The sequence below is a fragment of the Eleutherodactylus coqui genome, chromosome 9 (assembly GCF_035609145.1).
Source record: "Eleutherodactylus coqui strain aEleCoq1 chromosome 9, aEleCoq1.hap1, whole genome shotgun sequence".
NCBI lineage: Eukaryota > Metazoa > Chordata > Amphibia > Anura > Eleutherodactylidae > Eleutherodactylus > Eleutherodactylus coqui.
In genome coordinates this window covers 156,062,937-156,135,025 of record NC_089845.1, presented here as the reverse complement: position 1 = coordinate 156,135,025, position 72,089 = coordinate 156,062,937, and the positions used below count along the sequence as shown (strand labels likewise).

Sequence of the window (72,089 nt, the reverse complement as noted above, 5' to 3'; positions counted from 1 at the left end):
CTTTTAGAGACCGAGTGCCGAAACTGCAACCCAAAACCCACTTATTTATTGCAAAGTGCCAACACGTCAGGGGGCGGGGCTTATCACGACGTATGATTTTTACCTCCGTCGTTATAAAAAGGACAGGGCCGCTTCAAAATAGACGGTGCAGATTTTGACTGCTTTTTGGATGCAGAAATGCTGCAGAATCTGTCACGGTAATTTTGACCCCACGGCGGCCCCAGCAGTAATAGTGATACCCCACAGCGGCCCCAGCGGTAACAGTAACACACCACAGTGGCCCCAGCAGTAACAGTGACACCCCACAGCAGCCCCAGCAGTAACAGTGACACCCCACAGCGGCCCCAGTGGTAATAGTTAAGTAGCCTAGATGACGTAGGACTAAACACATGACCGCCTTTAGCAGTCATGTGATTGTATAATACTAATGCATGCTCACAGCATCTTGATGATGTATGGTTAAACACATGACCGCTATAGCGATCATTTGACTGTGTGATGCCAACGCATGTGTGATTGAGTGACATCTATATGGCGGATATGACGCATGGGTGATGTAACATCACGTGATTGTATACGATTCCGCTCATGCACATTAGGTTTTACCGGCTCCTTGAATGATTATTTTTAACCCCATCCAGGTGACCAGCTGAGACGGCTCTCTGCTATACCTTGGTATGTTTTACCACCTGCATTAGTGATGTGGTTACTAATAATTAAGGGTTAACAATTTGCCTGGACGCAGCTGTAATTCATTTCTGTGATTTTAAAGTTTGTATATATATGTGCCATTTTGTCTGTGTTAATTATGCTTGATAAAGACCCATGAGACGGGTCGAAACGTCGCTGGTTATCATTTTTATGGAGGAATAAAGATTCAATTTTTTTTATTCATCTAATGCTGCCTAGGCCACACATTCCAGCGGTAATAGTGACACCCCAAAGCAGCCACAGCGGTAATAGTGACCTCCCCACAGAGTGTCCCCAGCAGTAACAGCGACACCCCACAGAGGCCCCAGCGGTAACAGTGACACCCCCCCCCCCCCCCCCACAGCGGCCGAAGTGGTAATAGTGACACCGCACAGAGTGGCCCCAGCGGTAGGAGCGACACCCCACAGAGGCCCCAGCGGTAATAGTGACCCCCCCACAGTGGCCCCAGCGGTAATAGTAACACCCCACGGCAGCCATAGCTGAAACAGTGACACCCCGCGGCGGTCCCAGCAGTTATAGTGACACCCCACAGCGGTCCAAGCGATAATAGTGACACTCCATGGCGGCCCCAGCAGTAATAGTGACACCGCACGGTGGCCCCAGTGGTAATAGTGACATCCCACAATATCCACAGTAATAATAGTCACACCCCACAGTGGCCCCCTAGTAGTATGGTGACATCCCGCAGCGGCCCCCAGTAGTAATAGTGACACCCCACGGTGGCCCCATTGGTAATAGTGAGATCCCACAGCGGCCCCAGTGGTAATAGTGACACCCCATGGTGGCTCCATTGGTAATAGTGACACCCCACAGCAGCCCCCAGTAGTAATAGTGACATACGATAGTGGCCCCAGTAGTAAAACTGTCCCTCCCCTGCGCTTATGACACTGCGCTCTGGGCCACCCCTGATACTGAGACTGCGCTCTCAGCCACCCCCGCTGCAGACAGTGTGTGCTAACAGCCCGGCCCCCCCTTACCCCTGCAGTCACTGTCACTGAGCTCCCCACTGTCCCACTCAATGCCGACTGTGTCTGGCCATGTGCCCCCACCTCCACTGTCCTCCCCACTGTTAGACTGCATGCTGCCTCTGTACATGTTTCCTCCGCATGCTGGCCCAGCGGGGACACTGACAGCGGGGGAACAGTCCTGCCGGCGGACACTAACAGCAGCGCAGCAGGCATAGAATATGCCAGTCTGCTGCTGCAGTGAAGTAGGGAGTGCGCCGGGCCTCCGTAGCTGACAGCGGGGGACCAGTCCCAGCCACGGATCAGGCAGGGAAGATGCCGGGCTGCTGCTGCAGTGAGGAAGGGAGTGCGCCGGGGACACTAACAAAGCAAAGAGGGAAGACCGGCAGGGAAAGGCGAGGGAGTACGCCGGGCACATATCTCACCTGCCAGGGCCATTGTTCCTTCCTGCTGTATCTTGTCTCCCAATCCAAAGCTAGAGGCGTGACGGGGCATTCACTGCTGGTGACAGCTGTCACACCTCCAGCTTCCGGTGGCATCAAGATAAAATAATACTGACGCCTCCTCCCCTGCTCTCGCGGAACCATGGAGGAGACGTCAGGGGAGGAGTATCCAAGCTGCACACTGACATCACAGTGCGCGCGGGGATCAGCGCACTTAGCAGCGCCGCTGAGTGAATACCAGCAGGGGAGCCATGGCCCCTGCCGGTATTCACTAATGTGGTGAGCGGTTGATGACGGCGCGTGCCAGCAGGGAGGGCTCTGCGTGCTGCCTCTGACACGTGTGCCACTACTGGCCTAGGAGGACATGCCATAAACGGAGGGCCTGAAACAGTACCCTTTGGTCATGCTCTTTTACCCTTCCATGCAAACTTTTATAAAGGGCATCGATGGTGTCCCAGTGTCTGAACGTCCTCTCCTCTTGACTCCATGCAGCCAATCAGAATTAAAACAATGTACTGGCATACTAAATGAAAGAATGCAGTGATATTGCTTGACCACAAGAGGTGAAACACAGATTAAACAAAACTACAAATAACAGTTATAACACCCTGTTTATTAAATACAAAGTAATGTGAGTCTACAGGGTTTCACCTCTCCAGAATGATATTCCTGCAAGGGAATGGATCAACTGAATTGTGGGGTACAGGGCTGTATTTGTCACTGGGTACTGGAGGTCCAGTACCTACGGTATTTTGTTATGGGGAGGAAGAGTAGGAACCCCAGGAGCAGCCAGAGAATTAAAAAAAAAGTTTTCCCTACACCCTGGAAGGCCGGACTTGGACCCCTGCTTGTCACCATACCAAGGAGGGGTCTGAACTTCAATCCAACCCCACTGCTGCAGATGCCACTTTCAGAGAGAGGGAGACAGCTTTTGCTTCCATGCTTCCACCCTTTGGCAAGATTACTTGGAGAACTAGTGTTTTCCTTAGTTTTTTTTCCTTTGTAATACACCCAATGCAATACCTGCTTAGGTTGAATACACTGCAAGCCAGGGGGGCAATCCACTGATGATATGTATTGTCATGGTAATTGCCCATTGTGTAATCCATATCAGACACAACTCTGATAAATGACCACAAAAAGCTATAAGGTCCATGCTGAGTGCAACATCTAGGTCCATCCATGCAATGGCCAATTACCATGACAACACATATGATCAGTGGATAATATTTAATAAAAACACTAAACTTTAATTTGACATGTTTCTAAAAAAATATTAAGGTCGTCTAGACCAAAAATGACCGTAACATATGAAAAAGTGCTCCAAACCCATGAGCGCCATCCAGCGCTCTTAGTTATTGTTTACTATGACTAAGGCCGGTCTCACATGAGCTGATTTGAACTGCAGATTATGCAATTGCCATCTGTGCATATGATACGTGGTAATATGCGGGCATGCTCTATTTTACCACTGATTCTGCGTGTATGAGCCCCATTGAGCTCTATGGACGCATTCAATCCGCAGTGCATATGCAATTAGGATTGTGTATGGACACGGACTTATACACATGCTGCTAGAAGACCAGATACAAATTAGATAAAGAAGGCAGGAATTTGTGGGCAGACAATGCAGGACGGCGACTGGGGAGCAACACCCCTCCAGACTGTCTGCGGCCTCCGCTTGTTCTTCTGGGCTCTTCCTCAACAAGAAGAAGTGGTTTGTTTTTTAAATGGTTTATACTACTTCCAAAAAAGTAGTATATAACAAGCTAAGCCTAGAGAGCAGTATTCCATTCTGAAGACTCTCAGAACATCTCTCACCACAAGGGCTCCCACACACTTGCATTTTTAACGTGAATGTCAATAGGACTTTCTAATGTTAAAAACGCGTCACAAAAAAAAAAACGCATCGCACAAAAATCGTAAAGCACAAACTTGCAATGCGTTTTTAACATTAGAAAGTCCCATTGACACTCGCGACTGCAGCTAATGGACGCTTCGTTAGAGGTGACCCAAGGGGACTGCAGGAGCCAGGAGAAGATTGGTGGGGAGAAGATGCGGTGAGTAGGCTGCCTGGGGAGGAATAGGTAAGTATTGATTTTTTTTTCTAGTGACAAATCCCTTTTAAAGGGGTTGTCCCGCGCCGAAACGGGTTTTTTTTTTTTCAACACCCCCCCCCCCCCCCCCCCCGTTCGGCGCGAGATAACCCCGATGCAGGGACTGAAAAAAAGAACAGCACAGCGCTTACCTGAATCCCGGCGCTCCGGTGACTTCTATACTTACCGGTGAAGATGGCCGCCGGGATCCTCTACCTATGTGGACCGCAGCTCTTCTGTGCGGTCCATTGCCGATTCCAGCCTCCTGATTGGCTGGAATCGGCACGCGACGGGGCGGAGCTACACGGAGCTACACGGAGCGCCATAGAGAACAGCAGAAGACCCGGACTGCGCAAGCGCGGCTAATTTGGCCATCGGAGGGAGAAAATTAGTCGGCTCCATGGGAACGAGGACGCTAGCAACGGAGCAGGTAAGTAAAAAACTTTTTATAACTTCTGTATGGCTCATAATTAATGCACAATGTACATTACAAAGTGCATTAATATGGCCATACAGAAGTGTATAGACCCACTTGCTGCCGCGGAACAACCCCTTTAAGCCTGAAGAAGAATGTAGGTAGGTTCTAAAGCTCGCTGTAACATCATGTATTTTTGTTAGCCATTATAAGGGATCATATCTACTGGATTACTTGGTTTCTCTTGCTGGGAACAATCACACATCGCTCTACTGGCGACACCGGACCAAACCTTTTTTATTTTCACATACATTAGACATATATTCGTATTACACTTACATACATACAGTACATTACACAAATACTTTCACATACAGATGCTAGACACATGTACATCATACACATATATAGAGTACACAGGTATACATGCCAGTACCTGGACCATGAAACAGTTGAAGGGGAGTTCTGAGGTCCTGAGAAAACTGCAGCAGGAAGGAGAAGACACAGAGCAGGGAGTCTCTGCGTGTCTTCAGTGTTTGCAGTGTGCTTCTCCTTCCAATAGGTGGCACTGTGGAGGCATTATTCCATCTTCCCATCTTCTTCATTCCAACCTCTCAGCTCTAGTATGTCATCTTAACACACAGAGCTGCATGCAAACCAGCTATAGGGGGCAGCAGGAGTTGGGATATGTAGAACCGTGCACAGGTTACCCTATGCTGTCGCCTGGCTTTACTGTACTGGTGGGTACCAGTAATGACAGCCCCATGCTGCCCCTGCCAGCCTCCAGCTTTCGCTCTTGATTTCTAACATACAGCAGATCTAATTCAAAAAGTTTTTTCTTTTTTTTCTCTTCTTATAAAAATAATTTTTGACCCTGAATTTTATAGATTTGTGCTTGATAAAAGAGCAATATAAGCTCCGAAATGCGTTGTACTTTGTACCGCCTTTTAGACTCTTCAGTCAATTAAACACAAATAGGAGGATTCTGGGCTTTCCTTACTATTACTCCCTATTGATAGACTCACATTGATCTCACAGGGGTTTCTCTGCAGATGTAATTCTTTCTAATCCTCTACTATTTAGTGTTCTTGGCACCCTGAGCGCTGGAGTTTTTCTTGTAACTGTCAGATGTCGGCTATTAAAGTCTACATAAAAAAATCTCACAACACACAGATCTTGTGCATTTTTCTCAGCGATTTAGGTTGAGATGTTCTAATACAAGATCTTTAAAACCCAGACGGTGCCAAGGTAGGGTCTAAGGGACCCCCAGGCATTAGTGATAATATAGTGCAGTAAAGACATCCTGCAATGTATTACCACAGTGATCATACAATCATGGGTTCAAGTCCCCTTGTTACAGTCCTGGGTATAAACAGATGGTTGGAGAGATCTCTGTACTGACCCCTCATATATCTATACATAGTTATTACAGCACCCCTTGTTACAGTCCTGGGTATAATAGAGGATGGGAGAGATCTCTGTATTGTCCCCTGATATATTTATACATAGTTATTAGAGCACCTCCTTGTTACAGTCCTGGGTATAATAGAGGACGGGAGAGATCTCTGTACTGACCCCTGCTATATTTATACATAGTTATTAGAGCGCCCCCATGTTACAGTCCTTGGTATAATAGATGATGGGAGAGATCTCTGTACTGACCCCTGATATATCTATACATAGCTATTAGAGCGCCCCCTTGTTACAGTCCTTGGTATAATAGATGATGGGAGAGATCTCTGTACTGACCCCTGATATATCTATACATAGCTATTAGAGCACCCCCTTGTTACAGTCCTGGGTATAATAGATGACAGGAGAGATCTCTGTACTGGCCCCTACTATATTTATACATAATTATTAGAGCGCCCCCTTGTTACAGACCTGGGTATAATAGAAGATGGGAGAGATCTCTGTATTGTCCCCTGATATATTTATACATAGTTATTAGAGCGCCCCCTTGTTACAGTCCTTGGTATAATAGATGATGGGAGAGATCTCTGTACTGACCCCTGATATATCTATACATAGCTATTAGAGCACCCCCTTGTTACAGTCCTTGGTATAATAGATGATGGGAGAGATCTCTGTATTGTCCCCTGCTATATTTATACATAGTTATTAGAGTGCCCCCTTGTTACAGTCCTGGGTATAAAAGAGGATGGGAGAGATCTCTGTATTGTCCCCTGATATATTTATACATAGTTATTAGAGCGCCCCCTAGTTACAGTCCTGGGTATAATAGAGGATGGGAGAGATCTCTGTATTGTCCCCTGATATATTTATACATAGTTATTAGAGCACCTCCTTGTTACAGTCCTGGGTATAATAGAGGATGGGAGAGATCTCTGTATTGTCCCCTGCTATATTTATACATAGTTATTAGAGCACCCCTTGTTACAGTCCAGGGTATAATAGAGGACGGGAGAGATCTCTGTACTGACCCCTGCTATATTTATACATAGTTATTAGAGCGCCCCCATGTTACAGTCCTTGGTATAATAGATGATGGGAGAGATCTCTGTACTGACCCCTGATATATCTATACATAGCTATTAGAGCGTCCCCTTGTTACAGTCCTTGGTATAATAGATGATGGGAGAGATCTCTGTACTGACCCCTGATATATCTATACATAGCTATTAGAGCGCCCTCTTGTTACAGTCCTGGGTATAATAGATGACAGGAGAGATCTCTGTACTGACCCCTGCTATATTTATACATAATTATTAGAGCGCCCCCTTGTTACAGACCTGGGTATAATAGAAGATGGGAGAGATCTCTGTATTGTCCCCTGATATATTTATACATAGTTATTAGAGCGCCCCCTTGTTACAGTCCTTGGTATAATAGATGATGGGAGAGATCTCTGTACTGACCCCTGATATATCTATACATAGCTATTAGAGCACCCCCTTGTTACAGTCCTTGGTATAATAGATGATGGGAGAGATCTCTGTATTGTCCCCTGCTATATTTATACATAGTTATTAGAGTGCCCCCTTGTTACAGTCCTGGGTATAATAGAGGATGGGAGAGATCTCTGTATTGTCCCCTGATATATTTATACATAGTTATAAGAGCGCCCCCTAGTTACAGTCCTGGGTATAATAGAGCATGGGAGAGATCTCTGTATTGTCCCCTGATATATTTATACATAGTTATTAGAGCGCCCCCTAGTTACAGTCCTGGGTATAATAGAGGATGGGAGAGATCTCTGTATTGTCCCCTGATATATTTATACATAGTTATTAGAGCGCCCCCTTGTTACAGTCCTGGGTATAATAGAGGACGTGAGAGATCTCTGTTTTGACCCCTGCTATATTTATACATAGTTATTAGAGCGCCCCCTTGTTACAGTCCTTGGTATAATAGATGATGGGAGAGATCTCTGTACTGACCCCTGATATATCTATACATAGCTATTAGAGCGCCCCCTTGTTACAGTCCTGGGTATAATAGAGGATGGGAGAGATCTCTGTATTGTCCCCTGATATATTTATACATAGTTATAAGAGCGCCCCCTAGTTACAGTCCTGGGTATAATAGAGCATGGGAGAGATCTCTGTATTGTCCCCTGATATATTTATACATAGTTTTTAGAGCGCCCCCTAGTTACAGTCCTGGGTATAATAGAGGATGGGAGAGATCTCTGTATTGTCCCCTGATATATTTATACATAGTTATTAGAGCACCTCCTTGTTACAGTCCTGGGTATAATAGAGGATGGGAGAGATCTCTGTATTGTCCCCTGCTATATTTATACATAGCTATTAGAGCGTCCCCTTGTTACAGTCCAGGGTAAAATAGATGATGGGAGAGATCTCTGTACTGACCCCTGATATATCTATACATAGCTATTAGAGCGCCCCCTTGTTACAGTCCTGGGTATAATAGATGATAGGAGAGATCTCTGTACTGACCCCTGCTATATTTATACATAATTATTAGAGCGCCCCCTTGTTACAGACCTGGGTATAATAGAAGATGGGAGAGATCTCTGTATTGTCCCCTGATATATTTATACATAGTTATTAGAGCGCCCCCTAGTTACAGTCCTGTGTATAATAGAGGATGGGAGAGATCTCTGTATTGTCCCCTGATATATTTATACATAGTTATTAGAGCACCTCCTTGTTACAGTCCTGGGTATAATAGAGGATGGGAGAGATCTCTGTATTGTCCCCTGCTATATTTATACATAGTTATTAGAGCACCCCTTGTTACAGTCCAGGGTATAATAGAGGACGTGAGAGATCTCTGTTTTGACCCCTGCTATATTTATACATAGTTATTAGAGCGCCCCCTTGTTACAGTCCTTGGTATAATAGATGATGGGAGAGATCTCTGTACTGACCCCTGATATATCTATACATAGCTATTAGAGCGCCCCCTTGTTACAGTCCTGGGTATAATAGATGATAGGAGAGATTTCTGTACTGACCCATGCTATATTTATACATAATTATTAGAGCGCCCCCTTGTTACAGACCTGGGTATAATAGAAGATGGGAGAGATCTCTGTATTGTCCCCTGATATATTTATACATAGTTATTAGAGCGCCCCCTTGTTACAGTCCTTGGTATAATAGATGATGGGAGAGATCTCAGTACTGACCCCTGATATATCTATACATAGCTATTAGAGCACCCCTTGTTACAGTCCTTGGTATAATAGATGATGGGAGAGATCTCTGTATTGTCCCCTGCTATATTTATACATAGTTATTACTGTGCTCCCTTGTTACAGTCCTGGGTATAAAAGAGGATGGGAGAGATCTCTGTATTGTCCCCTGATATATTTATACATAGTTATAAGAGCGCCCCCTAGTTACAGTCCTGGGTATAATAGAGCATGGGAGAGATCTCTGTATTGTCCCCTGATATATTTATACATAGTTATTAGAGCGCCCCCTAGTTACAGTCCTGGGTATAATAGAGGATGGGAGAGATCTCTGTATTGTCCCCTGATATATTTATACATAGTTATTAGAGCACCTCCTTCTTACAGTCCTGGGTATAATAGAGGATGGGAGAGATCTCTGTATTGTCCCCTGCTATATTTATACATAGTTATTAGAGCACCCCTTGTTACAGTCCAGGGTATAATAGAGGACGGGAGAGATCTCTGTATTGTCCCCTGCTATATTTATACATAGTTATTAGAGCACCCCTTGTTACAGTCCAGGGTATAATAGAGGACGGGAGAGATCTCTGTACTGACCCCTGCTATATTTATACATAGTTATTAGAGCACCCCTTGTTACAGTCCTTGGTATAATAGATGATGGGAGAGATCTCTGTACTGACCCCTGCTATATTTATACATAGTTATTAGAGCGCCCCCTTGTTACAGTCCTTGGTATAATAGATGACGGGAGAGATCTCTGTACTGACCCCTGATATATCTATATATAGCTATTAGAGTGCCCCCTTGTTACAGTCCTGGGTATAATAGATGATAGGAGAAATCTCTGTACTGACCCCTGCTATATTTATACATAATTATTAGAGCGCCCCCTTGTTACAGACCTGGGTATAATAGATGATGGGAGAGATCTCTGTATTGTCCCATGATATATCTATACATAGCTATTAGAGCACCCCCTTGTTACAGTCCTGGGTATAATAGATGATGGGAGAGATCTCTGTATTGTCCCCTGCTATATTTATACATAGTTATTAGAGCGCTCCCTTGTTACAGTCCTGGGTATAATAGAGCATGGGAGAGATCTCTGTATTGTCCCCTGATATATTTATACATAGTTATTAGAGCGCCCCCTAGTTACAGTCCTGGGTATAAATAAATGATGGGAGAGATCTCTATATTGTCCCTTGATCTATTATGCATAGTTATTATGTTGCACCTCGGCATCTTTTTTCTAAACTAAATATAAGCAATTTTGATAACATCTCTGGGTATTGTAGTCCGCCTCTGCCGTTTGTTACTTTAGTTGCTGCCTTTGTACCGGCTCAAGCTCTGATATGTCCTTGAGAACTGATACCCAAAAGCGTCCACTGTTTTATTATGGGTTTTTTTTAAGAACCTTCCTCTGTGATAACACATTTTATTTTTATATTATGATTCTATAGAATCTTTTGATGACGTATGTTCTCCATAGTTTTCATACCTGTACAGGGCACATAGTTTATGTTTTGATACATAAGTATATTGTTATGTAAAGCCTTTTATATCCATTCATACACCAAGGTTAAGAATTGGGGCTGTAAACTGAATGTTTTAGTCAAATCACCATGACTACAATCATTGCCGTTCTGGTGGAGCGTGCACACAAATTTGTCAGCACCACACTCTTATGAAAACTATCTAAAAGAAAATCTCTCTTATCCATAGCAACCAATCACAGCGCAGCTTTCATTTTACTTCAGCAGTATAAGAAACGAAAGCTGTGCTGTGGTTGGTTGCTATAGGTGACAGAGATATTTTCTTTTAGACAGCGTTCATAAGAGCCTAGTGCCGCGGTCGGCGGTGGACTACTTTTTCGCGGCCCACCCTGTACTAGAAAAGGGGTTCCTATAAATTCACTAGAAATGAATTTACTCATAGCGAGGCTGTATTGACCACAGAAGATTTTGAGTACCACTGAAGTGACCCTTGTAATGACTTGTAGGGTGGGGGGCGCTGAAATGACTAGTAGGGGGTCCATCATAACTAGTAGGGCACATCTGAAGTTATTGGAGTGCCACTGAAGTCACTAACACCGCACTACATTTCTCCATCCCCATTTATAGGTTTCCATGGATTCCCAGAAACCTTTAGCTCTGTACATCCTGGGCCTCCTGGTTTATGAATTGAATGGCAGGCGGACAGTTAACACTGACATTGTAGTAAAAGAACAACTCAGTCTTGAATAGAGATGAGCGAGCACCAAAATGCTTGGGTGCTCGTTACTCGAGACGAACTTTTCGCGATGCTCGAGGGTTCGTTTCGAGTAACGAACCCCATTGAAGTCAATGGGCGACCCGAGCATTTTTGTATATCGCCGATGCTCGCTAAGGTTTTCGTTTGTGAAAATCTGGGCAATTCAAGAAAGTGATGGGAACGACACAGCAACAGATAGGGCAGGCGAGGGGCTACATGTTGGGCTGCATCTCAAGTTCCCAGGTCCCACTATTAAGCCACAATAGCGGCAAGAGTGCCCCCCCCTCCCAACAACTTTTACTTCAGAAAAGCACTCATTAGCAAGGCATACCTTAGCTAAGCACCACACTACCTCCAACAAAGCACAATCACTGCCTGCATGACACTCCGCTGCCACTTCTCCTGGGTTACATGCTGCCAAATCCCCCCCCCCCACGACCCAGTGTCCACAGCGCACACCAAACTGTCCCTGCCCAGCCTTCAGCTGCCCTCATGCCACGCCACCGTCATATCTATTTATAAGTGCGTCTGCCAGAGGAAAAGCAGGCACACCCTGCAGAGGGTTGGCACGGCTAGGCAGCGACCCTCTTTAAAAGGGGCGGGGCGATAGTCCACAATGCTGTACAGAAGCAATGAGAAATCCCATCCTGTGCCACCTCCATCTGGAGCTGCACACGTGGGCATAGCAATGGGGAACCTATGTGCCATCACCGAAGGGACAAAAGGTTTCAGCAGCGACTTATGGAATACCCTGTGAACCCTCCATGTGGCTGGCAACCCCAGCTCGTAGGCGAGTGGGTTCACCACACGTGTGATGGCAAACGGCCCCACGTAACGTGGCGCCAGCTTCAAGGACGGGACCCGCAATTTGAGATTTTTAGAAGACAGGTATACCTTCTGTCCCACCCTGTAAGGTTCAGACACAGACAGACTCTTCCCACTGCGCAACTGCATACGGGCCCCCGCTGCCTCCAAGTTTCTCTGCACCTCTTTCCATACTCCCCGAAGCGTATCTGTGGCGTCATCTGCTGCCGGACAGAGCGACGGAGTAGGGATTGCTGTAAGGAAGCGAGGATGCTGACCGTATACACTAAAAAATGGAGACACCCCAGTAGAAGAACAAAGGCGGTTGTTTAGTGCAAACTCTGCCAACGGCAGGAACTCTGCCCACTGGTAAGCCTTTTCGCTGGCAAACAACCGTAAATATTGCACTAAGTCTTGGTTCTTCCGCTCAGTCTGACCATTAGTCTGCGGGTGGAACGCTGACGAGAAGGAAAGCGACGTTCCCAGGTTTCTGCAGAAGGCACGCCAAAACTGCGACACAAACTGAACCCCGCGATCAGATACAATATTTTGGGGAACCCCATGTAGGCGAATTATTTCCTTTACAAAAATCGTGGCAAATTCTTTTGCCGAGGGTAGCTTTTTTAACGCCACAAAATGTGCCATCTTTGAGAACCGGTCGACCACCACTAAGATAGTGGTGCACTTCTGGGATTCTGGTAGGTCAGTGATGAAATCTACTGATAAGTGAGACCAGGGACTGGAAGGAACCGGTAGTGGTCTCAGAGGACCCTCCGGAGGACGCCGCCGACTCTTATTGCGAGCACAGACCGAGCAACCCCTCACAAAGTTGCGGATCTCCTGAGACATGCCTGGCCACCAGAAGTATCGGGAGCAAAGCTCCAGGGTCCCCTGGAACCCTGGATGCCCGGCGAGAGCCGACGAGTGGGACTCATCCATGACTCTAGGGCGTAGGGTCTCTGGCACAAACCATCTGCCCTCCGGCACCCCTGACGGAGCATCCTGCTGAGCATCCTGTAGTTGAGGGACGAAGTTAGACTCTAACACTGCCACCACCACGCCGGGGGCTAAGATATTCTCGGGAGTCATGGTCCCACTGTCTGGTACCCCGAAACTCCGTGACAGGGCGTCCGCCTTCACGTTCTTCTCTCCGGGGATATATGTCACGACGAAGTTAAACCTGGCGAAGAACAACGCCCACCTGGCTTGACGAGCAGTGAGTCTTTTCGCATTGGCGAGATATACCAGATTCTTGTGATCAGTATATACGGTAATTGGGTGTCTAGCACCCTCAAGATGGTGTCGCCACTCTTCCAGAGCCCATTTGATAGCCAACAATTCACGGTTACCCACGTCGTAGTTGCGCTCTGCTGAATTGAACTTTCGCGAAAAGAACGCACATGGGCTATAGCCAGACCTCCCACTGACTTCCTGCGACAATACTGCTCCTGTCCCCACTTCCGACGCGTCTACCTCAATAAAAAAGGGTAGTCGTGCGTCCGGCTGTATTAGCACCGGGGCAGTCGTGAATGCCTTTTTTAGACGGCTAAAGGCCTCAAGGGCTGCAGGCGACCACTTACCCAAGTCAGCCCCCTTCTTAGTCAGGTCGGTCAGAGGTTGAGCAATAACTGAGTAATTTCTAATGAATTTGCGGTAGAAATTTGCAAAACCTAAGAACCGCTGGAGAGCCTTGAGGTTGTCGGGTCTGACCTATTGGGAGATTGCTGCTACTTTATCAGACTCCATCTGAATCTCTGTGGGGGAAATTACATAACCAAGGAAGGATACTTGTTTAGAGCCAAATGTACATTTCTCTAATTTGACAAAAAGTTGATACTCGCGCAAACGGGTCAGGACCAACCTCAGGTGCCGCACATGTGAATCCCAGTCAGGTGAGTACACCAGGATGTCGTCCAGATAAATGACCAGAAATACCCCCAGGAAGTCGTGGAAGACTGCGTTCATAAAACCCTGAAACACAGCGGGGGCATTACAGAGTCCAAAAGGCATGACCAGACATTCAAAATGTCCTAACGGGGTGTTGAACGCTGTCTTCCATTCATCTCCCTCTCTGATGCGAATTAAATTGTAAGCCCCCCTTAAGTCCAGTTTGGAGAACCAGTGAGCCCCTACCACCTGATTCAACAAGTCAGGAATTAGGGGCAAGGAGCACTGGTTCTTCACAGTGATTTTATTCAAGGCCCGATAATCCACACAAGGCCTTAGTGTCCCGTCCTTCTTCTCTACAAAGAAGAGACCTGCCCCGGCAGGGGACCTGGACGGCCGGATATGTCGGTTGGCCAGAGCTTCCGAGACATAGGACTTGAGGGCTTCATGCTCACGACCTGACAGATTGAAAATGGCTCCCTTAGGGATGGGACCGTCGGGAATCAGGTCGATACCACAGTCCCACTCCCTATGAGGGGGCAGAGCCTTAGACAGTCGTTTGGAGAATACATCCTGAAAGTCTGACAAATACTCCGGAATGAGCACCGTATCTGCGGAGCACACAGCTATGGTAGACAGGTGATTGTGACACGATGACCCCCAATGAGTCAATTCCCGGGTGGACCAATCAAATTGGGGGTTGTGCAGTGCCAACCAGGGCATACCAAGCACCACATCAACCGACATTTTTTCCATAACCAAGAAAGACAGTTCTTCCGAGTGGAGGACCCCCACCGTGAACTGTAATCTTGGGGTCCTCCATCGTACCAAGCCTGTAGAGAGAGGGGTAGCATCAATGCTGGTAAAATGAATTGGCGTCTTCAACGCCACAAATTCCGCCATCAGAGAACGGACAAAACCCAGACTTATCAAGTTAGCGGCTGCTCCGGAATCAATAAACGCCCGCCCTGATCGGGAAAAATCCCAGAATCTAACATGACACGGTACCAAAAGTTTAGGAAGTACCTGAAGTCCTAGGCGATCCTCCCTGCAATCGCCTAGGACTCGGAGTTTTCCGCCGGTTCCGGCTGCGGGCGTTGAGACCTCAGTGGGCAGGTTATCACCCGATGTCCAGCTTTCCCGCAGTAGAGGCAGAGACGATGCAACAAACGGATCCGGCGTCGCTCTTTGGGGTCCAGCGGGTCCACCTCCATCGGCTCGGGCGCAGAGACTGGTAAGGAGGAGGAGGGACCAGGGCCACTGACCTCCCTGACTCTACGGGTCTGCCTGTCCTGCTTCCTAGACCTGAGCCTCCTATCTGCTCTCACCGCTAGCTCCATAGCCTCCCTTAAGGACCCGGGAACGGGATGGGAAATTAACAGGTCTTTAACTGCGTCCGAGAGGCTCTGCAGAAAAACGTCCTTCAGCGCGCTATCGTTCCATGTCGTATCCCCCGCATAGCGTCTGAAGTTGGAGCAATAATCCTCCACACACGACAACCCCTGCCGCAGTGCCAACAACCGTGACACCGCCAACCCGCTCGGTCCGGTTCGTCGAAGATACCCCCGAGTTCCTGAAAAAAGGAGTCCACGGACTGCAGGCAGGAGGAACCCTCGGGGATGGAGAAAGCCCATGTCTGTGCCGAGCCCCGCAGCAGGGACATTATCAGCCCGACCCTCTGAGCCTCCGACCCGGAAGAACGGGGACGCATGCGAAAAAACAGGCGACACGCCTGTCGGAAAACAAAAAACTTGTTCCTCTCCCCAGAAAACACCTCGGGAAGAGGGCACTTGGGTTCGGGGCTGGTTGAGGCGTCCGACCCCTGCGACACCCCCCGCTGCTCCTGGGCCACCATGCGGGCGGATAAATCCTGGATCACAGGCACCAGGGCCTGCAGCTGGTTCGTGAGGGAACTGATCGCCTCCATGACAAAAACGGTTTTAAAGGGCCAGTTATTATGTTACGGCACTCTGCCCCCCGAGCGCCAGTTGGGGTGCCCTGATCTCCTGCACCCCACTGTCCCTGCCTACTTGCCTCGGCCCTGGCTAACCCCAGGCGGACAACTGGGCGGCAGTCCCTGCGCTGGCTAGGGACCTGGCGACTACCTGGATGGAACTACTAACAGGGGACAGAGTGCCGACAGAAGAGGCAGGTGTAACAGACCAACAAAACTACTAGGTGAATCAAGGCTGGAGGTGTAGCTCACAGGCAAACGAAAGGATACTGACAAGCAACTAGGACAGACTAGAATAGAATAGACCTGACTAGAGGCTAGCAGAACCAATAACTGGCAGTGAGTTCAGGTCACTGCCAGCCTTTTAACTAAAAGCCTCCGCCCCGGGGCGGAGAGTGGGAGGAGCCGACTCTCCCACTGTTGCATAAGGGAGGTGGATGAGAGCGGGCGGCACCCTACGGGCGGACACGCCCACGCCGCAGCACGCTGGCTGCTCCACGCTGCTGCACGCTGGCTGCTCTACGCCGCCGGGAGATCCCTGACAGCAGAGCTCCGGGACGCCGAAGCCGAGCTCGAAGCGGCGCGCGCCGGCCGCGGGACCCAGCGCCGCCCTGCATGGTAACAGCGGTTTTTTATAAATAGTCACAGGCAGGTACAACTCCGCAATGGGAATTCCGTGTGCACCCACAGCATGGGTGGCTCCCTGGAACCCACCAGCTGTACATAAATGTATCCCATTGCAGTGCCCTGGACAGCAAAGCTAACGTCAGATTAAATGCAGGTGGGCTTCGGCCCACACTGCATGCCCCAACCTGACCGGGGTTTTTAATTCATAGACACAGGCAGGTACAACTCCCTATTGTGAAGTCCCTGTGGACCGACAGCATGGGTGGGTGCCAGGAAGCCACCGGCGGTACATAAATATATCCCATTGCATTGCCCATCACAGCTGAGGTAATGTCATGTTTAATGCAGGTGGGCTTCGGGCCACACTGCATGCCCCAGTCAGACTGGGGTTCTTTAGAAGTGGACACATGCAGTTACAACTCCGTGTGGACCGACAGCATGGGTGGCTCCCTGGAACCCACCGGCGGTACATAAATATATCCCATTGCAGTGCCCAACACAGCTGATGTAACGTCAGCTGTAATGCAGGTGGGCTAAAAATTAATTGGATTACACTGTAGGCGAGGGCCCCCAAAAATTGGTGTACCAACAGTACTAATGTACCTCAGAAAAATTGCCCATGCCCAACCAAGAGGGCAGGTGAAACCCATTAATCGCTTTGGTTAATGTGGCTTAATTGGTAACTAAGCCTGGAGGCAGCCCAGTTAAAATAAAAATTGGTTGAGGTGAAAGTTTCAACGCTTTAATGAGCATTAAAACGTATAAAAATTGTTTAGAAAAATTAAATGACTGAGCCTTGTGGGCCTAAGAAAAATTGCCCGTTCAGCGTGATTATGTCAGGTTTCAGGAGGAGGAGCAGGAGGAGGAGGAGGAGGAATATTATAAACAGATTGATGAAGCAAAAAGGTCCCCGTTTTGGATGGTGATAGAGAACGATGCTTCCATCCGCGGGTGCAGCCTACGTATTGTTTAGGTATCGCTGCTGTCCGCTGGTGGAGAAGAGAAGTCTGGGGAAATCCAGGCTTTGCTCATCTTGATGAGTGTAAGCCTGTCGGCACTGTCGGTTGACAGGTGGGTACGCTTATCCGTGATGATTCCCCCAGCCACACTAAACACCCTCTCTGACAAGACGCTAGCCGCAGGACAAGCAAGCACCTCCAGGGCATACAGCGCGAGTTCAGGCCACGTGTCCAGCTTCGACACCCAGTAGTTGTAGGGGGCAGAGGCGTCACCGAGGACGGTCGTGCGATCGGCTACGTACTCCCTCACCATCCTTTTACAGTGCTCCCGCCAACTCAGCCTTGACTAGGGAGCGGTGACACAGTCTTGCTGGGGAGCCAGAAAGCTGGCAAAGGCCTTGGAGAATGGTCCCCTGCCTGCGCTGTACATGCTGCCTGATCTCTGCGCCTCCCCTGCTACCTGGCCCGCGGAAATGCGCCTTCGGCCTCTAGCGCTGTCGGATGGGAAGTTTACCATCAGTTTGTCCACCAGCGCCCTGTAGTATAGCATCATTCTCGAACCCCTTTCCTCTTCGGGAATGAGAGTGGAAAGGTTCTCCTTATACCGTGGGTCGAGCAGTGTGTACACCCAGTAATCCGTAGTGGTCAGAATGCGTGTAACGCGAGGGTCACGAGAAAGGCATCCTAACATGAAGTCAGCCATGTGTGCCAGGGTACCTGTACGCAACACATGGCTGTCCTCACTCGGAAGATCACTTTCAGGATCCTCCTCCTCCTCCTCCTCCTCCTCCTCCTCCTCTGGCCATACACGCTGAAAGGATGACAGGCAAGCAGCATCTGTACCCTCAGCAGTGGGCCAAGCTGTCTCTTCCCCCTCCTCCTCATGCTCCTCCCCCTCCTCCTCCTCCTCAATGCGCTGAGATATAGACATGAGGGTGCTCTGACTATCCAGCGACATACTGTCTTCCCCCGCCTCCGTTTCCGAGTGCAAAGCATCTGCCTTTATGCTTTGCAGGGAACTTCTCAAGAGGCATAGCAGAGGAATGGTGACGCTAATGATTGCAGCATCCCCGCTCAGCATCTGGGTAGACTCCTCAAAGTTTCCAAGGACCTGGCAGATGGCTGCCAACCAGGCCCACTCTTCTGTAAATAATTGAGGAGGTTGACGCCCATGTTGGAGTTGGTATTCCGCAATAGCTCTACGCTGCTCATAGAGCCTGGCCAACATGTGGAGCGTAGAGTTCCACTGTGTGGGCTCGTCGTACAGCAATCGGTGCACTGGCAGATTAAACCGATGTTGCAGGGTCCGCAGGGTGGCAGCGTCCGTCTTGGAGTTGCGGAAATGTGCGCTGACCCGGCGCACCTTTCCGAGCAGGTATGACAAGTGTGGGTAGCTTTTCAGAAAGCGCTGAACCACCAAATTAAAGACATGGGCCAGGCATGGCACGTGTGTGAGGCTGCCGAGCTGCAGAGCCGCCACCAGGTTATGGCCGTTGTCACACACGACCATGCCCGGTTGGAGGCTCAGCGGCACAAGCCAGCGATCGGTCTGCTCTGTCAGACCCTGCAGCAGTTCGTGGGCCGTCTGACTCTTCTCTCCTAAGCTGAGTAGTTTCAGCACGGCCTGCTGACGCTTGCCCACCGCTGTGCTGCCATGCCACGCGACACCCACTGCTGGCGACTTGCTGCTGCTGACACATCTTGATTGCGAGACAGAGGTTGCGAAGGAGGAGGAGGAGGGTGGTTTAGTGGAGGAAGCATACACCGCCGCAGATACCACCACCGAGCTGGGGCACGCAATTCGGGGGGTGGGTAGGACGTGAGCGGTCCCAGGCTCTGACTCTGTCCCAGCCTCCACTAAATTCACCCAATGTGCCGTCAGGGAGATATAGTGGCCCTGCCCGCCTGTGCTTGTCCACGTGTCTATTGTTAAGTGGACCTTGGCAGTAACCGCTTTGGTGAGGGCGCGTACAATGTTGCGGGAGACGTGGTCGTGCAGGCCTGGGACGGCACATCGGGAAAAGTAGTGGCGAGTGGGAACCGAGTAGCGCGGGGCCGCCACCGCCATCATGCTTTTGAAAGCCTCCGTTTCCACAAGCCTATACGGCAGCATCTCCAGGCTGATCAATTTGGCTACGTGCACGTTTAACGCTTGAGCGTGCGGGTGCGTGGCGGCGTACTTGTGCTCGCGCTCAAACAGTGACGCTAGCGACGTCTGGACGCTGCGCTGAGAGACATTGCTGGATGGGGCCGAGGACAGCGGAGGTGAGGGTGTGGGTGCAGGCCAGGAGACGGTAGTGCCTGTGTCCTCAGAGGGGGGTTGGATCTCAATGGCAGGTTGGGGCACAGGGGGAGAGGCAATGGTGCAAACCGGAGGCGGTGAACGGGCATCGTCCCACCTTGTGGGGTGCTTGGCCATCATATGCCTGCACATGCTGGTGGTGGCTCCCCAGCTGATCTTGGCGCGACAAAGATTGCACACCACTGTTCGTCGGTCGTCAGGCGTCTCTGTGAAAAACTGCCACACCGTAGAGCACCTTGACCTCTGCAGGGTGGCATGGCGCGAGGGGGCGCTTTGGGAAACAGTTGGTGGATTATTCGGTCTGGCCCTGCCTCTACCCCTGGCCACCGCACTGGCTCGGCCTGTGCCCACACCCTGACTTGGGCATCCGCGTCCTCGTCCTCTAGGCCTACCCCTACCCCTCAGCATGCTGTATTACCAGTAGTGCAGAAACAGAACGCTGTAATTAAATGTGCCGCTTATTGGCCTGTGGTTGGAGGCTGACTTCGCTTACGGAACGCCAGGAAATAATTTTGCGCAAGCCTGCTGTAACACTTAGCTGGCTGCGTATGAATTTGGAGAACTACTACACCCAGCAGAGACCCAGAACACTGAGGACACTCACAGGCAGCCCAAATAGATTTTTTTCCCACAAATTTTTTTGCAAAGGCCCACTGCCTATATTCAATAAATATATGTCTTCTGGCCCTGCCTAAGCGCTTCTGGCCCTGGAGTATTACTGCAGGGCGCAATGCTCTGCACGGCCGATATACAAAAAAAAAAAAAAAAGTGCAACACTGCAAAAAGCAGCCTCCACACTACTGCACACGGTTAGATGTGGCCCTAAGAAGGACCGTTGGGGTTCTTGAAGCCTACACTAACTCCTAACACTCTCCCTATAGCAGCTCCGGCACCAACAGCACTTTCCCTCAGCTATGTCACAACGCATCTGTGGCGAGCCGCGGGAGGGGCCGATTTTTATACTCGGGTGACACCTGATCTCGCCAGCCACTCACTGCAGGGGGGTGGTATAGGGCTTGAACGTCACAGGAGGAAGTTGTAATGCCTTCCCTGTCTTTCAATTGGCCAGAAAAGCGCGCTAACGTCTCAGAGATGAAAGTGAAAGTAACCCGAACATCGCGTGGTACTCGTTAGGAGTAACGAGCATCTCGAACACCCTAATACTCGAACGAGTATCAAGCTCGGACGAGTACGTTCGCTCATCTCTAGTCTTGAATGCTGCTTGATCTCATTAGGTTTTCTACATCTCATATGATCCTTAATTTACACATCAGATGTCCTTTCCCCACATATAGCGATTAACTGTATGTCCTTGGTGTCATACTCTGAACGCATTGGATGGGTCTGCTTATGATTTGACGTGGTGCCTTTTTTTCTTCATCTGCTTTGTGGATAAATCTGAGCCAGAATATCCAGTTTAGAGGAATAGTGAGAGAGTCAGCGGGTCCCACCCGGGCAAGAGTCCATGAACCATGAGCAACACCCTCCAGTCTTGTCCACTGTAATGCTGGTGGATGTACAGTCGTCGACTACTGAGAAGAATCACCGACTGTTGGATAGTCGCATATTCCGTGAATGTGAAATATAAACATTACGTAGAAGTGGAGAAACCCCTTTAAATATTACAGTACAGATAATACCGGTAGTAGTAGATGTGACCTACAGTCCTATGTAACACCACAGATAATGTAGTAGATGTGACCTGAAGTCCTATGTAACACCACAGATAATGTAGTAGATGTGACCTGCAGTCCTATGTAACACCACAGATAATGTAGTAGATGTGACCTGCAGTCCTATGTAACACCACAGATAATGTAGTAGATGTGACCTGCAGTCCTATGTAACACCACAGATAATGTAGTAGATGTGACCTGCAGTCCTATGTAACACTACAGATAATGTAGTAGATGTGACCTGCAGTCCTATGTAACACCACAGATAATGTAGTAGATGTGACATGCAGTCTTATGTAACACCCCAGAGAACACAGTGAATCTTTATTATAAAAGTAAAAAACATAACAGGGCATAACAAAAATAGCAAAATAACAGAAAATTTTGCCATAATACAATTGCAAGAAGCATATATACGTATTTACAAACCAGAACAGAAAGATTTGCAAGATATAATAGCCAAACATATATACATATTTACGAAATTTTACAGAAACAGTAGAAGAGTGAAAACCGATCCGTCTGCATCCCCAATCATACATATCCCATTTATACAACCAAATTTACAACCAAAGTTACATAACAAAACTTAGCTCAAAAAATACAAGAAAACCTATCCCATAATCCCGTAATGCTGCATATTCCAACCTAGAAAGAACACATATTAGTAAGGCCGCCTGCACACGAGCGGAAATCCCGCCGCGGGATTTCCCGCGGGATTTCCGCCGCTGAAAGTTTGCATAGGAGTGCATTAAAATACGCACTCCTATGCAGACGGCCGCGGTTTGGCCGCGCGAAATTTCGCGCGGCAAACAAACCGCGGCATGTCCTAATTTTCTGCGGGGCACGCACTCACCCGGCCGCCGGCTCCGGTCTGCGCATGCGCCGGCTGCGCGGCAGCCGGCACATGAAAGAGCCGGGGCCGCCAGGCGCGGGTGAGTACGCGCTCGTCCCTGCAGGCGCTCGGGTCGGATCGCGGGGCGAGAATTCTCGCTGCCGGATCCGACCCGCTCGTCTGCAGGCGGCCTACAACAAGAATTTTTTCTTTCCTCCTCGCCCCTGAACTACACACGTATTATCCTCTACCCATCCCCTGGTCCACTGCCAATCATACTTGTAAACATATAGTTTTTTTTGTTTTTTTTTAATACACCCGTATAACATAATACTAACCCCCATGATAATATACCACCCTCACAAAACTGAAAACATAATACCCCCTACGAAAATACATAATACCAATAAAACCATATAGTGCATAATAATCCACAGCCTAATATATATGACAAAAATATAACCATTACCTCCAGCCCTGGTTCGGGTCCTGTAAGCCTTTTATTCAACTTTTAACTTAAAACAAAACAAAAAGCTAGGGTGAAAGAATCCAGCCCCCCACCGGGAAACAGTTCTCCAGGCTAGGGAACCCCAAAGCAAAAACCCCTCCAAAAGGAAGGCTGCTCGAGGCCTACCCAACCTTTCAAACGCACCTTCACCAGGTCACTAAGAATGTTCCTACTTACCTCATCCTCGTGGAGGATTTTATGATGCATCAATAACAAACACTGTGCGTTCCACGTGTAATACCTAACCACTAGACTTACTAAAAATAAAGTGCAGTGGTCCCTGCCACCCAGATCTCAGAATGTGCCATAACACTACGCGGCGTAGGTAAAGTCAGCCAGTCGAGGTAAACCAATGGAAGCCCCTACCCTCTTGTATAGCTCTATATTAAAAGGGACAATGAAGCAGGAAGTGGTCCATGCTCTCCAGAGTGTTGCCACACGCCTCCTGGGGACAACCCCTTTCCTCAGTGTTCCTGTGCTTCGCTACATACAGCTTACCATGGAAGAAGCGCCAGGTCAAGTCCCAATACTTTGAGGGGATTCTTACCGAATTTTAAAGAAACAAACCTACCCTTAAATCCCTACCTGGGCAGTCTCTGAGGGCCAATAGACTCTGAAAACAGGTTGCAAAAAACCCTCTGGTCCTGACTTCCCTGACGGTCAGCCCCCATTGGCGTAAAACCTTCAGAACCGGTGCAACGTAAGCCAAAAGATGTCCGTGCGGTGTATAGAAGTCCTTCACACGCCTTCCTGTCTCCCACTCCTAGAAAAACGGACAAAACCATCCCCTACAGGAGGATACCCACGGAGGAGCCCTCTCTTTCCAGAGTTTTACGATATTAACTTTCAAAAAGGTATTCACGAGGAATACCACTGGGTTGACCATACCCAACCCACCTAGTCTCCTTGTATGGTAAGTAACCTCCTTCTTGACTGGGTTCAACCTATTCCCCCCATAACAGCTGAAAGAACAGGCTGTAGACCTATGACCAAAGAGGTTCTGGCATACACTTCCCAGGTACATCAACAAAGGGAACAGGTAAGTCTTGATCAAGCAAACCCTTTCCCTCGGGATCAAAGAACACCCTTTCCATTGATCCACCTTTTGAACGGCATTCCTCAACCTGCCTTCCCAGTTTTTCTCGGGATAATTTTCTTGGTCGAAATTAATGCCTAAAATTTTAGCAGAATCTTGGGTTCTGGGAGAGTATTCGGAAGATCAAAAGAAGGGTCTCCCCCTCACAACCAGAGACTCTCACACCTGGAGACCTCTGAGTAATGAACAACTTCCTACATCACCCACCCTGCTTCCTCATGAGAGGAGAAAAAGATAGTAATGTCATCAGAGTATGCCACTGTCCTCAAGGCCGAGCCCGGCACCCCCGGGTCCATCCTCACGCCCGCCAACGGTCCCCCATCTACCCTTCTGAGGAAGGAATCAACAGCGAACACATAAAGCAAGGGGCTCAGAGGGCAACCCTGATGGACACCAGACTCTACTACAAAAGGATGGCCAACCCAACCGTTCACAAGTGGAAAACTCTCAGCCCCTAAATACAATGTTTTTAACCAGTTTACAAACCCCACCAACAGACCGTATCTCAAAAGGACAGACCAAAGGTACTCATGGCTTACTTGATCAAAAGCTTTAGCCTGATCCAGGAAAGTAAAAAACCCCTTCCAGAGACCAGCCCTGCCCTGCTCCACAGCCTCCCGAACACTCAGCATGGCGCTAAACGTGCTTCGACGGGGAACGAAGCAGTGCTGAGCCACAGAACCTACTGAACAGCACTTTTGCCAGAATCTTTCTGTCTGTATTCAGGAGCGCTATGGGATGCCAATTCTCAATATGGAGCGGATCTTTACCCTTTGACAGAATAATTAGCGCCGACCTCCTCATTGACTCGAGGATAGACATTCATTAAAAACCTTGGCCAAGAGGGGAATCAAAGTTTCTCTAAAGGCTTTAGAAAACTCAGATGTTACGCTGTCTGGACCTGGCGACTTTTTGGACTGAAGCCCATCAACTGCCAGTCCAACTTCTTCCGTAATTACTTCTGTCAAAACGCCAAGAGAGGGGTCTACTCCTGGTTCTGAAACTGTTTCCGCCAGGAAAGCAGAGATTCCATCCCGATTAAGTTCCTTCCCACCCAAGAAATGCGAGTAGAAGGATCTGACAACCTACAGGATCCCTGATCTGGACCTTTTCAGGGAGCCCATACTGTCTAGCAGACCTGTGACCAGTTTACAACTCACTGACATCTTACAGTTCTTGTAGGGGTCGGGTGAGTAGTATTTCCCAAAATCCCTCTCAAGAACCAAACATGCATGTCTATCATACTGACATCTCTTGAGAAAGTATTTCACTCTGGAGATATCCTCGTGGTTACTTCCAGTCGAGACCAAATGCTCGAGTTTCCTACTCAGGCTCTGATACATACACTTTCTGTTCAAGCTTCTGACATTGGAGATCTGTCGGGAGAACCTTCCTACCCGATGTTTGAACATCTCCCAACACTCTGACTTACTGCCCAGTAAGTGGTTCCTGGCTCTGAAGTAAATACTCAAAAGGACCGTCTATTTCTGCTTCTTCCAGGAGTGATGAATTTAAGTTCCATAAACCTTTGCCGATCCGAGAGGTCTCTGTGACAGAGAAAAAAAAGAATCATACAGTGGTCAGAGAACTCTACTTCCACCACCGATAACGGTGAGGAGACAGCTTCCTCCTTTAAATAAAACCCATCTATCCTAGACCTGTAATAACTACTTTTAAACCAAGTGAACCCCGTGCGCCCTGGGGTATGCTAAACTCGGACATCTACAAGGCATGCCTCACTAGCTATGCTATCTAACGGGACGCTATCATAGCCTAGCCGGTCACTGGAACCTCCCCTATCACAGAGCTTCGTGACATTATTAAAGTCTCCTTCAAAGACCACTTGGCAGCTTGTGAAAAGGTAAGGCTTAATGCTCATAAAGAGATCTTTGCGCCCCCACTTTGACTGGGGTCCATAGATGTTAATAAGACGCAACTCTAGACCTCCATGAGAATATCCAAGATCAGGCACCACCCTATTTCCAGCTCAAAAACCCATCTGCATTCTACCTGTGTGGTCTTAAAAAGGACCGCCACCCCACTACACGGCTCGGCCGCAAAAGACCAATAGAAGGCTCCACACCTCCACTCACACTTAGCGTTGTGCATGACCGACAAATCTGTCAGCCTGGTCGCTTGCAAAAATAACATGTCAGCTTTAGGTTTGCGGCCTTTGAGAAAATCAAAGGCCACAAACCTAGCCACATCTGACTTCATGCTGGGAACATTAATGGATGCCAGTGTCAACAGGGTGAGTGCCACCATCATTGGTGATTTAGCTGGATGGCTTTCCTCTTACTCGCCTCCTCCTCCCTAAGGGAAGAAGAGATCTCCCATTTGTTTCTCTTTAGTGAAACCGAGACATCCATATCACCACTCACATCATAACCTTCACCTTCCGGCTTCAGGGTAGCCTCCTTCCAGGAGGAAACCAGTTCTCCCACAGAAAGAGACCCAGCGTCCCCTGGGGTTATTTCCTCAGAGATCTCTGCCACCACCTCCGTCAGCTCATCCTCAGCCTCTCCCCCTGGAAGGGAAGAGGAGGTGCTATCAAGGGCTTGGTAGCGGTTAGAGAGGTCAACCATAGGGGAACCGATTGGGTCTTCCTTTGGTATCTGCAGCAAAGTGAGTGGGACCAAGTCATCCTACTCTAGAGAGGAAGAACCCCTATTTTTCTTTCTTGTTCTACCATTTTTTTTCTGCTTTTGCCATTTCTCATTTTCCTCGTCCGCACTGTCTTCACGGGAGGATCCATCAGAACTGGCAGCCACTTCGTATTTCTCCATCCTTCTGGTTTCCTCATCCACATCGCTATCCCTTGGGGTCTCAGCAGCTCGACGCCACTCCTGCCTGGCCGAGACCCCATAGCTCTTCCTCCTCCCTGTTGCCACCGTCTCCGCCCCCAGAACAATGGGCCTGCCGACCCTCTGACTGAGGTCGGACGATGTTGGCAAAGGATAAGGGACACCGACTGAATGGGTGCTCATTAAGCACCACACAGGTTACACCGAATGCTGCCACAGGATGAGGATGGGTGGTCTCTGCCCTCACACAGCGCACACACCAGTACCTTACACTGTGCGCTGAAATGTGTGTGTGTGTGTGGGGGGGGGGGGGGGGGCGCACCTATGGCAGACCTTCAGCAGCCCCTGGTAGAAAACCAGAATCCTGTCCCTTCCCAGGAACACAGAAGAAGGGATGGGGGTAACAGAATTACCTGCATGTTTCAACTTTACCATGAAAGTCCAGGCCCCTGACCAGATGCCGTGTGCGTCCCTATTTTCCTGGGGAGGATGGAGAATCTCCCCATACCTGCCCATCCTGCCACTTGGACTCCATCTGAGCCAGTTTGTATTTTGACCAGAAGAGCTCGAGCCCCTCCGGTCTCACGAAGCTGACATCAAACAGGGAGGTCCCAAAGGGGTGGATCAGAGCAAAAATGTCACTCACCCTGAATTCCATCCTGAGGAGAAGCTCCACTATCCTAGTATGGCTAGGGCAGGCATCACTGCCTCCCCATCGGAGACGGACCACATTCCTTCTGGACCCCTCTGCCCAGCTGGAGGAAGCGACCATGCCTCTTCTCTCTGCCTTTGCTCTCGGAAGGCCCCTATGCCAAACCCATCTATCCAAAAAGATAGGTCGCACTTTTCACCCTCTATAGTGACCGACCTCTCTCTTTAAGGCGGATAGGAACAGCTCATGTCACCTGGGGTCCCTGAGGCCGGGAGGTGAAGGTCCCCCACTTACCCTGGCGGCAACACTTGCGTAGCTCCTAGGAAACACCAGGACGGCAGCTGGACCAGGGCCCCCACTCCTTCCCACACCACCAGACACTCCATCCTCACTTGTGACTCTTACACATTTACTACCACCTGTATCTCCCCCAGATACTCCTCCACCAACAGACACCCTCTCACATTCATCATTCTCACCCTTCTCTGCATCTGGACCGGTAGCAGCCCCTCTCCTGGCCTATAGGAGTAAGGGGCACTTGGCGGCCTAGAGAACCCCCAGCAGCTCCCCCCATGCCTGCAGGGGGGCAACACAGGTTTGGCTTCTTAAATCGAGCCACCAGACCCACCCCCCTCCCTTAGTAATGGGGGTGAACGGGACCTCCAGCCGCATACACAGCAAGCCTTTGGCCCCGCCCCCTGCCGCCACACTAAGCGTAACCCCGCTGAAGGAATTCCGGCGGGAACTTTCACTAGGATGCCAACAGGAAATGGCCCCTCCAGCCGCGCTCCCCGTCACCATATTTGTTGTAGGTTCACTTGGTATTGGGAAACCACCTTTCTTTAGGTCCATTGCAGGAACCTTTTTATGGCCACCCGACGCCGGATGGCCCCCCAACTTCCCGGGATGCTTGGGATCACCCGACGCCGGGCAATCCCCCTTTCCCAGGCCCACTGCAGGACCTTTTTGGGGGCCACCCGACGCCGGATGACCTCCCGCCTTTTCTTCCACCTTCCCTGAATTTTTGGGATCACCCAACGCCGGACAACCTGGATGGCCTGGTTGTATTGGGCCCTCCTTGACCCACCTGAGTTGTTGGCCAGGGACCTGGCTTCCTTTAACTTCTCCTGGAGCCTTCTGATGGTGCCACCGGCTTCACGGTACTCCTGGGTGCTTTCAAGCTACCCTGGCAGCAAAGATGGTAGCATCCTCCTGAAGTCGCAGTGTTCCCCAGTCCTTGATGGTAGGACTGGGGTCTCCCCCCGAAGCACCTGGCCTGGCTTCAGGAGGGCCTTTGCTGGAAGCCCCAGCAGCCAAGGTCCCGGAGGGCCACCGTTAGCCTGACAGCCACCTCGGGTGGTCCTCAGGAGGGGAGCAGGAGACACGTCACTGCGTCTCCGGCTGGATCTCCTCAGCCCATCCTGGGTAGCCAGTTGCAATGCATCCCCACCCTCCACCGCCTGGCTCTGGAGAGTGGGGGTAGTAGTCCTCCCTCCAGCCATAGCCCAGGACCTCACTCTCCCCTGAGTAGGAGAGAGCAAAAGCCCCAGGCCCTAGAAAAGGAGAGAAGCTTGGAGTTGCAGACACCTGCTCACAGGTGAGCCACACCCTCGAACAGGAAGTGAGAGGGCAGATATCTGCATTCCTATGTAACACCAAGATAACACAGTGATAAGTCTCTGAGGACAGATAATGTAGTAGATGTGACCTGCAGTCCTATGTAACACCAAAGATAATGTAGTAGATGTGACCTGCAGTCCTATGTAACACCACAGATAATGTAGTAAATGTGACCTGCAGTCCTATGTAACACCACAGATAACACAGTGATAACTGTCTGTGTACAGATAATGTAGTAGATATGACCTTAAGTCCTATGTAACCCCACAGATAACACAGTGATAAACCTCTGAGGACAGATAATGTAGTAGATGTGATCTGCAGTCCGATGTAACACCAAAGACAACACAGCGAAAAACTGAATGTAGTTCATGACCCGGGTTATAATCCATATTAATTAGGGTATTTGCTCGGCTCCTATAATGACTCAGTATAATAATCACCAGGAAGTTTTCTAGCTGCCAGGAAAATAAAGTTAATCATTGTTGTGGCTTCTATGAGGAAGCTGCCAGTGATAACGCGCCCATTGTGATGTGGAGGGTATTTCCTCGGTATCTGGATGGTCACGTGATGATGTGTTTTTACTGTAATGTCATTTAAATCAAAATAGGTTTTACCTTTTGTGGTGGTTACATTTTTACAACATATTTAATGTGGTTACAACTCAATTTTCTAATACAAAGCTCCAAATCCCCTGCTGAGACACAGCTACATTACAACATATAACACAGCTCTGACTTCATTAAAGTCCAGACTGTTAAAAACTTGCACTATTTTTCCTGCCCAGCAAATGCCATAAAAACAAACCAAATAACAGAATTGCCGGCTTTATTCGTTACTCCGCCTCCCCGAAAATGTTAAAATGGAAAGTTATCAAAAACTTGTACATACCCTGTAATCGTTCTAATAAATACTACAGCTCATTCACAAAAAACAAGTCCTTACTCAGCCACATTGGCGTAAAAACAAGTTAAGGGCTCAGAACGGGGTGATTGTTTAATAAGAGTTTTTTAAAAACCTTTTCAGAGTCGTAAAAAAACCCAACTAATATTGGGACCAGGACTGCATTGACAGCACAAGAATTGAAGTACCACTGAAGTGACCGTTGTAACCTTGTAGGGTGGGGAGCGCTGAAATGACTAGTATGGGGTCCATCATAACTAGTAGGGCACATCTGAAGTTATTGGAGTGCCGCTGAAGTCACTCTAACACTGTACTACATTTCTCCCCCCCCCATTTATAGGTTTCCATGGATTCCCAGAAACCTTTAGTTCTGTACATCCTGGGCTTCCTGGTTCATGAATAGAATGGAAGGTGGACAGTTAACACTGACATTGTAGTAAAAGAGCAACTCAGTCTTGAATGCTGCTTGATCTCAGTCGGTTTTCTACATTTCATGTAGTAACATAGTTCGTAAGGCTGAATGAAGACAATGTCCATCTAGTCCAGCCTATTTATCCTCCTGTGTTGTTGATCCAGAGGAAGGCAAAAAACCCCAAGAGGCAGGAGCCAATTCGCCCTTTTAGGGGAAAAAATTCCTTCCCGACTCCCTAATGGCAATCAGACTAATCCCTGGATTAACCCCTAATAGTTCCTACCTGCCTGTATACCCGGATTAACAATTAACCTAAGATTTATATCCTGTAATATCCTTCTTCTCCAGAAAGACATCAAGTCCCCTTTTTAACTCTTCTGTGGACTTTGCCATCACCACGTCCTCAGGCAGAGAGTTCCACAGTCTAACTGCTCTTACAGTAAAGAACCCTTTTCTGTGTTTGTGATGAAACCTTCTTTCCTATAGACATAGCGGATGTCCTCTTGTTACCATCGCAGTCCTGGGTATAAACAGATCCTGGGAGAGATCCTTGTATTGTCCCCTCATGTACTTATACATAGTTATTTGATCATCCCTTAGCCGTCTTTTTTCCAGAGTAAATAATCTCAGTTTTGATGCCTCTCTGGGTATTCCAGTCCCGTTGTTCCATGTATTAGTTTAGTTGCCCGTCTTTGAACCCCCTCCAGTACTGTAATATCTTTCCTGGGCAGTGGTGACCAGAACTGTACGCAGTATTCCATACGAGGCCTGACAAGTGCCTTATATAGTGGGAGGATAATGTTCTCATCCCTCGCCCCTATACCTCTTTTAATGCACCCCAAGACTTTATTAGCTTTTGCAGCAGCTGACTGGCATTGGTTACTCCAGTTTAGTCTACAATCCACTAGTACCCCCAGGTCTTTTTCCATCTCACTTTTCCCTAGCAGTACCCCATTTAGTGTATATTGGTGACATCCGTTTCTCCTGCCCATGTGCATAACCTTACATTTATCAGCATTGAACTTCATTTGCCATTTTTCTCCCCAAGCCCCCAGCTTATCCAGGTCCGTTTGTAGCCGTACATTGTCCTCCGTTGCATTAATTATATTGTATAATTTTGTGTCATCTGCAAATATTGATATTTTGCTGTGCAGCCCCTGATAAATATATTAAACAGAATGGGGCCCAATACTGAACCCTGTGGCATCCCGCTAGCGATGGTGGCCCAATCAGAGTACGAACCATTTATTACCACCCTCTGCTTTCTATCATTGAGCCAATTCTCTACCCAATTACACACATTTTTACCCAATCCAAGCTGTCTCATTTTGCCTATTATGCGGCACGGTGTCAAATGCTTTAGAGAAGTCCAGATATACGAGATCAATAGACTCTCCCAGGTCCAGCCTAGTACTTACTTCATCGTAGAAGCTGATCAGATTTGTCTGACATGATCGACCCTTCCTGAATCCATTCTGGTAAGGAGTTATTCCATTGTCCTCCTTGAGGTACTCTTTGATGGTGTCCCTCAGAAACCCCTTGAATATTTTTCCCGTTACTGAAGTGAGACTTACCGGCCTGTAGTTACCAGGCTCACTTTTGGTCCCCTTTTTGTAAATTGGAACCACGTTGGTAATGCGCCAATCCAATGGTGCAACACCGGTATTGATAGTATCCAGAAATATTAGATATAGCGGCCTAGCTATCTCATCACTTAGTTCCCTTAGTACCCTTGGGTGTATTCCATCTGGGCCTGGCGATTTATCGATTTTAATCTTCTTTAACCCGTTCCGCAGTTCCTCCTGCGTTAGGTATGAGATATTTTGTGAGGGGTTCATTTTATTTCCCTGTATCTCATGTGGCATTTCCTTTTCGTTTGTGAATACGCTTGAAAAGAAACAATTCAATAGATTTGCCTTCCCTCCATCATCTTCAATGATTTCTCCTGCATTATTTGTTAAAGGGCCAGTTCTCTCGCTGCAAATCCTTTTGCTGTTAATATAGTTGAAGAATAGTTTTGGGTTGTTTTTATAAAAACTATTCCGCGCCTTGGCAGAAAACCAATCTTTTTTATTCTTGTTAAAACAACGCGTTTCGACACAATTTGTGTCTTTTTCAAGTTCAACTTGATGAACTTGAAAAAGACACAAATTGTGTCGAAGCGCGTTGTTTTAACAAGAATAAAAAAGATTGGTTTTCTGCCAAGGCGCGGGATAGTTTTTATTTTTATTTCTATACTCCGTTATCCAGCCAGACCGTGCTTACAAACACGGTGAAAGGATATCCCCGGACGCCGCTCCAAAAGGAAACATGGAGAAGCAAGAAACCTGCTGAAGGCTAACGTGGACAACAGATGCAGAGGGGTTGATTCCTTTACCATCGGATTAACCCTTCTGGCACCGGGTAAGTCCACCTCTCATTTAGCTATAAAAGCATTTTTAAACTGCTAGTGAGGCGCATTTTAAAGTACATTTTCTATTTGGGTTGTTTTTGCTTTCTTTGGCGATCAGTCTTTCCACCTCCTCCTTGGCAATTTTGATCTTATCTTTGCATATTTAGTTTTTTTCCCTGTATGGTTTTAGCGCTTCTTCGCTGCCTTGTTGCTTTAGTAGTTTGAAAGCTGTCTTTTTTTCGTTTATTGCCTCTCTTACCGTCTTGTCTAGCCACATTGGTTTCCTTTTAATTGAAGTTCTTTTATTTTTAAAGGGAATGAACTGCTCACATGAGGTGATTAGGATCCTTTTGAACTCCTCCCATTTGTCCTCTGTACTGATATTTTTGAGGATGTTGTCCCATTTAATGTCACCGATAGTAGTTCTAAGCTGATCAAATTTTGCTTTACTAAAATGTAGTTTATTTGTCGCTCCCTGATAAGGCTTCTTATTGAATGACAGCTGGAAGTTGATTATATTGTGGTCACTGTTCCCCAAATGCCCCTCAACCTGTACCCCCTTTATTCGGTCCGGTTTGTTAGTTAGTACTAAGTCCAGAATGGCCCTCCCTCTTGTTGGTTCCTGCACAAGTTGGACAAGGTAGTTACCTTTAATTGATCTCAAGAACTTATCACCCCTGTGAGATTTGCAGGTTTCGTTCTCCCATGTTATATCTGGATAATTAAAGTCCCCTATGATAATTACTTCGCTGAGGTTTGACACCTCTTCTATCTGCCTTAATAGTAAGGTTTCAGTTTCTTCTGTTGCTTTTGATGGTCTATAGGATAATTTTTTTTTCTCCTACCCACAGAGATTCCACATGTTCATCTCCTACCCCTATATCTTCCTGTAGTCTCGGCTTTAAGTACGATTTAACGTACAGATATACCTCTCCCCCTTTCTGGTTCCCACGGTCTCTTCTGAAGAGATTGTAACCCTGTAAATTCGCCGCCCAATGGCACTTTTCATCAAGCCATGTTTCCGTTATTCCAACTATATCATAGTTTTCATCGGCCATTCTCGCTTCAAGCTCGCCCACTTTACCGATCAGACTTCTTGCATTCGTGGTCATACAATTTATACCGGTTGTTTTTTTCTTTAAATTCGTTTTGTTGCTATTCGTACTATTGGCTGATCTAACAGTTCTAACTGTACTAACCCTGCCCCCTGCTCGACCCCCACTCCCCTTGCTTAGACCCGGGTCGTTAGCTACACTGACTACCTCATTATTTCTCTTTTTGCCCTCCTCCCAGTCCCTAGTTTAAACACTCCTCCAGCCTTCTAGCCATCTTCTCCCCCAGCACAGCTGCACCCTCCCCATTAAGATGCAGCCCGTCCCTACAGTAGAGCTTGTAGCCGACAGCAAAGTCAGCCCAGTTCTCCAGGAACACAAATCCCTCCTCCTTACACCAATTCCGGAGCCACTTGTTTACCTCCCTAAGATCCTGTTGCCTTCCTAGTGTGGCTTTTGGTGCACATAGTATTTCCGAGACAACTACCCTGGAGGGCCTCACCCTGAGCTTGGACCCTAAGTCCCTGAAATCATTTTTGAGGGCCCTCCATTGACCTCTAATTTGTTTATTTGTGCCAACGTGCACGATGACCGCTGGATCCTCACCAGCCCCTCCCAGTAATCTGTCAATCCGATCCGCGATGTGTCGAACTCAAGCGCCAGAAATACAACACACCATTCGACGATCCCAGTCTTTACGGCAGATTGCCCTATCTGTCCCCCTTATAATTGAGTCCCCCACCACTAGGACCTGTCTAGCCTGCCCTGCGCTTCCCGTCCCCGTCTCACTGGAGCAGTCATCTCCTTGGCGTTCAGAGGGCATGTCGTGCTGCAGCGTTGCTGGCTCTGTAATGGCACCCCCCTCATCTGCCAACGTTGCAGACGTGTTGGGTTGTGCCAGTTCAGGACCAGCCTCTCTGGTTCTCTTCCCTCTACGCCTCCTTCTATCTGTCACCCAGCTGACTGCCTGCTGCCCCTGCTCCTCTGTACTACCATCCGCCCCCGCCTCTACCCCAGCGAGTGCCTGCTCAGTGAGCACCAAATCCCTTTCCATTATGTCAATGGCTCTCAGTGTTGCCAGTTGCCCATTTAGATCCAGGATTTGGGCTTCTAAATGTGCGAGTGCACGCATCTTGCACAACAGTATGGACCCTCGATCGGCTGATCAAGGACCGCATACATTGCACAAGTAGCACACTGGATGACATTGGCAGGCATGGAGCTCATCCTAATGGGGATCTACAATTTACTTGTGGAAGAAGTGAAGATAGACTTGCTCACACTCCACTCACACACTGCTGCCCCTGCGCAACCGCTCACTCACTGCCGCCCCTGCACAACTGCTCACTCGCTGCCGCCCCTGCGCAACCGCTCACTCGCTGCCGCCCCTGTGCAACCGCTCACTCGCTGCCGCCCCTGCGCAACCGCTCACTTGCTGCCGCCTCTGCGCAACCGCTCACTCACTTTTTTTTTTTCCCCCCTCACACACTTAGACCCACAGGCACACACACTTAGATTCACACACACACACAGAAGACACACACTAAGACACACTAGATATACTTATCGGCTCCTGTTGCAGCTCCTCCGCAGCTCTGGTGACGTCACCTGCTCTCCCGGCGGCTCCACTCTCTGCCCTCCTGCCGCTCCACTCCAGGACCTCTGGGACCTGCTGCTCTGCTTCTGCCCGCTGGATCTGCAGCGGGCAATCCTTCTGCCGCTCTCCCTCAGACTCCTGGTGGCCTCCGAGCGCTGGTTCTGGCTCCTGCTCTGGTGTCCCCTTCTGCCCCCTGCTCCTGCTTCTGCCTCGGCGCCTGCTACTGGCGTCTGACGTCACTTCTGCCCGCTCTGCCATCCGCTCTAACAGCTTGCAAAAGTCATGATCCTTAATCAACACATCGGATGTCCTTTCCCCACATATAGCGATTTACTGTATGTCCTTGGGATCGTACCCGGAACGCGTTGGATGGGACTGCTGGCGATTGGACGTGGTGACTTTCTTTTATTTATTTGTCTGCTTTGTGAGTAAATTTGGGTCGGAATATGCAGCTGAGGGCTTCTCCACACTTGCGGTTTTTTCGCTAAGTTTTTTTGTACACAAATGCCAGTGGGACTTTCTAATGTTAAAAACACGTCGCACAAGAATCGCAGAAGCACAAACTTGTGATTTTTGTAAGATGCATTTTTAACATTAGAAAAACCCATTGACATTCGCGTTTAAAAAACGAGCAATATCGTGTGAAAAAAACACGCAAGAAAAACGCAAGTGCGGAAGAGCCCATAGAAGAATACTGTGAGAGTCAGAGGGTTCCACCCAGGCAGGAGTCCATGAACCGTGAGCAGCACCCTCCTGTCTTGTCCACTGCTATGATGGTGGATGTACGGTCGTCGACTACTGCGAAGGATCACATAGGGAACAGGAACACTGAACGACAAGTGAATGATACTTGTTGAACGAGCCAGCCATGACTCTGCCTGCAGGAGCGGGTGATGACAATCGTGATGTGTAAAAGCCGCTGCGGGATGAAGTGTTGCATAAGTTAGTTTAATAGAATTTGATTAGGAAATCCCGTCCTTTCATGCTCAGATCAGGTTTCTTTCATGCCGGGGTGGTTTGTTGACTCAGTGTTTTAGAAGCACATTTCCATAAAGTCCTTCTCCTTTGTGATACAAGTTCCACCCCCTGCGGTCGAGCACAGTTGAGAGCTCAGGTTTCCTTCCATTCCGCAGTGACAGGTGACTTGGGACGGACTATCACAAGGACTTCTACATTGGATGCTGGGACCATGGCCCCTCGGACGGGCTGCGCTCTCTGTGGGATGCTCACTGTTGTGCTGCTGCTATCTGGTAAGGACATGGGATGTACGGTGATAGAGCAGAACTACCGCAGGTCACTAAGACCGGCTTCAGATGGGCGGACCAGATTCCACATGCGGGAGGTCCACAGCAGATCCCGGCTGTGAGCCCGGCCAGTGACCCCACGTACCTTATTTTTCTATATTGCGTATGACCGTGACGGCTCGCGTCGGTCCTGCGCAATACAGGTTTTTTTTTACTGTCTGTATTTCCTGTGCTGTTGCTTAGCGATGATGCGGGCACCCGCAGCCCATATGTAATAATTCTGTATGAGCTACGGGTCGGATGGCCTCCATTGACTTCAACGGAGGCAGTTTACGTGGAGTCTGCAGCAAAATCGAACCTGCTGCGTTTTTTCCTCTGCTTTCAGAATATGCAATTCATATCCATGAGTGTCAGTGAAAAAGCAATTTTACATGCTTTACAATGCCCGTGTATAATTATATAGGTACAGCTGGTATAAGTTATACATTTCCCTGTACATCGTGATATGGAGCATGCTGGTATAACCTGGGTATTACCTATATATAATTATATATGTACAGCTGGTATAAGTTTTACATCCTGTATATAGTGATATGGAGCATGCTGGTATAACCTGGGTATCTCCTGCCAATACTTTTGAACTTAGCATTGAATTATTAAGTTGTGACCCCTTTACTTTTCTGATTTAGGACCCAAAGAATGCTGCTGCCAAATTTCAGGTTTGTACGACACCGGGAAGTTAGAGAATTGGTGGCGAGTCAGTCAGTCAGTCAGTGAGGGCTTTCACCTTTATATATATATATATATATATATATATATATATATATATATATATATGGATGTGTACAGCTGGTATACATTATACATCTCCTGTATATAGTGATATGGAGCATGCTGGTATAACCTGGGTATCTCCTGAAATGCTAAGGGGTTAGCTCATGTATATAAATTTGTTTTGCAGCTGTACGCAGCACGGTTTAGGTATGGCTATGGGTACAGGTTGTAGTGATGGAGCTGTAGCTGAACTTTTGCACGCAGGCTGCTAAGCCATTAGATACGCCCCTGGTGAGGGTTATAAAAAACTTTACTCCTGGATCAATATGTAGTTTTTTCTCTCTTATTCATAGACCAATCTCATTCCTAGCTCTCTGACTCATCTATGTTTAGTTTCTATTTTATATCAATTTATTTAAAATCTTGATCGCATGCAGTTGCAAGAAAAAGTAAGTGAACCCTCTGGAGCTCCCTGGGTTTGTGCATTGATGACTAATAAAATATGGTCTGCTTGTATCTAATGCTGTGTATAGGCATACCAATTGTTCAAAAAAATCATTCAAATGAGCAAAAGTGAATAATATCATTCAGTCTAAACGTGAGCCAACGACTGAATAATGAATGAGAATTGTTTACTTCTCATTCATTATTCATTTTATACAGCCGTACAAATCATCGTTGGCTCATTCGCTCATTGTTTGGTTTAAACAGCAATTAGTGATGAGCGAGCGTACTCGGCCACGCCCCTTTTTCGCCCGAGTACTGCGATTTTCGAGTACTTCCGTACTCGGGCGAAAAGATTCGGGGGGCGCTGTGGGTGAGTGGGGGGTTGCAGCGGGGAGTGGGGGGGGAGAGGGGGAGAGAGAGGGCTCCCCCCTGTTCCCCGCTGCTACCCCCGCGCCGCCACGCCTCTCCCCGCCCCCCGGATCTTTTCACCCGAGTACTGAAGTACTCGAAAATAGCGGTGCTCGATCGAGTAATTACTCGAAACGAGTACGTTCGCTCATCTCTAACAGCAATCGTTCGGTTCCAGTCTTCGCCTTTACAGGGACTGAAAAATTCTGAAGGATTCTCATTTGAACGAGCCAACGACGCCCCTACCTGTCTGAACACACTGCATGAGTGCGAACCAGTTAGTGGGGACGCTCGTCCGAACAAGAATCGGCTCACCTAAAAGGAGCATGAGTCACAATTAGAGACAAATACAATGTAACTAATAACACGCAGACAGTTGTACCACTCATTCAAGATATATGATGTGGCAGCATAAATGGTGCAGATGGCTCAATAAAAAGAGCCTTTATTGTTCCATTGATAGACATACAGGCAACGTTTCGACCAACCTTGGTCTTTATCAAGCCGCTATCACTCGAAACCGAGCAGTTGCTCCATGCTCTGGAGTCAGTTTGTGAACCCTTTACATGCCGTGATCTACATAGATTGCTGTCCTCAGGGGAGTCCAGCTACCGGTGACCGCTGCTTCCCACTTCCGGATAGCGCGGACTCTCTTCTGATCTCGTGCTATCCTCAGGGCGTAACTGTACGCACTGTTGTGCTAAGTACCTCCCTGCCGAGATGTACAGTTACGCCCTATGGTGGAAAGGGGTTAAATTCAAGGGTTCACTTACTTATACTTTGTGCACCATAGACGATACACAGTAAAAGACATGAGTGGTACAACTTCAATAAGCTAAAGCACTTCTTTCTCCCTTGTCCCCCCGCACATACAGGACCTCCGACACATCCAAAACACCTTTGGAATTGTGTCACCCCCAGGCATCCTGTTGTACTATCCAGCCGAACTGACGAAGGGATTCATACCCGAAACGCGTTTTCTATTGCTGGTTTTTAATTTGTGAAATAATAAAAAAGAAGTGCTTTCACCATCACATATTGGACCTTTATCTTCATCTTCTAGTAGCTTAGAGGGTTGCGCCTCCAGTATTTTTCCACATCCTTTTCGCCTCACAGAGCTCCGCCCATGCTAAAATAAAAAAGTTATAGGACTTTGAATGCAGTGATTTAGAAAAAAAAATAATTTCCCATAAAAGGGATTTTATTGTGAAAAAGTGGAAAAACCTAATCAAAATATAAGAATTTTGGTATTGTTGTAATCGTACCGACCCGCAGAAAAAAATGTATTGTGTCATTTATGCTGCGTGAATAATTCATTAAAAAAAAATCTATGGCAGAATTGATGCGTTTTCTCTCCCTGCGATCATAAACAAATAATAAACGTTTTACAATATAGTCTATGTATTCAAAAATGGCACTAAAAAAAACTGCAGTTCGCCACGCAAAAAACAAGCCCTTATACGGCCATGTCGACGGAAAAATAAAAAAGGTTATAACTTTTGAAAAATGGAGATGAAAATCCGCCAAAAATCGTTGCGTCCTTAAGCCCAAAATAGGCCATGTCCTTAAGGGGTTAATAACTTGCAGATCCCCCATTAGCAGCTGTCACCTCCACCATACATTTGTAGTAGCTGCAATTAAGATTTTTACCATGTGGTGGAGGAGGAATTTTGGACCTTCTGCAAATGTGTTTTAGTTTATCAATATTTCTGGGATGCCTTGTGTGCACAGGTCTTGTCAGGTCATTTCCATAAAGTTTAAAACAGGATTACAACAGAAATCTTATTTTCTACCATTGTTTAGTTGATTACCTGTTTGCCTTGGATCATTTTCTTGTAGCATCACCGGACTCCTCTGTAGCTTCAGGTGATGGACGGCTGGCGCTTACATTCTCCTGTAAAATGTTCTGGTCCACATTAGAATTCATTGTTCCCTCGTTGATCACAAAGCATCAGGCCATGAGGAACAAATCAGCCCTAGACTAAGATGACCCCTCCACCACAGCCTCAAACCATGAGGCCCCTCTGCTAGGCTTCACAGTTGGATGAGATTTGGTATTGGCATGCTGTGTTCTTTTTCCTTCAGACATAATGTTGTGCATTTGTGCTAAAATTTCCACATTTGTCACATCTGTCCATAATGGAGGTCCTGGGTAAACTGGAGACAATCCACAATATTTTTTGACTAGCTTGGTTTCCTTCTATGGTCACTATCCTTGGTTAGTATTTCTCTAATAGTAGACACATGAACAGAGGTTTCTGCAGTCTGTAGAGACTTCTGCAGGTAATTTGCTGTTCCCTTTCATTCTGCCCGATTTCAGGATTGCCTGTTGTGCTCTTGGAATGATATAACAGGCCGCTACTAGAGAGAGTAGATCAGTTCTGAATGTTCTCCATCTGTAGATAATAACTGTGGATTGATGTGCACCCAGGTCTCTAGCTGTTCCAGCTCCATGAGTCTCTATAATATGTCTTCTGACAGTTGCTTACATAGAGGCACATATCACACTAACCACTCTTTTTGAGAAGAACAGATCTCTCAGTAATCAGTAGAGATGAGCGAGCACCAAAATGCTTGAGTGCTCGTTACTCGAGTCGAACTTTCAGTGATGCTCGAGAGTTCGTTTCGAGTAACGAACCCCATTGAAGTCAATGGGCGACTCGAGCATTTTTGTATATGACTGGTGCTCCGCTAAGGTTTTCATTTGTGAAAATCTTAGCAAATCACCAAAGTCATGTAAAATACACAGAAATGGATAGGGCAGGCGAGGAGCAACATGCAGGGCTGCATTTCGGGCTCCGAGGTCTCACTATTAAGCCACATTAGTGGCAAGAGTGAGACCCCCCCCCCCGCACTGTCAGCATAAAGATCGTTCTCCTCTGCCACAGCTGTAACAGCTGTGGCAGAGAAGAACGATGTTAGCCCATTGAATTCAATGGAGCCGGCAATACAGCCGGCTCCATTGAAAGCAATGGGCTGCCGGCGAGCGCGGGATGAATTTTCGGGAAGGGCTTAAAAATATAAGCCCTTCCCTGAAATTCATCCAGAAATGTGTAAAAACAAAAAAAAAATATATACTCACCCGGTCTCGGCAGACGGAGTTCAGCCGCGGACGGCAGCAGTTCTCCTGAACTGCTCTGAGTAGTATTCAGCAGCCGGGGATTTAAAATCCCCGCCTGCTGAATGAGCTGCCTCTGATTGGTCATAGCCTGACCAATTAGAGGCAGCTCTCACTCACACCCATTCATGAATTCATGAATGGGTGAGTGAGTGCTGCCTCTGATTGGCTCAGCGCAGGGACCAATCAGGGGCAGCTCTCAGTGCTCGTTTAATCGAGATGAGTACCGCATGGTGCTCGTCTCGAGTAACAAGCATCTCGAGCACCCTAATACTCGAACGAGCATCAAGCTCGGACGAGTATGCTCGCTCATCTCTAGTAACCAGGCTTTGTGTGCCCTTATTTAATGGGCAAAGCATCCGTGAAAACTACACTTCTAAGCTTATCTCTTTAACTAAAACCCTTAATTTTGAAATGGCCAACTCAAAGTCTTGACCTTATATGTAATAGTGGCATGTCAGAAGTTTTGATCAGTGGGGATCTGGGTGCTGAGACTCCCACCAATCACTAAAATGAATGAGCAAAAGTGCTCAACTGAATGCTGTGCCTATTCAGCTGTCACTGCGAGTGGTGTACGGACTCCATAGATTTTCCATGGAGCACGTACACTGCTCTGAGCAATGACAGAAACAGCTGAACAAGCACAGCACTCAGATGTTCTATTTGTTTTAGTGATCAGTAAAGGTCTTAGTAACTGGATTCCACTGATCAAAACTTCTGATATGTCACTATCACATGTTAGAAGTTCAGTTCTAAAAATGTTTAGTTACCCTTTAACCCTATGGAGATTATGTGACTTGATCTTAAGAGGGTTGTGCACATGAGCCATCCCACCAATATTGATGAACTGACACACATTTGCTGGGAGGAATGGTACGAAATTCCCCATGAATGTTGAGCAAATCGTGTTTGCTGCAATGGGAAACTTTTGGTTTGGTTGGTGATTGCTGAGTGATTTTCACACAGATTTTAGTGCAGATCCTCATCGGACTTCACCCTTTCTATTAACCCGTTTAGGACCAGCCACCGTAAATTTACGGCGGCTGGTCCTGCGCTTAGAGCACCGCCAATAGTAAAATTACAGCGGTGCTCTAAGTCTCCTGCCTCTGCAATCAGTCAGAGGCAGGAACGGGTTATCAGCTGTTAGTGACAGCTGATAACCCGGAGCAGAAGGCAGGAGGGGTTTTTAACCCTTCCTGCCTTTTGCTTCCCTGATATACAGTGCTCAATGAGCACTGTATGGGGAAAGTGAAAGTAAGATGTTCTTTCACTACGGGAGCCTCGGAGGGTCATGTAACCTCCCGGGATTCCCTGCTACTGCAGAGCTGGAGGGTCAGACTAGACCCTGGCAGCTCTGCAGGTGACTAATGTCACCACAGGGGTTGCTTTCCCCTGTAACTAGGGCTCCTATGGACGCCCCAGCTACAGTGGGAAAGTGTCAAATAAAGGGGGAAAAAATGTGAATGTGTAATTATGTAAAAAACATAATTACATACATAAGTAAAACAAAATAACAGAATAAAACAACAATGCATACAAAAGAAAGAGAATAACACAAAGCAGACGCCAACAAAAACCGCCACCGTATGCGCCCTATAAACCAAAACCATACATACTATATATCAAAACGTCCGAAACAAATAAAGGAACCCATTCCCATACTTTATTTTAGTGTAAATATAAAAATTATTTTAAAAAAATTATAAATGTTAATTAAACTATTTTTTTTAAGCTTTTTACCCGCAATAAAACTAAAAAACGGGGGGAAAAGTCAGTGAAAAAGATATTAAAAAATCACCCTATATGTCACGGGAAAAAAATGCAGCAAAAATAATTTTGGTAGCTAAAGGAAAAAAAATAGAGCAGTAAAACCGCCACATGGGTAAAATCCCTAAAAAGTGTCTGGTCCTTAAGGTACAAAACAGCTTGGTCCTTAAGGGGTTAAAAAGGGGAAATCAGCTGCGGATCTGCAGCAAAATCCGTGCCAAATGCACACCAATTATGTGGTTTTTGATGGGGATTTTGGTGCATACTTTCCACTGCAGAAAATTTGCACTATTTCTGCTACGTGTAAATGTACCCTTAAGTTGCAACTTTGGATGATGTATATGGTTATTAACACTTTTTATCTCTCTGTTGCAGCTACTAGTCCCTCTGAGGGGCAGATAATCACCACTGCATATTCTATGGTGTCTGACACTTATACATCAGCAGCTCCATCAACTACAGGAACAAAAGAGGACTACATAACAACATCATCTGAGTCCGCCATCACAGCTAGAGACTCTACAACCAATATAATTGATCCAACAACTTACATTCATACCACCATTATGACAGATACATCTGGTACCAGTTATACAACATATAACAGCAATTTAATAAGTACCACAACCATCACGGAAAAAGTACCCAACACTGTACCTACTACAGTGCCCATTCCAGTGAGTGAAATGAGTTCAACTGAGGCTTTAGCTACTAGTATGATTACTTTAACACAGGAAATTGACCCTACCATGAAGACAAGTCCAATACTTGACACAACTACCAACATTGGTATTAGCTCAACTATACATACAACAACAATAAAAGATACAACCGTTGACACTGGCTCTATCATAGACACAACTGAGACAACAAAGACAACTAGCAATATTGTCCATACCACAGATACAACCATTGACACTAGCTATATCATAAATACAACTGTGGGAATAGCGACAATGACCTACATTATTCCAACCACTGATACAACTACTGACATAAGCTTTACAACAAATGCAACTTCTGGCCTTGGTAACACCACAGATGCAACTGCTAACCTTAGCCTAACCACAAATTCAACTACTGCTGTTAGCCCTGCTTCAGATGCAATTACTGACATCAGCCCCACCTCAGAAGCAACAACTGACATTGGCACCACCACAGATGCAACTACTGGCCTTTTTCGCACCACATATGCAAATACTGACCTTGGCCCCACCTCAGATGCAACTACTGACTCAATTAGCACCATTGATGCGACTACTCCTCTTCGGTCTAATGCAGAAACAACTACTCACCTTGGTTCTACCTCAGATGCAACTACTGATACCGACCCCACCTCAGATATAACTACTGACCTCGGCCCCAGTATGGATGCAACTACTGGCCTTGTTCACACCACAGATGCAACTAATGACCTAGGCCCCACCTCAGATACAACTACTGGCTTTGACTCCACCACAAGTGCAACTACTGACCTTGTCCGCACCACAGACGCAACTACTGACCATGGCCCCACCACAGATGTAACTAGTGACCTTAGCTCCACCACAGATGAAACAATTGACTTGAGGACCACAATAGCTGCAACAACTGAGCTTGTTCCCACCACAGATGCAACTACTGAGATCGATCCCACCTCACATGCAACTATTGACATTGGCCCTACTGTAGATGCAACTACTGCACTTGTTCGCACCCCAGATGCAACTACTGACCTTGGCCCCACCTCAGATGCAGCTACTGACCTTGGCCCCACCTCAGATGCAGCCACTGACCTTGGTCCCACCACAGATGCAACTACTGGCCTTGTTCACACCACAGCTGCAACTACTGACCTTAGCTCCACCTTAGATGCAACTACTGAACTTAACTCCACCTCAGATGCAAATACTGAGCTTAGCTCCACCACAGATGCAACTACCGACTTTAGCTCCACCATAGGTACAACTACCGACTTTGGCCTCACCACAGCTGTAACTACTGACCTTCGTCCCACCATAGATGCAACTACTGCCCTTGTTCGCACCACAGATGCAACTACTGACTTTGTTCGCACCACAGATGCAACTACTGAGCTTGGCCCCACCTCAGATGCAATAACTGACCTTAGCTCCAACACAGATGCAACTACCGTCTCTGGCCCGACCACAGGTGCAACTACAAACCGTGGCCCCACCTCAGATACAACTGCTGACATCAGTACTAGCAATACAGTAAGTGATGTTACAAGTGATACAATCACAAACCAAGCTCTTGCTACAACTTACACAACCACCCCACATGTGACAGAATCAACAAGCTCAGAATTTATCGAAACCACGAATGTCACTACAACTGGATTTGAAACTATAACTATCAGCCTTACCTCAGAAGCAACTACTGACCTTGATCACATCTCAGAAGCAACTACTGACCTTGGCCCTATGATAAATGCAACGACTGGCCTTGATCGACCCACAGATGCAACTACTGACCTTGGCCACACCACAGATGCAACTACTGACCTTGGCCACACCACAGATGCAACTACTGACCATAGCTCCACCGTATATGAAACTATTAGCCTTGGCCCCACCTCATTTGCAACTATTGACCTTGGCCCCACCTCAGATGCAATTACTGACCTTGGCCACATCACAGATGCAACCACCGACCTCAGATCCACCTCAGATGCAACTACTGACCTTGGCCCCACCTCAGATGCAACTACTGACCTTGGCCCCACCTCAGATGCAATAACTGACCAAAGCTCCAGCACAGATGCAATTACCATCTCTGGCCCCACCTCAGATGCAACTACTGACCTTGGCCCCACCTCAGATGCAACTACTGACCTTGGCCCCACCTCAGATGCAACTACTGACCTTAGCCCCACCTCATATGCAATTATTGACAATAGCCAAACCTCAGATGCAATTACTGACCTTGTTCGCACCACAGATGCAACTATTGACAATAGCCAAACCTCAGATGCAATTACTGACCTTGTTCGCAACACAGATGAAACTACTGAGCTTGGCCCCACCTCAGATGCAATAACTGACCTAAGCTCCAGCAAAGATGCAACTACCATCTCTGGCCCCACCCCAGATGCAACTACTGACTTTGGCCCCACCTCGGATGCAACTACTGACCTTGGCCACACCACAGATGCAACTACTGACCTCAGCTCCACCCCTGATGCAACTACTGACCTTGGCCCCACCTCAGATGCAATAACTGACCTAAGCTCCAGCACTCATGCAACTATGGTCTCTGGCCCCACCACAGGTGCAACTACTGACCTTGACCACACCTCAGAAGCAACTACTGACATTGTCTCCACCCCAGATGCAACTATTGATCTTGGCCACATCACAGATGCAACTACCGACCTAAGCGCCACCCCAGAGGCAACTACTGATATTGGCCCCACCTCAGATGCAACTACTGACCTTGGCCCCACCTCAGATGCAGCTATTGACAATAGCCAAACCTCATATGCAATTACTGACCTTGTTCGCACCACAGATGCAACTACCGACCTTGGCCCCACCTCAGATTCAATAACTGACCTAAGCTCCAGCACAGATGCAACTAGCATCTCTGTCCCCACGCCAGATGCAACTATTGACCTTGGCCCCACCTCAGATGCAACTACTGACCTTGACCACACCTCAGATGCAACTACCAACCTTAGCTTCACTCCAGATGCAACTACTGTCCTTGGCCCCACCTCAGATGCAACTACTGACCTTGGCCCCACCTCAGATGCAACTACTGACCTTGGCCCCACCTCAGATGCAACTACTGACCTTGGCCCCACCTCAGCTGCAACTACTGACCTTGGCCCCACCTCAGCTGCAACTACTGACCTTGGCCCCACCTCAGATGCAACTACTAACCTTGGACCCACCCCAGATGCAACTACTGAACTTGGACCCACCTCAGATGCAACTATTGACAATAGCGAAACCTCAGATGCAATTACTGACCTTGTTCGCAACACAGATGCAACTACTGACCTTGGCCCCACCTCAGATGCAATAACTGACCTAAGCTCTAGTAAAGATGCAACTACCATCTCTGGCCCCACCCCAGATGCAACTACTGACTTTGGCCCCACCTCGGATGCAACTACTGACCTTGGCCACACCACAGATGCAACTACTGACCTCAGCTCCACCCCAGATGCAACTACTGACTTTGGCCCCACCTCGGATGCAACTACTGACCTTGGCCACACCACAGATGCAACTACTGACCTCAGCTCCACCCCAGATGCAACTACTGACCTTGGCCCCACCTCGGATGCAACTACTGACCTCAGCTCCACCCCAGATGCAACTACTGACCTTGGCCCCACCTCGGATGCAACTACTGACCTTGGCCACACCACAGATGCAACTACTGACCTCAGCTCCACCCCAGATGCAGCTACTGACTTTGGCCCCACCTCGGATGCAACTACTGACCTTGGCCACACCACAGATGCAACTACTGACCTCAGCTCCACCCCAGATGCAACTACTGACCTTGGCCCCACCTCAGATGCAACTACTGATATTGTTCGCACAACAGATGCAACTACTGACCTTGGCCCCACCTCAGATGCAATAACTGACCTAAGCTCCAGCACAGATGCAACTACCTTCTCTGGCGCCACTACAGCTGCAACTACTGACCTTGACCACACCTCAGAAGCAACTACTGACATTGGCTCCATCACAAATGCAACTACTGATCTTGGCCACACCACAGATGCAACTACCGACCTAAGTGCCACCCCAGAGGCAACTACTGACCTTGTCCCCACCTCAGATGCAACTTTTGACAATAGCCAAACCTCAGATGCAATTACTGACCTTGTTCACACCACAGATGCAACTACTGACCTTGGCCCCACCTCAGAAGCAATAACTGACCTAAGCTCCAGCACAGATGCAACTATCATCTCTGGCCCCACGTCAGATGCAACTACTGACCTTGGCCCCACCTCAGATGCAACTACTGACCTTGTTCGCACCACAGATGCAGCTACTGACCTTGGCCCCACCTCAGATGCAATAACTGACTTAAGCTTCAGCACAGATGCAACTATTGTCTCTGGTCTCACCACAGGTGCAACTATTGACATTGACCACACCTCAGAAGCAGTTACTGACATTGGCCCCACCATAGATGCAACTACTGACCTTGGCCACACCACAGATGCAACTGCCAACCCTAGCTCCACCCCAGATGCAACTACTGACCTTGGCCCCACCTCAGATTTAACAACTGACCTAAGCGCCACCACAGATGCAACTACCATCTTTGGCCCGACCACAGATGCAACTACTGACCTTGGCCCCACCTCAGATGCAATAATTGACCTAACCTCCAGCACAGATGCAACTACTGTCTTTGGCTCCACCACAGGTGCAACTACTAACCTTGGCCCTACCTCAGATACAACTGCTGATATCAGTACTAGCAATACAGTAAGTGATGATACAAGTGATACAATCACAAACGAAGTTCTTGCTACAACTTACACAACCACCCCACATGTGATAGAATCAACAAGCTCAGAATCTATGGAAACCATGAATGTTACTACAACTGGATTGGAAAGTACAACTATCGTCTCCACCTCAGAAGCAACTACTGACCTTGACCACACCTCAGAAGCAACTACTGACCTTCGTCCCACCATAGATGCAACTACTGACCTTGACCACACTTCGAATGCAACTACGGACCTTAGCTCCACACCAGATGCAACTACTGTCTTTGGCCCTACCACAGGTTCAAATACTGACCTTGGTCCCACCTCAGATGCAACTACTGACATAGGCCGCATCTCGGATGCAACTACTAACCTAGGCCCCACCTCAGATACAATTTCTGACATCAGTACTAGCAATACCGTAAGTGATGTTACAAGTGATACAGTCACAAACCAAGTTCATTCTACGACTTACACCACCACCCCACATCTGACAGAATCAACAAGCTCAGAATCTATAGAAACCACGAATGTTACTACAACTGGATTGGAAACTAAAACTATCGTCCCCACCTCAGAAGCAACCAATGGCCTTAGCTCCACCACAGATGCAATTACCATCTCTGGCCCCACCACAGGTGCAACTGCTGACATCAGTACTAGCAATACAGTAAGTGATGTTACAAGTGATACAATCACAAACCAAGTTCTTGCTACAACTTACACAACCACCCCAGATGTAATAGAATCAACAAGCTCAGAATCTATGAAAACCACAAATGTTACTACAACTGGATTGGAAACTACAACTATCGGTCCTGCCTCAGGAGGAACTACTGACCTTGACCACATCTCAGAAGCAACTACTGACCTTGGCCCCACCACAGATGCAACTAAGAACATCAGCCGCACCTTAAATGTAACTACTGACATAGGCCGCACTTCAAATGCAACTACTGACTTTGGCCCCATCTCACATGCAACGTCTGGCATCAGTACTAGCAACACAGTAAGTCATGTTACAAGTGATACAATCACAAACCAAGTTCTTACTACGACTTACACAAGTAACCCACATGTGACAGAATCAACAAGCTCAGAAACTATGGAAACAACGAATGTTACTACAACTGGATTGAAAATTACAACTATTAGTCCTGTGACCAATACTACAGCCAGCAGTACTGTTACTACAACCTCAGCACCCGTGCACAACTCTACAGTTGGTGAGTTTATGTATCATTCTCTTGAGAAATTTAGCATTAGTTTGGTAGGAAATGTCCTGTTTATTGGCAGCATAATGAAGCTTCATTCTATAGCGTCTTTTATCCAGTCCAGCTGAAGAAAAGTCGGTTCATTGACTTTACTTCCACTGTTTGTTTGGAACCTGGAGTTGTGTGCAATCATGTACTTACACGTTTAAGTAGCTTAAGCTTAAGTAGTACACCTTTTGTGTGCGGGGTTTGTTTGGAGTACATTTGGAATCGGATCCCACTCTATACACAGCGGGTGATGGCTATCTTTGACAGCTAACACCTGCCTGCAAAAGTTGCAATCAGCCTCACACTGATCGCAGCTGCTAACCCATTAAAAGTTGCTGTCAATTTTGACAGTGGCATTTAAATGCCCCGATTGGTGTTCAAGGGTCCCAATAGGACCCCTTGTGATGCAAATGCGAGCTGCTATTCAGTTGTCATGGCCACCCAGATTCTTCTAAAGGCCCCCAGCATAGCCATGAATAACTACCTATCAACCCATGCCTGTGGCATGTCTTGATAGATTGCCTGTGAGTATACAGCATAAATGCAGAGCTTTGGTATTTCATTAGATTGTATGAGCGATCAAATGATCATAAGTTCAAGTCCCTTTAGGGGACTAAAAATAAGTAAAAAAGTTTTAGTTTTTTTTATTTTATTTTAGTTTTTTTTAAATAATGACAATTAAAAGTTATAAAAAAAACCCTTCCACATTTAGAATAAAAAAAATCAAAACAAAAGAAACCAAAATGGTATTGCTGCACCCATAAAAGTCCAATCTATCAAAATAACACATTATTTATCTTAGACTGTGGACATCGTCAGAAAAATTAAGCACACAATGCCAGAACTGTACTTTTTTTGGTCACCCCATCTCTTAAGTTTCATTCACAGGAGCATATATTGACCGCACTTTCAAGGCCGGCTGCTATACGCTGCCCATCTGATGCATTAGTTTCCAATACATCAGTTCAGATGGGCGTATTCCCGCGGCGTAAAAGTGCCCAGCCAAGATAGCGCATAGGAGCGCTTTTCGTACAGGAGCTTTTATGCCGGTCAGGAAAGATAGTTGAATACGGCAGTGGCTTCCATAGACTCCTATGGGAGCCTATGGTAGCTCCCGGAGAAGGGAGGTAGGAGGGAGTTTAGCAGCGTGTCTGCTAAACTCCCACCCTCTTTCCCCTTCCTCTCTGCTCCTTACCGGCTGTTTGCAATGGGAGGGGGCGGGACAGGGTGGGAGCTAGTTGCTAAGCTGCCACCCTGCCCTGCTCCCTCCCATTGCTGGCAGCCAACAAGCAGTGGAGAGGGGGCAGGAGCTTAACACACTAGCTCCTGCCCACCTCCCCTGGCCAAGAGCTGGTGAAGGGGTGGAAAGCGAGAGGCAGTTTAGCAGAGCTAAACTGTCTCCCCCCACCCAATGGCATTCTGGGCTCGGCATATATGCACCGGCCCGGGCCGCCTGAATGGACGCACAAACAGCAGATTTGTTCGCTCGTTCACACGATTTTCGGTCGCGCTGTGGCAGTGAGACTGTCGACCAAAAATCGCTACGCTTGTGTGAAAGAGCCCTTAGAAACAATTTTTATAAAAGTGATCCAGAAGTCGTACAGTATGTACCCCAAAATGGTATCAATAGAATCCACAGATCCAGCTGCAAACAACGAGCCCTCCCACAGCACCAGTGATGGAGAGATAAAATAGCTATGGCGGTCCGAAGATGGAATCAGCAAATATATATATTTTTTAAAGATATTTTATTTTTTAAAAATAGGACAGCAAAATAAAAACTACATAAATTATTTTATCCTTGTAATCGTTCCGACCCTCAGAAAAAAGTTAGGGAATTTGTGCTGCAGTGTGTACGCTGCAAAAACAGTTCCCTTCCCATAGATAGCAAAAATGTGTGTTCATGAATGGGTGTGAGTGAGGGCTGGCCTCTGATTGGTCAGGCTGTGACCATTCAGAGGCATCTTATTCAGCAGGCGGGGATTTTAAATCCCCGGCTGCTGAATACTACTAACAGCTGTTCAGAGCAGTTCAGGAGAACTGCAGCCTGCCGCGCTGAACTCCGTCTGTCGGCACCAGGTGAGTATATATATATTTTTTATTTTTACACATTTCTGGATGAATTGCAGGAAAGGGCTTATATATTTAACCCCTTTCCGACAATTCATCCCGCGATCGCCGGCAGCCCATTGCATTCAGTGGAGTCGGCTGTATTGCCGGTTCCATTGAATTCAATGGGCAAACATCGTTCTTCTCTGTCACAGCTGTTACAGCTGTGGCAGAGAAGAAGGATTTGTCTTCTATATGTTCTCAATGGGGTTGGCGCTGCTGCCGCCGGCCCCATTGAGCGCATATAGAAATGATTTCTCAGGGAAGAAAGTTAAAGTAACCCGAACATCCGAACATCGTGTGGTGTTCGTTACGAATAACGAACATCCCGAACACCCTAATATTCGCCCGAGCATCAAGCTCGGACGAGTACGTTTGCTCATCTCTAGTAATGATTAGAGATGAGCGAACGTACTCGTCCGAGCTTGATACTCGTACGAGTATTAGCGTGTTCGAGATGCTCGTTACTCGTGACGAGTACCACGCGATGTTTGGGTTACTTTCACTTTCATCTCTGAGACGTTAGCGCGCTCTTCTGGCCAATTGAAAGACAGGGAAGGCATTACAACTTCCCCCTGCGATGTTCAAACCCTATACCACCCCCCTGCAGTGAGTGGCTGGCGAGAACTGGTGTCACCCGAGTATATAAATCGGCCCCTCCCGCGGCTCGCCACAGATGCGTTCTCACTTAGCTGAGGGAAAGTGCTGCTGCTGGTGCTGCTGCTATAGGGAGAGTGTTAGGAGTTATTATAGGCTTCAAGAATCCCAACGGTCCTTCTTAGGGCCACATCTAACCGTGTGCAGTACTGTGGAGGCTGCTTTTTGCAGTGTTGCACTTTTTTTTTTTTTTGGTATATCGGCCGTGCAGAGCATTGCGCCCTGCAGTAATACTCCAGGGACAGAAGTGGTGGATAGGCAGGGACAGAAGACATATTAATTATTGATTGAATATAGGCAGTGGGCCTTTTCTAAAAAATATTGGGCAAAAAATCTATTTGGCCTGCCTGTCACTGTGCTCAGTGTTCTGGGTCTGTGTGTGCTGGGTGTAGTAGTTCTACAACAAAATCAGACGCAGCCAGCTAAGTGTTACAGCAGGCTTGCGCCAAATAATTTCCTGGCGTTCCGTAAGCGAAGTCAGCCTCCAACCACAGGCCAATAAGCGGCACATTTAATTACAGCGTACTGTTTCTGCATTACTGGTAATACAGCATGCTGAGGGGTAGGGGTAGGCCTAGAGGACGAGGACGCGGCCGAGGACGCGGAGGCCCAAGTCAGGGTGTGGGCACAGGCCGAGCTCCTGATCCAGGTGTATCGCAGCCGACTGCTGCGGGATTAGGAGAGAGGCACGTTTCTGGCGTCCCCACATTCATCGCACAATTAATGGGTCCACGCGGTAGACCTTTATTAGAAAATGAGCAGTGTGAGCAGGTCCTGTCATGGATGGCAAAAGGGTGCTTCCAGTAATCTATTGTCCACCCACAGTTCTGCGCCGTCCACTGCTGCAACTCAGAATCCTCTGGCTGCTGCTCCTCCTTCCTCCCAGCCTCCTCACTCCATGAAAATGAGACATTCTGAGGAGCGGGCAGACTCCCAGGAACTGTTCTCGGGCCCCTGCTCAGATTGGGCAGCAGTGGTTCCTCTCCCACCAGGGGAGTTTATCGTGACTGATGCCCAATCATTGGAAAGTTCCCGGGGTCCGGGGGATGAGGCTGGGGACTTCCGGCAACTGTCTCAAGACCTTTCAGTGGGTGAGGAGGACGATGACGATGAGACACAGTTGTCTATCAGTGAGGTAGTAGTAAGGGCAGTAAGTCCGAGGGAGGAGCGCACAGAGGATTCGGAGGAAGAGCAGCAGGACAATGAGGTGACTGACCCCACCTGGTTTGCTACGCCTACTGAGGACAGGTCTTCAGAGGGGAGGCAAGGGCGGCAGCAGCAGGGCAGGTTGCAAGAGGCAGTGCGGTGTCCAAGGGTAGAGGCAGGGCCAGACCGAATAATCCACCAACTGTTTCCCAAAGCGCCCCCTCGCGCCATGCCACCCTGCAGAGGCTGAGGTGCTCAAAGGTCTGGCAGTTTTTCACTGAGAGTGCAGACGACCGACGAACAGTGGTGTGCAACCTTTGTCGCGCCAAGATCAGCCGGGCAGCCACCACCACCAGCCTCACCACCACCAGCATGCGCAGGCATATGATGGCCAAGCACCCCACAAGGTGGGACGAAGGCCGTTCACCGCCTCCGGTTTGCACCGCTGCCTCTTCCCCTGTGCCCCAACCTGCCACTGAGATCCAACCCCGCTCTGAGGACACAGGCACTACCGTCTCCTGGCCTGCACCCACACCCTCACCTCCGCTGTCCTCGGCCCCATCCAGCAATGTCTGTCAGCGCACCGTCCAGCCGTCGCTAGCGCAAGTGTTTGAGCGCAAGCGCAAGTACGCTGCCACGCACCCGCACGCTCAAGCGTTAAACGTGCACGTAGCCAAATTTATCAGCCTGGAGATTCTGCCGTATAGGGTTGTGGAAACGGAGTCCTTCAAAAGTATGATGGCGGCGGCGGCCCCGCGCTACTCAGTTCCCAGTCGCCACTATTTTTCCCGATGTGCCGTCGCAGCCCTGCACGACCACGTCTCCCGCAACATTGTACGCGCCCTCACCAACGCGGTTACTGCCAAGGTCCACTGAACAACGGACACGTGGACAAGCACAGGCGGGCAGGGCCCCTATATCTCCCTGATGGCACATTGGGTGAATTTAGTGGAGGCTGGGACAGAGTCAGAGCCTGGGACCGCTCACGTCCTACCCACCCCCAGAATTGCGGGCCCCAGCTCGGTGGTGGTATCTGCGGCGGTGTATGCTTCCTCCACTAAACCACCCTCCTCCTCCTCCTCCTCCTATGCAATCTCTGTCTCGTAATCAAGATGTGTCAGCAGCAGCACGTCGGCAGCAGTCGGTGTCGCGCGGCGTGGCAGCACAGCGGTGGACAAGCGTCAGCAGGCCGTGCTGAAACTACTCAGCTTAGGAGATAAGAGGCACACGGCCCACGAACTGCTGCAGGGTCTGACAGAGCAGACCGACCGCTGGCTTGCGCCGCTGAGCCTCCAACCGGGCATGGTCGTGTGTGACAACGGCCGTAACCTGGTGGCGGCTCTGCAGCTCGGCAGCCTCACGCACATGCCATGCCTGGCCCACGTCTTTAATTTAGTGGTTCAGCGCTTTCTGAAAAGCTACCCACTCTTGTCAGACCTGCTCGGAAAGGTGCGCCGGCTCTGCGCACATTTCCGCAAGTCCCACACGGACGCTGCCACCCTGCGCACCCTGCAACATCGGTTTAATCTGCCAGTGCACCGACTGCTGTGCGATGTGCCCACACGGTGGAACTCTACGCTCCACATGTTGGCCAGGCTCTATGAGCCGCGTAGAGCTATAGTGGAATACCAACTCCAACATGGGCGGCGCAGTGGGAGTCAGCCTCCTCAATTATTTACAGAAGAGTGGGCCTGGTTGGCAGACATCTGCCAGGTCCTTGGAAAGTTTGAGGAGTCTACCCAGGTGGTGAGCGGCGATGCTGCAATCATTAGCGTCACCATTCCTCTGCTATGCCTCTTGAGAAGTTCCCTGCAAAGCATAAAGGCAGACTCTTTGCGCTCGGAAACAGAGCCGGGGGAAGACAGTATGTCGCTGGATAGTCAGAGCACCCTCCTATCTATATCTCAGCGCGGTGAGGAGGAGGAGGAGGAGGAAGATGAGGAGGAGGGGGAAGAGACAGCTTGGCCCACTGCTGAGGGTGCACATACTGCTTGCCTGTCATCCTTTCAGCGTGTATGGCCTGAGGAGGAGGAGGAGGAGGACCTGAAAGTGATCTTCCTAGTGAGGACAGCCATGTGTTGCGTACAGGTACCCTGGCACACATGGCTGACTTCATGTTAGGATGCCTTTCTCGAGTTACACGCATTCTGGCCACTACGGATTACTGGGTGTACACACTGCTTGACCCACGGTATAAGGAGAACCTTTCCACTCTCATACCCGAAGAGGAAAGGGGTTCGAGAGTGTTGCTATACCACAGGACCCTGGCAGACAAACTGATGGTGAAATACCCATACGACAGCGCTAGTGGCAGAAGGCACATTTCCGAGGGCCAGGTAGCAGGGGAGGCGCAGAGATCAGGCAGCATGTACAGCACAGGCAGGGCAACACTCTTTAAGGCCCTTGACAGCTTTATGGCTCCCCAGCAAGACTGTGTCACCGCTCCCCAGTCACGGCTGAGTCGGCGGGAGCACTGTAAAAGGATGGTCAGGGAGTATGTAGCCGATCGCACGACCGTCCTCCGTGACGCCTCTGCCCCCTACCACTACTGGGTGTCGAAGCTGGACAAGTGGCCTGAACTCGCGCTGTATGCCCTGGAGGTGCTTGCTTGTCCTGCGGCTAGCGTCTTGTCAGAGAGGGTGTTTAGTGCGGCTGGGGGAATCATCACAGATAAGCGTACCCGGCTGTCAACCGACAGTACCGACAAGCTAACACTCATCCAGATGAACAAAGCCTGGATTTTCCCAGACTTCTCTTCTCCACCAGCGGACAGCAGCGAAACCTAAGCAATACGTAGGCTGCACCCGCGGATGGAAGCATCGTTCTCTATCTCCATCAAAAACGGGGACCTTTTTGCTTCATCAATCTGTGTATAATATTCCTCCTCCTCCTCCTGCTCCTCCTCCTGAGACCTCACATAATCACGCCGAACGGGCAATTTTTCTTAGGCCCACAAGGCTCAGTCATATAATTTTTATAAACAATTTTTACACGTTTCAATGCTCATTAAAGCGTTGAAACTTTCACCTCAACCAATTTTTATTTTTACTGGGCTGCCTCCAGGCCTAGTTACCAATTAAGCCACATTAACCAAAGCGATTAATGGGTTTCACCTGCCCTCTCGGTTGGGCATGGGCAATTTTTCTCAGGTACATTAGTACTGTTGGTACACCAATTTTTGTGGGCCATCGCCTACAGTGTAATCCAATTAATTTTTTGCCCAGCTGCATTAAAGCTGATGTTACATCAGCTGTGTTGGGCAATGCAATGGGATATATTTATGTACCGCCGGTGGGTTCCAGGGAGCCACCCATGCTGTGGGTACACAGGGAGTTGTAACTGCATGTGTCTACTTCTAAAGAACCCCGGTCTGACTGGGGCATGCAGTGTGGGCCGAAGCTCACCTGCATTAAACATGACATTCTTACATCAGCTGTGATGGGCAATGCAATGGGATATATTAATCTACAGCCGATGGGTTCCAGGGAGCCACCCATGCTGTGGGTCCACAGGGAGTTGTAAATGGATCTGTCCACTTCTAAAGAACCCCGGTCTGACTGGGGCATGCAGTGTGGGCCGAAGCCCACCTGCATTAAACATGACATTCTTACATCAGCTGTGATGGGCAATGCAATGGGATATATTAATGTACCGCCGGTGGCTTCCTGGCACCCACCCATGCTGTGGGTCCACAGGGAGTTGTAAATGCATCTGTCCACTTCTAAAGAACCCCGGTCTGACTGGGGCATGCAGTGTGGGCCGAAGACCACCTGCATTAAACATGACATTCTTACATCAGCTGTGATGGGCAATGCAATGGGATATATTAATCTACAGCCGGTGGGTTCCAGGGAGCCACCCATGCTGTGGGTCCACAGGGAGTTGTAAATCCATCTGTCCACTTCTAAAGAACCCCGGTCTGACTGGGGCATGCAGTGTGGGCCGAAGCCCACCTGCATTAAACATGACATTCTTACCTCAGCTGTGATGGGCAATGCAATGGGATATATTAATCTACAGCCTGTGGGTTCCAGGGAGCCACCCATGCTGTGGGTCCACAGGGAGTTGTAAATGCATCTGTCCACTTCTAAAGAACCCTGGTCTGACTGGGGCATGCAGTGTGGGCCGAAGACCACCTGCATTAAACATGACATTCTTACCTCAGCTGTGATGGGCAATGCAATGGGATATATTAATCTACAGCCGGTGGGTTCCAGGGAGCCACCCATGCTGTGGGTGCACACGGAATTCCCATTGCGGAGTTGTACCTGCCTGTGACTAATTATAAAAAACTGCGGTCTGACTGGTGCATGCAGACACCTTGACAGAATGAATAGTGTGTGGCACATAGGTTCCCCATTGCTATGCCCACGTCTGCAGCTCCAGATGGAGGTGGCACAGGATTGCATTTCTCATTGCTTCTGTACAGCATTGTGGACTATCGCCCCGCCCCTTTTAAAGAGGGTCACTGCCTAGCCGTGCCAACCCTCTGCAGTGTGTGCCTGCTTTTCCTCTGGCAGACGCACTTATAAATAGACATGAGGGTGGCGTGGGATGAGGGCAGCTGAAGGCTGGGCAGGGACAGTTTGGTGTGCGCTGTGGACACTGGGTCGTGGGGGGGGGGGTTTGGGCAGCATGTAACCCAGGAGAAGTGGCAGCGGAGTGTCATGCATGCAGTGATTGTGCTTTGTTGGAGGTAGTGTGGTGCTTAGCTAAGGTATGCATTGCTAATGAGGGCTTTTCAGATGTAAAAGTTGTTGGGGGGGGGGCACTCTTGCCGCTATTGTGGCTTAATAGTGGGACCTGTGAACTTGAGATGCAGCCCAACATGTAGCCCCTCGCCTGCCCTATCCGTTGCTGTGTCGTTCCCATCACTTTCTTGAATTGCCCAGATTTTCACGAATGAAAACCTTAGCGAGCATCGGCGATATACAAAAATGCTCGGGTCGCCCATTGGCTTCAATGGGGTTCGTTATTCGAAACGAACCCTTGAGCATCGCGAAAAGTTCGTCTCGAGTAACGAGCACCCGAGCATTTTGGTGCTCGCTCATCTCTAGTAATGATGCTTTCAAAAAACATTTGACACGTCAAAAATGTTGATGGTGGGGGTCTGGGTGCTGAGACCTCCGCTATTTACTAGAAAAAAGCAGAAGTACTCAAGGCTAGCGCTGTCTCTGCTCACAACCTGAAAATGGGCTCAATAGAAAGTCTATGAGATTGTCTTCAGCTGGAGAGTAGAGACAGTGTTTGGCTTCTGCAGCTTCATTTTAACGATCAGTGGGGGTTTCAGCATCCGGGCCTCTACCATTCAAAACTTATAGTTTTGGGTTTCTCTTTTGGGTCCAAATCCACTGAAAGTAGCTAAAATATAGCAGAGAGCATTTGATATTACCACTTTTTTGTGCAGGAGGCGCACAAAGCAGGAAGTCTGTGAGGTACAACTTCAGCCAATAGCTGCAGAGCAGGAAGTAATATCAGAGAAGAAGGTATCATATTCACAATTTCCACATAAAGCAACATCATATTTCCCCGAAAATAAGACCCTGTCTTATATCAATTTTTGACACAAAAGAGGCACTAGGTCTAATTTTCAGGGGATGTCTTATTATACTTACCTAGCAGGCACTGTCAAAGTCCCTTCCGCTGCTCTCCAGAGCTCTGGCATTGTTCCTGCAGTCCTTGGCCACCTACAGATCACTTCCTGGTTACGAGATTCATGAATCCCACCTCCACGAAGCGATGGCTCTGATTGGTTCTTCAAGTGCTGCTCAGTCAAGCAATGCATCGCTCGTTGAACTAATGGGATGGCTGTGATTGGTTCATCAAGCACTGCATTGGAGCGCTGCTCAGCCGATTAGATTGATTGGCCATGGCTCAGCCAATTCATAAATCCAGCCGCCCCAACGTGATGGCTGTTGATTGCCTGAGCCGTGGCACTCAAAAAACCAATCATAGCCATTGCTTTCTGGTGGCGGGATTTATGAATCCCGTAACCAGGAAGTGATGTATGAATGGAGCCCTGGAGAGCAGAAGGAGGGACCTGGATCGAGCCTGCTAGGTAATGTACTCCTTTTTTTATGTAGTGTAACTAGGGCTTGTTTTCAGAGTAGGGCTTATATTTCAAGCCTCCTAAAAAATCCGAAAATAGCAGGCTTATTTTGGAGGTAGGTTTTATTTTTGGGAAAACATGGTAGTATGCAGGCATCTGCTATCCCATTGTGATGCTCTACTCCAGATTAACCGGTTCCCAGGTCCCTCTTTGGTCTTCCAAGTTTGCTGCAGTGGTGGGCTCCTTACCTGAAGCACACTGAGCACTGATGGTACATCAGTAGTCCAGGAGACTACACTCTACTTGGTTGGCCAACGCTGCTCATTTTGTGTACCGGATAGTGAGAGGAGCGGTGCCGCCATCTTGAAAGACAGAAGAAGGTCCGGAAAGCTGTGGATTCTGGGTAGATTTCTGCAAATGAAGAGAGGCAAGTAATATTTTCCCCCTCTCTGGTCTAGGGACACATTTTGTATCCAGGACTGGAGGGTCGCTTTAAGGACCTATAGTATACCGAGCAATTTGTAAACTTATATTTGAAGGATCAGGGTGAAATAATTAATGAAACCAGTATGTCACATGACTAGTTCCATTTTACTAATCATGAAAGTTTGGCAAGAGTTTCACTTTAAAGTCATCTATAAGATGAATCTGGAGGATATGCCCATAGCTTGTTAGCCATAGAGAAGCATTATGGACAAGATGCAAGATGACACAACCTCCCCCCCCCCCCCCCCCCACTTCTTTAGCCATAGCCAACACGAATATGTGAATGTTATCAAGTGTGATCTCTTCCAATGTGGGCAACATGTAAATCTACTCTGGAAGTTTTCCTCTCTGACATTTTTATTACATTCTTGTCTCCATTTTCCACAGGAACTGCAGTCCTTAAAGTTAAGGTAACAAGCTCCTCACCTATAGAAAACACAATTGATGCCATCATAGAGAAGGTAATTCAAGTCTTATATTCCCTAGTTCCTGTTTTAAAGAGTTTGTCAAGCTTTAAAGGGGTTGTCTCACTTTTAGCTGTTTTGCTGCAGGAAGCAAACAGCTCCTCACATTGAGCAGTGGTGGGGGTTGGTACTGCAAGCTGCATCCTATTGAAGTGAATGGGGCTCAGTCTGCAGTACCAACCTGAACCACTGCACAATGTATGGAGCTGTGTGTTTTCTTTAGCAAAACATCTAGAAGTGGGACAAGCCCTTTAAAGCGATCCCCTAGTCCCGAGGCAAAATGTTGTCCTGGGATCAGAGGGGATAGTTATATAACTGCTGTTGTTCTGCTGTGCAATGTCCCTCCAATCCATTGGTTCTGGGTTCCACTTTTGGTCATCCAAGATGGCTGACGCAATCTTCAGACTACAGTACCTAATCCCCACAGTGCATTGCTGGTATTAGACTACCAATTTTTATGAGATTATCACTGGCCAATCAGAGGACAGGGCAGACTGCATTAGGTGATTAGATAATTGCATCAACCATCTTGAATGGTCTAAAATAGGGTTCAGAACCAGCAGATTAGAGGGACAAGAGCAGAACAATGCATGCGCCTGACTGAGAACGAAGCAATGCCGCCCCTATCTGATGTATATCAGGCACCATCTTGACAGTGATAATTTGTTTTACTTTCACATCTATCCTATGATGCATCAGCACAGCATTAGCTAGGGGGCTACATTATTCTGCCTGCTGAGGGAACAGTTTAATTATCATTAGTGTCTATATTCACCTAAATAAGCTATAGACCACAAGTATATAGTCAGGAGGATGAGCTGTGATCTCCTCTATTATACCTGTGCGACAGCAACTGTGTGATCATCATCAGTAACTGTGACAGGAGTGTCGGTGCTCTCATATGGGCAGTTTCTGAGGTAGATCCATGTAACAGCATCACACAGACTAAGAAACTAACTAGTTTCGGACAATATAACCTAAAGCAGGGACGTAACTAAAGGCTGAGAGGCTCGGGTGCAAAAGTCCAGCTCGGGCCCCCCCCCCCACCCGTACCCATACCTAAACCGTGCAGCATAATCAATGCCACCCATATGTTATTACATTGTGTATGGACGGCATGTATATAAATATATGAACAAAAAAAAAACAGGTGGACTGCGCATGACGGCGTGCATGAAATACGCCGTAAAACGCCATAGCCGTAAAATGCGTTTTACACTTACTGCCGAGTGAGCCCAGCCTTAGACTGCGTTCATGTTTTTATTTTCCTTTTTGAACCACAATTTTAAAAAATACATTCAAAAACCACATGAGTTTTAAAGAAACTGCATACACTATACAAAAACGCATGTGGATTTAGCAACACATGCGGTTTTTTTTTGCTTTTTTTTTAAACCACATGCAGGTTTTTGATATGTTTTTTAATTGTGTGTAAAGTGTGCAATTATATACGTGCGATATAGCATGGTCCATATCACTATACATACAGGGAGATGTATATACAACTCCTGTATACAGTAATATTGGCCATGTTGGTGTGCGGCCGGTTTTACATCTGCTTCGGATCCTCCGGTCCCATCACAGATCTGGCTCAAAATACTGGAAGAAAAAGGACTGCATGCCGTGCTTTTACTTCCGTCCAAAAGCCGGGCAGCTGAGCAGAAAGCCAACGGACCCTATTATAGTCAATGGGGTCTGTGTGTGCGGTTTGGTTCCGTCCAAAGACAGAGCTGTTCGGCCATGGGGATTCCCCTTTCCTGCTCCCGAAAGGCGCAGAAAAGTGGAATCCCCAATTCCCTGTATACAGTGATATGGAGCATGCTGGTATAACCTGGGTATCTCCTGTATATAGTTATATATGTACAGCTGGTATAAGTTATACATCTCCCTGTATATAGTGATATGAAGCATGCTGGTGTAACCTGGGTATCTCCTGTATATAATTATATATGTACAGCTGGTATATGTTATACATCTCCTGTATATAGTGATATGGAGCATGCTGGTATAACCTGGGTATCTCCTGTATATAATTATATATGTACAGCTGGTATAAGTTATACATCTCCCTGTATATAGTGATATGGAGCATGCTGGTATAACCTGGGTATCTCCTGTATATAATTATATATGTACAGCTGCTATAAGTTATACATCCTATATATAATGATATGGATCATGCTGGTATAACCTGAATACCTCCTGTATATAATTATATATGTACAGCTTGTATTAGTTATACCAGCCATACACAGAAGATTACATGCGGTACACACCTCGTTGTACCATTTGGTCTGTTTATTTCGTTAGCCTCTTTCAGTGCACCAGCTGACCAATCACACGGCCGGCAGTGCACTGACAGACTGCAGTTGTAACCAACCACAACTGCCGTCTCTCAGTGAAAAGGAGGACCGCGTGCCGGAGCAGTCTGCACCCTGTAATTGGCTGCCAGCTCCCCCGGTAACAGTCCCCGCCTCCCTGGGTGCCACGCGGTAAAATGGCATATGGATAGGGCCCGCAGGCCCCCGTCTGCTACAGGGCAAGGTCACAATTGCGACCCCTAGCGGTACACCAGTGACCCAAAGAGGCCAGGAGTCTCAGATAAAGAGAAATAACTAACCAAGGTAACACTAGCTGACTTATATATACTGGGGGAATAGCTTCATAATGAATGGGAATTACATTTAATGAATTGTTGAGTTAAAAGCTCACAGACAACAATCGTTAATGCGCCAACAACTCGCTGTAATGACTATTCAGATGATAGTTGTCCGGTGTAAAGCCATCCATACTACAGAGCTGCTCAACCTCTGCCTGCTGCCATAAAGGCACTGCCCACTGCTGTACAACACAAGAGAAAGTCTAAACACAATAATAGTAACAACCCACAAACATCAGTACAGGTGTAAGGTAAAGTAATGACTCTGCAGTTGTATCCTGACACACTGCGGTCTGCCGCCCGCTGATGGGTTCCTAAGCCAAAGTAAACACTTACACGATACTCAGCGGTGTTTCCGCATACTTCTAGTCTATAAAGTCAGCCTTTGTTCCTGTTTTCCATGGTAGCTAATTGCCCAGATACAAACTCTTTACACTCTATGTAGCTGCGCTCTTCACTTCGGGGATGGGGAGTCAGGTGTGATAGTTGGGCTCCTGCACGTCGCCCCCTTGCTGGTGGCATCTGCAGACTTTTGACCCCTAATGGCAACACTCTGGTATTGGATGCCAGCACTTGTGTCTTGGATCAGATAGCAGGCCTGATAGATAGCACCACTCATTTGGACTTTATACTGAGCCAATATCACTATCACTGATGTCATAAAACAAAGCATGTGATCTCCCCTGTTATTGTATGTAATCGCACGCTCCACCACTGTTCATATACTACAGAAAAACTAATTCACCGCTCTTATCAAATAACATCCCGGCTTCCTGCTATCAGAGTTGGCCGCACTGCACCTCAGACCAGCAGTCAGACTCGTTTTCTTGTCTTATGGTGTCATTCACACATGCAGATTTAATCAAAACCAGGAGAGGGTTATTTCGCCTGATCACTAACGCTCCGGATCTCCTTCCTCTTCCACAGATGTGCTCTCTTTTAAAGCCACAGTTTAATACGAAGGAACTTAAAGTGACCTGGGGACAGCAGACGATGACTGCAAGCTGCACGACCTGAATCCGCTGGGACTAATGGGCATGTAGGACCGTATTATTATCAATATTACCTTATCGTCAGATGTCCGTGGTGGACACGATGGATTTACACCGGCTGCTCCTATCTGCTATGAGCCAAGAAGAAGCTCCGGACTCGATAAGACACCTGTGATCTCTCCAAGAGCATCAACCTGCTGAGAGAATTCATCCTTAGGCCTCATGTCCACAGGGCGGACTTGATTCACGGAATCCACATGGGGCACCTGCTGGGAAGATCCGCAGCTCAGGCCGGCCATAGGGAAGCATGGGCGTCCACATTTCAATTTACGCATGTAGATTTGTTTTCCGGATTCTGCATGCAGGAAATAAATCGCAGCATGCTCCATTTCAGTGCGGATTGCATGCGGACAACTTTAATTGAGGTCAATAAAAGCCGTCTGATCCGCGGCTGACACTGCGGACGGGCCATGGATTCCGTGGGAAAGCAGGTGTTTTTAAAGATAAGCAAAAAAACTACTGTGCATGTGCGCCGAACGGCAGTTCCGTATATATCCGCAGTACAGAGAAAAGAAGACAGGAACAGGTACGCAGGGTCGCCGGCTGCGGGCAAGGTCGGATTCTGCTGCGGCTCATGCATGTGGAATCCGCCCCGCCTGAGGACATGTGGCCTTAAACACTCTCAATATGCAGAAAGAACAAATACACATAGATGCGCACAGTCAGCGCCCTCATTATAAGAGAAAATGACTAAATGTGACTATTTAATGTACATAAATAATACCGCCAGTGAGTATACATGGCAAATGTTACCATACAGTACACATAAATAATGCAGACATACTGTATATATAAATAATGCACCAAACAGCACACATAACAAATGTTACCATACAGTACACATAAATAATGCAGACATACTGTATATATAAATAATGCACCAAACAGTACACATAACAAATGTCACTAGACATAAATGATGCCACGATGCTATGCACATTATTAAAGGGCTTGTCTACTATCTGCAAAATAGGTTGATAACTTTCTGATTGGTGGGCGTCTCACCGCTGAGACGCCCACCAATCCCAGGAACGGGGAGAAAATGTCATGTAGAAGCTGGCAGCTTTATCATACATTGGATACATTGTTGCTGCTGAGACGTGCAGCTGGCCAAGACTCCTCGCAGAGATCACGGGGAGCAATGATTCCTAAAGCCTGGGATAATGGGGAGCCTTTTTTGTCTTTTTTAAGATACAAAGTTCAAGTTTACCAGAGCTCCATTCCCTTTCAATTGGACTACCGAGCAGCCAAGAGGCGCACCCGCTCAGGTATTAGCATCAGCCCCAATAAAGTGACCGGCGCTCTATTCAGAGTGGCTTCACTGTGGGGGTAGAATCGACCCCCGCTGTCACAAGAGAGCAGGTCACAGAAGGCCTGTTCTCCAGATCAGCGGAGGTCTCAGCAATGAGACCCCACCAATCAGCAAGTTATCCCTTATCCTGAGGATCTCCTGTGGATATGGGATAATGTGATATTCTGGTACAACCCCTTTAAAGCAAGCCTTCGTTTGGAACAAAAGTCTGTTCCGGGGCGGCTGTTTGTTACCTGCAGTTGTTTTTTCTTTGCGGCTCACTGACAAGTTCCGGTCCCTGTTGATTCTCTAACTCCCTAATGTGCACTTTGCACTGCTCTTTGATTGGCCAGTGCTGATCACCTGAGCAACGCTGACCTATCAGAGAGCAAGTATAATGTATTGGTGGTCTAACAATACCAATGCACTGCGGGGATTATGTAGTTTGACGATTGCTTCAGACAACTTGAAACCTGGGACTAGCAGATCAGAGGAACTGCAGCGAGAAAGAACTGCAAGTATTATACCCCTGCCTCTTCAGGTCCCAAATTTTGTCCTGAAACTGGAGGGTCACTTTAATGCCACCATACAGTCCACATAACAAATTCCACATAAGTGATGCTGCCATACAGTACAAATAACATATGCTGCCATTCTGTCTCTAATAAATAATGCCGCCATACTGTATATAATAAATAATGCCGCCATACTGTACACATAACTAATGCCACCTTACTGTACAGTGGCCCTTGCTGAGAACTATCACTCATAAATAATGCTATACAAGGGATGCTGCGATTGGACGGATCCTGTGGAAGGGGAAATAATGTTCTATTATTACGACTTGGAACAGAACGCCGTACAGAAAAATTCCTGTATCTACAATGCACAGAATACGACTCAGTGGGACCTACCATAATGGTTCTCCATCTAATCTCAACACAGATACCTTCTCATTAAAGGGAATATTTTACGAAGACACACCATTTTTTTTAAAAATAAAGCCAGAGTGGTGATGGTAAAGTCACCACTAGGGGGAGCTCACTTTATATGCGTGTGTATAGAATCCATCAAGCTCAATAATACATCTGTATACAGTGAAACCACCTAGTGGTAGTTTTATAAATCTGCATACAATGAGTTCCCTCTAGTGGTGGCTTTATATATCTGTATATAGTGAGCTCCCCCTAGTGGTGGCTGTATATATCTGTATGTAGTGAGCTCCCCCTAGTGGTGGCTGTATATATCTGTATGTAATGAGCTCCTCCTAGTGGTGGCTGTATATATTTGTATTTACAATGAACTCCCTCCAGAAGCAGCTATATAAAACTATATGTGGCTGTATAGATCTGTATACAGTGTGCTCCTAGTGGCAGCTGTATAAATGTATGTATGGTGAACTCACTCTAGTGGGGGCTGTATATATCTGTATGTAGTGAACACCTCCTAGTAATGCCTGCATATATATGTATGTAGTGAACTCCTCCAAGTGTTGGTTGTATATATCTGTATGTAGTAAGCTTCCTCTAGTGGTGGTTGTATATATCTGTATGTAGTGAGCCCCCTCTAGTGGTGGTTGTGTGTATATATATATATATATATATATATATATATAAACACCACTAGAGGGAGCTCACTACATATAGATATATACAACCACCCATAGGTGTCTGTATGTAGTGAGCTCCCCCTAGTGGTGGTTACATATATGTCTGTATGTAGTGAGCTCCCTCTAGTGGTGGTTATATATATCTGTATGTAGTGAGCTCCCTCCCACTAGTGGTAGATTTATTGGCAAATGAATGAATTATGATAAATATGTATTATAAAATAATTGCCACGGAATTCTTAACTTGAACATGGGATAATGTCCATACACGCACTTTACAGTAGGTTTACGTGGTTTATGTCTTATTTACTATTACATGTGGTTTTGTCTTTTTCTTTAAAGTTGTTATATATTGCAAAATTAAATATAAATGATCCAATAAATTGTCATCTCTGAATGTCTGCAATACTTTATTAACTGCAGCTGGGTGTCACTGACCGTACAAAGATAAAACTACGTATCACTCAGCTCCTCCTGCTCTATAACATGCTGCCTGCAGATTGGACTGCGTTTGCAACATGACAGGTACCATTTAATTAGTGCAATACTGTAAATCGAGTTATAACAATGTGCCAGTCATGTTACTAACAATTTATCAGCTCTTGTGAGCCGGATGTAGGGATCTATAAGGAGGAGCAGATTCGTGGAATCACCTAACTGAAAAAAATTAAAAAAGAAAACTTTTTTTTACTAATCAAAGTCTTTTAGAGCTAGATACCTGCCCAATAAGGTTTGCCTGGATGTGGTAGATGGGCCCACATGCTTTGATCAAAATATGTGCTAAGAACCGTTTGTTTTTATGTGGTTAGTATAAACTACAATTGTCTTCAGATATTAAATATGTGTGAGTGCCGAGGCCTGTGTTTCTGTTACTGTGTTTGTTACAGCTATGATTTACATACACCTCCACATTTAACCTATTTCTTGGAGTGATTACTTTTTTTGTATACGTTCCATTAGTCGGCGAGTGCCTGCCCTCACTTTTATCTTGTACTCCATTCACCCATCTGTCCCTAGTGGCTTAAAGGGGTTGTCCCGCGAAACAAAGTGGGGGTAAGCACTTCTGTATGGCCATATTAATGCACTTTGTAATGTACATTGTGCATTAATTATGAGCCATACAGAAGTTATTCACTTACCTGTTCCGTTGCTGGCGTCCTCGTCTCCATGGTGCCGTCTAATCTTCAGTGTCTAATCGCCTGATTAGACGCGCTTGCGCAGTCCGGTCTTCTCCTTTGCTGAATGGGGCCGCTCGTGCCGGAGAGCGGCTCCTCGTAGCTCCGCCCCGTCACGTGTGCCGATTCCAGCCAATCAGGAGACTGGAATCGGCAACGGACCGCACAGAAGCCCTGCGGTCCACCGAGGGTGAAGATCCCGGCGGCCATCTTCACAAGGTAAGTATGAAGACGCCGGACCGCGTGGATTCGGGTAAGTACTATTTGTTTTTGTTTTTTATCCCTGCATCGGGTTTGTCTCGCGCCGAACGGGAAGGCTATTGAAAAAAAAAAAAAAGCGTTTCGGCGCGGGACAACCCCTTTAATGAAAGTATATAGCCAGGTAACCAGCTCTCCTTGAGCCTATAGAAGGCTTTAGAACCAATGAGGTTCGTCTGAATGTTTAATATTATGCAGTTAGTATAAACAACTGTTGTGAAATTCTCTTCAGGTATTAAACATGTATGAGTGCTGCCGCCTGCGTTTCTGTTTCCGTAGATGTGGTTAAAGTGTGTGCGGTCGCAATTGATACCGGATTGTTTTGGTTTTTTTTTTTTTGGGGGGGGGGGGTGGAAACAGGCTGAACTGGATGGACATTGCCTTCTTTTAGACTAACATATTATGTTACTATGTATCTTTCTATTTCAATTGCTTAACACTTTCAAAATCTCTGCTTGCTGCCTGTGAGGAGAAATATTCTTGTTTATGTCTAGAGTCTAAAAACCTGTATAGACCAAATACTGTCTGTAGAGATGAGCGAACGTATTCGTCCGAGCTTGATATTCGTGCGAATATTAGGGTGTTCGGGATGTTCGTTATTCGTGACGAACACCATGCGGTGTTCTGGTTACTTTCACTTCCTTCCCTGAGACGTTAGCGCGCTTTTCTGGCCAATTGAAAGACAGGGAAGGCATTACAACTTCCCCCTGCAACGTTTAAGCCCTATACCACCCCCCTGCTGTGAGTGGCTGGCGAGATCAGGTGTTCGCCTAATATAAAAGTCGGCCCCTCCCGCGGCTCGCCTCAGATGCGGTGTGAGTTAGATGAGGGACAGTGCTGTTTATACCGGAGCTGCTGTAGGGAAAGAATTGGTAGTTAGTGTAGGCTTCAAGACCCCCCAAAGGTCCTTATTAGGGCCACTGATAGCTGTGTGTTGGCTGCTGTTAGCAGTGGGATTTTTTTTTTTCTCAAAATCGCCTCTGCAGACCGTTGCACCTGGCATTAGGGACAGAAGTGCTGCCTAGGCAGGGAGAGTGTTAGGAGTGAGTGTAGCCTTCAAGAACCTCAACGGTCCTTTCTAGGGCCATATTTATCCGTGTGCAGTACTGTCCAGGCTGCTGTTGGCTGTGCTGCATTTTTTTTGGGCTTCTCAAAATCGCCTCTGCAGAGCATTCCACCCTCCATTGATACTGCAGGGAAAGAATTGTATAGGCAGGGCCACAACACAGTTATTATTCATAGAATATACGCAGTGCTGCCTGTTGGTGGGAAAAAACTGAAAACAAATCTATTTGTCCAGCCTCTGTCCGTCCTTACGGGCGGTGGACACGTGTGAGCTGCGTGAAAAACATTGCTAAATCATACGCAGCCAGCTACGCTTTACTGCTGGGTTCGCCATTTGCTTTCCTTAATTGGGAAAAAAAATACCTGCTCTGCCACAGTTAATAACTCTGCTACCCTCACGTTCTGTGACACATAAGCAGGGACACAGCACAGTTATTAAACTTAGATAATTCATTCACTAGAGGCAGTGGGGCCTTTCGTTTTCCAAAAAGGGCAAAAATTATATTTGGCCTGCAGTCTTGCGCCAATTTATTTCCTGCCTGTGAAATCAAATCACTGGTAATACAGCATGCTGAGGGGTAGGGGTAGGCCTAGAGGACGTGGACGCGGCCGAGGACGCGGAGGGCCAAGTCAGGGTGTGGGCACAGGCCAAGCTTCTGATCCAGGTGTGTCGCAGCCGACTGCTGCGCGATTAGGAGAGAGGCACGTTTCTGGCGTCCCCACATTCATCGCCCAATTAATGGGTCCACGCGGGAGACGGTTATTAGAAAATGAGCAGTGTGAGCAGGTCCTGTCCTGGATGGCAGAAAGTGCTTCGAGCAACCTATCGTCTACCCGCAGTTCTGCGCCGTCCACTGCTGCCAATCCGAATCCTCTGTCTGCTGCTCCTCCTTCCTCCCAGCCTCCTCACTCCACTACAATGACACCTGCTCAGGAGCGGGAACACTCCCAGGAACTGTTCTCGGGCCCCTGCTTAGATTGGGCAGCAGCGGTTCCTCTCCCACCAGAGGAGTTTATCGTCACTGATGCCCAACCATTCGAAAGTTCCCGGGGTCCGGGGGAAGAGGCTGGGGACTTCCGCCAACTGTCTCAACAACTTTCTGTGGGTGAGGAGGACGATGACGATCAGACACAGTTGTCTTGCAGTGAGGTAGTAGTAAGGGCAGTAAGTCCCAGGGAGCAGCGCACAGAGGATTCGGAGGAAGAGCAGCAGGACGATGAGGTGACTGACCCCACCTGGTGTGCAACGCTTACTCAGGAGGACAGGTCTTCAGAGGGGGAGTCAAGGGCATCAGCAGGGCAGGTTGCAAGAGGCAGTGCAGTGGCCAGGGGTAGAGGCAGGGCCAGACCGAATAATCCACCAAGTGTTTCCCAAAGCGCCCCCTCGCGCCATGCCACCCTGCGGAGGCCGAGGTGCTCTAAGGTCTGGCAGTTTTTCACAGAGACGCCTGACGACCGACGAACAGTGGTGTGCAACCTTTGTCGCGCAAAGCTCAGCCGGGGAGCCAACACCAACAGCCTCACCACCACCACCATGCGCAGACATATGATGGCCAAGCACCCCGCAAGGTGGGACAAAGGCCGTTCACCGCCTCCGGTTTGCACCCCTGCCTCTCCCCCTGTGCCCCAACCTGCCACTGAGATGCAACCCCCCTCTCAGGACACAGGCACTACCGCCTCATGGCCTGCACCCACACCCTCATCTCCGCTGTCCTCGGCCCCATCCAGCAGTGTAGTTCAGCGCACCGTTCAGCCGTCGCTTGCGCAAGTGTTCGAGCGCAAGCGCAAGTACGCCGCCACGCACCCGCACGCTCAAACGTTAACCGTCCGCATAGCAAAATTCATCAGCCTTGAGATGCTGCCGTATAGGGTTGTGGAAACGGAGTCCTTCAAAAGTATCATGGAGGCGGCGGCCCCGCGCTACTCAGTTCCCAGTCGCCACTACTTTTCCCGATGTGCCGTCCCAGCCCTGCACGACCACGTCTC

General features: G+C 47.9%; 1 protein-coding gene across 1 annotated transcript; it reads left to right on the top strand.

The window, feature by feature from the left end:
* Positions 1–36,782: 36,782 nt before the first annotated feature.
* Positions 36,783–65,503, top strand: LOC136578728 (mucin-22-like). Its single transcript, XM_066578903.1, has 4 exons — positions 36,783–36,843; positions 43,727–50,047; positions 60,918–60,991; positions 64,581–65,503. Exons 1-4 carry the CDS (start codon positions 36,783–36,785, stop codon positions 64,668–64,670), a joined length of 6,546 nt encoding a protein of 2,181 aa, XP_066435000.1. The 3' UTR covers positions 64,671–65,503.
* The last annotated feature ends 6,586 nt before the right edge of the window (positions 65,504–72,089 follow it).

Coding starts and splice junctions, on each gene's coding strand:
- LOC136578728 (XM_066578903.1), top strand. CDS start 36,783: ATGGCCCCTCGGACGGGCTGCGCTCTCTGTGGGATGCTCACTGTTGTG. Junction 36,844..43,726: donor TGTTGTGCTGCTGCTATCTG/GTAAGGACATGG, acceptor TCTCTGTTGCAG/CTACTAGTCCCTCTGAGGGG. Junction 60,992..64,580: donor TTGATGCCATCATAGAGAAG/GTAATTCAAGTC, acceptor CCTCTTCCACAG/ATGTGCTCTCTTTTAAAGCC.